The sequence below is a fragment of the Lutra lutra genome, unplaced genomic scaffold (genome assembly GCF_902655055.1).
Source record: "Lutra lutra unplaced genomic scaffold, mLutLut1.2, whole genome shotgun sequence".
In the NCBI taxonomy this organism is placed as follows: Eukaryota; Metazoa; Chordata; class Mammalia; order Carnivora; family Mustelidae; genus Lutra; species Lutra lutra.
In genome coordinates, this window is record NW_025923847.1 from 124,014 (window position 1) to 196,102 (window position 72,089).

General features: G+C 41.8%; 1 long non-coding RNA gene across 1 annotated transcript; it reads left to right on the plus strand.

Moving 5' to 3' along the window:
- The first annotated feature begins 10,590 nt into the window (after positions 1-10,590).
- LOC125092713 (uncharacterized) lies at positions 10,591-41,265 on the plus strand. Its single transcript, XR_007125052.1, has 3 exons — positions 10,591-10,629; positions 31,724-31,730; positions 41,150-41,265. It is a non-coding gene; the product is annotated as an uncharacterized LOC125092713 (long non-coding RNA).
- Positions 41,266-72,089: the final 30,824 nt, after the last annotated feature.

Below are 72,089 nucleotides of genomic sequence, written 5' to 3' on the forward strand. Positions count from 1 at the left end.
GGTGAGTGCTGTGAAGTGTGTAAACCTGGCGATTCGCAGACCTGTACCCCTGGGGATAAAAATATATGTTTATAAAGCTGTAAAAAAAAAAAAAAAAGAAAGAAAGAAAGGATGAATCCCCAAGTTTTGTAGCAACATGGACGGGACTGGAAGAGATGATGCTGAGTGAAATAAGTCAAGCAGAGAGAGTCAATTATCATATGGTTTCACTTATTTGTGGAGCATAACAAATAGCATGGAGGACAAGGGGAGATGGAGAGGAGAAGGGATTTGAGGGAAATTGGAAGGGGAGGTGAACCATGAGAGACTATGGACTCTGAAAAACGATCTGAGAATTTTGAAGGGGTGGGGGGTGGGAGGTTGGGGGCACCAGGTGGTGGGTATTGTAGAGGGCACGGATTGCATGGAGCACTGGGTGTGGTGCAAAAATAATGAATACTGTTATGCTGAAAAAATAAAAAAATTAAAAAATATGTTAAGGGGATGAATGAATAGATCTATTCTGACACCTCTGTGCCACATAGTTTTAAAAGGTTCTTAACTCGCTCAGTCAGCACAGGATCTGACTCTAGATCTCAGAATCTGGAGTTCCAATTTTGGTCATGGAGCTTATTATATAAAGGCAGGGGTGTTAAAAACATTCTGCCCAATTTCCAGCTACTATTTTTGGGTGTAGCTGTTTTGTTGAAGTCCTTGCCACATTGTGACTTCGTTGTTTTGGATCGGGTGGGATAGACATTCATTTGCACTGTTTTACTTGAGGTTGTCCAGTGTTTCCAAAGACCCTAATTGTGGATAGTCTTGCTTCCCTATTTTGCATTCTTGAGGCTTTTTTTGGAAATCAGTTGACTACATATGTGTGGGTTTTTTCCCTCGGTTTCCTACTCTGTTCCATTGATCTGTGTGTCTGTCTGTAGGTCGATACCATGCAATTTCCATTTCTACAACTTTGTAATACATTTTGAATTCAGAAAGCATGATCCCTCCAGGTTTTTTTTTTTTTTTTTTTTCTCCAGAGGGCTTTGGCTATTTAGGAACCTTTGGGGTATTATTCACTCTGTAGGATTATTGGTTTTATTTCTAAAAATGCCATTGGATCTTGATGGGGTTTGCCCTGAATATTTAGATTGTTTATGCAGTTTGGACCTTTGGATTACATATAATCTAGGTCTCCATTAGCATGGGATGTCCAGACTTAACTCTGTCTTCTTCAAATTCTTTCATTGATGACTTAAGTTTTCATTATGCAGGTCTTTCACCTCCGTGTGAAAATAATTCCTATGCATTTTATTCTTTTTGAGTGATTATCAATTACAAATAATTTTCTTAATTCCTGTCATTGATAGCATGTTATTCGTGTATAGAGATGAATTTCATTTTTGTATATAGAATCTGTGTCCTTAAGTTTAGGACTTAATCCATCTGTTAGTTCTCTACAAAGATTTTTGTAGAGTCATTAAAAGCTCAATATATGTCACCATCTCCTCCTAATAAATAAAAAATAAGCTGGGAATATAAGTTCATGTCATCTGACTGGGAAAAGAGGATACAGATATGTTGAGTGATAGTTTTCAAATTGTCTAAAGTGTTTTATGGTTAGTGTAAGCAAAGGAATCCATAAATATGTCTTGTTTTCTTTTACTGCTTTCTTTCAACCAAATATACAGAGCTTTGGTGTGGACCAGTTATTTCCCACACTATCCCACTGTACACCCTGTGCCTCTTGGGAAGCACCCACCATTCTACCTACTTTCTATCCTGGAACCCAGGGCCTGACTCAGCTACTCAGAAACTATTTATCAAATAGTGCATTTGGGAAAAAGCCCATTTCCACAGATTTCCTAGAAGACACACTGCAAAAAGTTAAATTTTATGGAACTGTTTTGATCTCTCTGTGAATCCTTAATGATGCACAACATTGACTGGTTTGTTTTACAGACAGTTCAGGGAACTCCTGTGGCCACTAGAGGAGGGTGCGTGCTCTTAACAAGGATACTGCTCCACCTCCACAGAAGATACAAGTTAACCTCCTTTTGGACTTCCTTCATAATCTCATTGAATTTCTTCAAGGATAGAATAAATATTATTCCACAGATTCTTGCGGATCTATTGACAAGTCCTTACAAGTTTCAACCTAAGGTACTACAGTGACTAAATCACATCTGTTCTTACACATAAAAAGACATAAAATTATAAATGACTGAATGAAGGTCTGTGGACCCTCCTCTCAGAGGAGATAGAAAGTGAACACCAAATGGGTCACAGAACTAAATTTAAGAGCTAAAGCTATAAACCTCAGTGAAAAAAGCTTGAGAAGAAATCCTCTTGACCTTAGCTTTGGCATCTGTTTCTTAAGGATGATACCAGAATCAACAAGTGAAGAACAGGTACATGGGTAAATTGGTCACTGACACAGATGCCTTTCCTCTGGACACCACACGTGCTCCCAGGCACCAGGCAGGAACTGTAAGAGTCATTTCTTTCTACATCCCACTTACCAGTACCCATTACATTCTCCAATTTAAGGATGGGGTCTGTAGCTTCAGAGCCCTGCCTGGGGCCATGCAGCTACAAAGAGGCCGAGCAGGGTCTAGAACTGCTGTCTCTCTGCCATTGGACTCTGTGTTCCATCCACACGGCTCGGCCCTGGAACTCAGAGGTGCACAAAGCTCCACATCCAACCCCGAGGCCTGGAGACCTCACTGAATTCAAGGGACAGTGGTCCCACCTCTGACTGCGGCTTGTCCTGGGTCTGTTGGCTGACAATGTTGTGCCTTGGCACTGAGGACTCTCCCAGTACCAGCCAGGCTTTGTCTGGGTAGGACGAGGTTGATCCCTGGTTACAAAGGCTCGTGTAACCTCAGAGTTGAGAAGTCTCTTCTGAAGCGTCTGGATGCAAACATCTTGTGAGGTTGGGCCCTAATGCTGCCAAGCCCTGGGTTCAAATCCTACCTGTAACTCAATGTGGAGCATGTAAAAGGTCAGTTTCTTAAAGCTTTGGTTCCCTTCTTTGTCAAACATAGACAGCATTTCTACCCTCCTCATAGAATTGTTAGGGGGATTGACTGACGTGATTGATGCTCTCAAAAGATACTCAGTAATCTTTAGTTTTACCTGCTAAAATTAGCCCACGGGGAACACATTGCTGTCATGGGATCTGGGCTTCTGACATACTGTGTCCCTTCAGCCTGTCAATCCAGTATCTCCTGACTCACTTGTCCTTCCAGAAAGCCTTCATCACCTCCATATGGGATTCCACAGGCCAGCCCTGGGACAGGATGTCTCCTGGAGCTTGTGTCCTGGACATGGACAATCCTCAGTGTGGAGACTGGCAGGCTGGAGCCCCCTGAACTGTCACCTGCTTTTGGAACAAATATGGGGGTGCCTTTTGATGGGGCTCTTTCTCCCCAAATCAGGGAAATTAGCTGCCCTCAATTCCATGATGCCTCTTCCACTTTTTCCCCACTGTGTAATCATTGGTACAAATAATCTTAGGCCTCTTTGGCTGCCTGGGTCCCACTGCCTTTCCGTGGTTGGTGTTGAAAGCACTTTATGGATGCCATTTTGGTTTTTGATGGACCTATTGGTAGGAGGAAGCCTGGCCACTCCATATAACTCAATACAAAGCCTGTGCCACTGACCAATATGGCAGCACCTGGCCCATGGCAGCTCTTTCCCTTGTGCTCAGAGCTCTCCTTTCTCACTGAGACCCACTCACTGCTGTTTTTTTTTTTTTTTCCTCTTCATGCATGGAGAGCCCCAAATGTCCTCCCTCTGAGGATATCTTCTGTGCCTGGTTATCTCCATGTCATGGCAGAGAAGATAGGAATTAATGATGATGGTCTCTAATAGAGTGTCAGATCAAGTGGACTCCCTCTTACCTGACTTGGGGTAGGAGAGGGGTCTCAGCAGGAAGCACAGTCCCCTCTTTCAGACAAGCTTAACTTGAGGGATTCCATGGTTGGGGTTAGCAAGGTGGGGGTCACAGCTAGAGCATTCTGAGGGATGTGGATGAGCTATGTCCAGTGTCAAAGCCCCTGGTTGAGGCTCTGTCCATCCTGCAGCTTCCATGAGCAGCCAATGTGCTTTGTAAAGGCCTGTCTTGCTCACACAAGTTCAAGGGGTTCTTGTTGTTGCCGCTAAAACTACATCTGGATGAACACCTGTCTGTAACCCACTGACATGCACTGTTTTTTGGAGGTTCCTCCCTGATAGGATGGGGTTCAGCCAGGAATGGCAGGGAGCAAGCTGAGAGGAGTGGCCTTGCCTACACCCCTCTGCTGGCATGGAGCAGGGTCTGGTTGCTCTAGTTAGCATCTATGCTAAGGTAAACGAGGTGGCTTGAAGCGTGTCGTGAGACAGGGTATGTTTGAGGTGTGTTCAGGACACAAGGCAGGGAAGCTTGTGGGAGAGGACATATGAGAGGGGATTGTGGGCAGGATCCTCCATTCTCTATGGTCACTCCCAATACCCCAATGGCATTACTGTTGGCTTGTCCTTCTCATGATTTCAGGTCTCATATATAGAATCTGGGATCCCTCTTCCCAAAGCAATGCTTCTCCTTAATACAGACAGCATAGAGGAGCTAGCAACCAGTCCCCCAAAAATGTGGTTAAAGTGTTTTCCAGTATTGGTGTTTATAGGAATCCTTTGTAGAGAAACAGAGATTCATGGCACAGACATGCTTATTACTTATATTATGAGAGTCAAATAATTGGAAATGGCACTGTGAATGCCCAAGGGGACAGCAGCAACAGTGCCTGTACACTGTGAGGGCATCAGGTAGAACAAGAGTACAGCCCTGGAACCTTCCCTGCTCCACTCTGTCACACACATGTGTGTGCTCATGCACACAAACACACATGCTACATTTACAGGGAAAGGCAGGGAAGACGGACACCGTGTGTTATGTGTGATTATTTCTTGGTAGAAGGAACCTGCCTTCTCTTTTCATATTTAAATCATTATTTACTACATAAACATAGTCTGGATAAAACCTAAAGTACTATTTACTTCATTACCTAAATTGTTACAAATAAATGATAATATTTAAGATATGATTTTAATATTTTATGATAGGCCCATTAGAATAGTTTAAACATAGTCTATCCAGAAAAATGAAAGAATTGAAAGTGGCTCATGAACCCAGACATTTCTCTTGTGGTTTTTGCATTTCAAGGCATCCTTATGAAAGGGAACCCTAACACAGATAATGAAAATAGTTCATTTTGGGGCTTCTCGTGATCTTTGTTTGTTCAGGAACATTCCCATGTAATAAAATGTTATTTGTATATTTTTTTTAATGTGAATCACTCTTATTTTCTGCAGACAGACAGAGAAGGCCATATTGTAGGATTCCAGGCACATGAAAATCCATGAAAAATTAAAGTACATACCAGAAACAGAGAGAAGAGCAGTGGCTGTAGGGACTGGGGTGAGGGAATGAGCAATGAGTGCTTAGTAGCACAGGTGTCTCTGTGATGGAAATGTCATAGAAGTAAATGGTTGTGCCAAACTCTGAATATACCTAATGAGACGTCGATATAACATTGAAAAGGATCTAAAAAGGAGTAAAATTTTATGTAAACTCAAATTCTACTTTATTTATTTATTTATTTATTTATTTATTTATTTAATTTTTTAAAGATTTTATTTATTTATTTATTTGACAGAGATCACAAGTAGTCAGAGAGGCAGGCAGAGAGAGAGGAAGGGAAGCAGGCTGCCTGCTGAGCAGAGAGCCCGATGCGGGGCTTAATCCCAGGACCCTGGAATCATGACCTGAGCTGAATGCAGAGGCTTTAACCCACTGAGCCACCCAGGAGCCCTTATTTTATTTATTTTGACAGAGAGAGATCACAAGTCGGCAGAGAGGCAGGCAGAGATTGAAAGGAAAACAGGCTCCCAACTGAGCAGAGAGCCTGATGTGGGGCCCGATCCCAGGACCCTGAGAACATGATCTGAGCTGAAGGCAAAGTCTTTAATGCACTGAGCCACCCAGGCACCACAAATTCTACTTTATTTAATGAACAAAATCTATTAAGTCACTATACTGGTGTATATAAAACACAAATATTACAAAGAAGGCAATGACGGAGAGGGGAAGGCATTGTTTGGGGCTACAGCTTGCACCAGTTGCTGCTCAGGGGATGAGGCCGGTTGCTCCACTGAGGCAGCTGGTGGTTCCGGCCCCTCAGGAACTCCAGGAGCAGAGGCAGGACCCTTCTGGACCTCCAGTTCAGGCAAAGGGGCTGCTGGATCTTCCATCTCAGGAGCGTTAATTAGAGCTCTGACTACCAGCTGCACTGGCCCCAGCAACAGAGATGAAGTCACTGCTCTTCTTGACTGGTGAGCAACAGCAGCAGGGATGGGGTGGGCCAGCTCAGGCTCCAAAGATGTGGCAGGTGGCAGAATGGGTGTTGGGGCAGTTTCCTGATGTGGATCAGGATCTTGCTCTGGGTATGCTGCTGTAGCTCCAAGAAGAGAAAGTATCATCAGTATATTTACTTCCCTTTTGCCTTATAAATGAAACCTTTCCCACCACTCAATATGGTCTGCATTCAAAACCCAATCCTTGGAATATCTCCCCAACTGAAGCCCATGGGGACAGGTATCTGAGACTACTCATTTCTCTCAGACTAATAATAATCTATGGAGGCTTACTCAATGTGGCCCACCCTATCTCCTCCTCAGTCCCACATCAGTCACCCCCAGTCCTCCTCTCCCCAGTGTCTGGCTGCATGAGCTCAAGGTGTTGCAGCTGTGAGAGCAGAAGCTGGGCATGATGCTCCAGGTCTGAGCATGGCATATTGAGCCCCATGTATGCCAGCAGCATATTCAGGCTGAGAAATCTAGGCACAGGAAAAAATCCCCAGAATATTGTTTCAGCCATGTGCTCAAGATGGAATAGATGGCCCTGGGGACAAGTAAGTAGGCAGAGAAGTCAGAGGACAGGGCACCCATCCAAACCAATATCCCAGAAATCCCCTGTAGGAACATGGGCCCCTGGATTTCCAGCTCCTTTCAGAGACTACTCCTAATCCTTCCCCACCTGTTATCTGTCAGCCCTGCCCAGGACAGGCCTGGTCACAGATGGCAGGCTGGCAAAAAGGCATTATGAGCGGGAGTCTTTGATCAATGGTGTGTGCATTTCTCTGCTTTTGAGGGCATCTGGACACACTCCTCAGTCTGTCTCCTTGTTCACATGCCACTTGAATTCACCTGCATGTTCCCAAGGAGGGGTGGAGTCTGACTTCACTGTATATACCACTACTCAGCACACACCATTTACCCGAACTGCACACACCACTGCTCTGTAAAGATCCAAACAAGGAGGGAACAAAAGTACTCTGTCTCTATCCAGGCCTTCCCAGCACCCTCCCAATACCTCAAACTTTGCATCCTGTGCCCATGTGCTGCTTTATTCTCTAGGTGCCATGAGTGGGTCTCCTTCCACTGACACTAATCTCCCACAGATTGTGGGTTGTGTGGTCCCTGACCTCTCACTGGGTCTCCTGAGTACCCTCTGAACACCTAGTGTCCAGGTTCTAACAGACATCTGTGTGACAGTTCCTAAATCCTCAGTTCAGAGTCCTAGAATTGGGGCAGAGATAGGGCTGGGAGGGGGCAGGGATGGAGAATGACCCTCTTAGGGGTTGAAGCTGTCCTCCATCCCACTATGCTTTTCCACAGAGCTCAGACACCAACGACATCTCCCCAGGACACCTTCTCATTTTCCGAAAAATCTCTCAGACATTTACCCTAAAGCAGGAAAAACAGATGTGTGGATGAAGGTCCAGCAACCCCTCTAATTCACCATACCTCATTACCCTGGTGGAGAGAGAAAGCCCTCCTTTATCAGCTGAAGCTCACTCACACATTCCACTTCTCCTGAGCTCTGCTGACCTTATCATAGCAGGAGAAAATGCAACCATATCTAGAGGAGGCCAGGGGGCATCACATGAAATGTCCTGTGGATGCTACCTCTCATCATCTGAGCCCTGGCTAGTCTGCAGCCCTGGGGCGCTCTCTGTTCTGTGTAGGGATAATATTCAGCTCCTATATGAATTCCTTCACTGAGTGGGGATTCCTGAATACTTGACGAATGAAAGGGCCCCAATGAGTCCATCACAGATATCTGAGTGGGCCTGGTCCCCTGCTCACACCCAGGTATCCCTGCTCTGGATTCACCCAGACACAGACCCGAGATGGAGTCTCAGATCTCCCTTTCAATGGCATGACAGCCCAGCTCAAGACCATAGTGATAGTGAGGGATGAGTCAGAGGCTTCGTTATGAGGAGCGGGAGAATGCTCAAATAGTGTGACCACAGGCCCTCTAGCAGACTATTCCACAGGATCAGGCACCCAGGTGTACTTTCCATACAAGTCCCCACTGAGTCCCCATAATAACTCTGCCCCAGGCAGGACAAATTGAGGCTTGGGGAAGTTTGGAGACATGCCAAAATCTCACAACCAGGCATTGGCCAAATCACACTTGGCAGTTAGGGGCAGGGTACTCTCCTTGCAAATAGGAGGTCCAGCACCTCTTGGGTGGTAGCAAAGGCTTGGTATGTACCCTGGAACATGTAGACAGAGTTTAGATCTCTTCTTAGAAAGGCAGGTGACCTGTACCCCTGGGGATAAAAATATATGTTTATAAAGCTGTAAAAAAAAAAAAAGAAAAGAAAAGAAAGGATGAATACCCAAGTTTTGTAGCAACATGGAAGGGACTGGAAGAGATTATGCTGAGTGAAATAAGTCAAGCAGAGAGAGTCAATTATCATATGGTTTCACTTATTTGTGGAGCATAACAAATAGCATGGAGGACAAGGGGAGATGGAGAGGAGAAGGGAGTTGAGGGAAATTGGAAGGGGAGGTGAACCATGAGAGACTATGGACTCTGAAAAACGATCTGGGAATTTTGGGGGGTGGGGGGTGGGAGGTTGGGGGCACCAGGTGGTGGGTATTGTAGAGGGCACGGATTGCATGGAGCACTGGGTGTGTTGCAAAAATAATGAATACTGTTATGCTGAAAAAAATAAAAAAAAAAATAAAAAAAAAAGAAAGGCAGGTGCCAGGTGTTCTATTTCTGTCTCCAGCGTGTTTGCCCAGTTGGTAAATAGCACAGAGGTCTCATTTCTATTTCTGATTGAGCTATTTTTACCCTGAGGTGAATCAGAGGAGACATGAGTCAGTGCTATAGACACCAGGAGAATTGGGTGTTGGAGGGCAGACTGACCCCTCCAGATCTCAGTGACTTATGGCAAAGAGGAGGGACAAGAGAGTCTACAGCCCTAAAAAGAATAAGGTGACTCAGGGTTTCATTGTTAATCATAAGGCTCTTGGTTTTGGTTCAGGTCATGTTCTCTATGTCCTGACACAGAGCTCCTCATAGCGCTGAGCACATATGCTAGTGTCTGCTTGAGGATTCTGTCTCTCGGTCTGCTTCTCCCACTCTCTCTTTGCCTCTCTCTCAAATCTGTCAATCAACCAATAAATTAATAGACCCTTAAGGAAAAAGAAAAAAAGTTTCTTGGCGTCCATATAAATAATTGAAGTAAATGATGTCTGAACTGATAGTATCTCAGGCCACTTTGTGAGCTGAGTACTGGTAGGATCACCCTGCATGAATGGCATGAATCCTGTGATTTCTTTCTTTTTTTTATTTATTTCATTTCAGCATAACAGAATTCATTGTTTATGCACAACACTCAGTGATCCATGCAATACATGCCCTCCATAATACCCACCACCTGGTTTACCCAAACTCCTATCCCCCGCCCCTAGATTGTTTTTCAGAGTCCATAGTCTCTCATGGTTCATCTCTCCTTCCAATTTCCCTCAACGTTCCTCTCTTCTCCATCTCCCTATGTCCTCCATGTTATTTGTGATGCTCCACAAATAAGTGAAACCCTATGATAATTGACTCTCTGTGCTTGACTTATTGCACTCAGCATAATCTCCTCCAGTCCCATCCATGTTGATACAAAAGTTGGGTATTCATCCTTTCTGATGGAGGCATAATACTCCATAGTGCACATGGACCACATCTTCCTTATCCATTCGTCAGTTGAAGGACATCTTGGTTCTTTCCACAGTTTGGTGACCATGGTCATTGCTGCTATAAACATTGGGGATACAGATGGCCCTTCATTTCACTACATTTGTATCTTTGGGGTAAATACCCAGTAGTGCAATTGCAGGGTCATGGGGAAGCTCTAGTTTTAATTTCTTGAGGAATCTCCACACTGTTATCCAAAGCAGTGCACCAACTTGCATTCCCACCAACAGTGTAAGAGGGTTCCCCTTTCTCCACATCCTCTCCAACACATATTGATTCCACTCTTGCTAATTTGGACCATTCTAACTGGTGTAAAGTGGTATCTCAATATAGTTTTAATTTGAATATCCCTGATGGCTAGTGATGATGAACATTTTTTCATGTGTCTGGTAGCAATTTGTATGTCTTCATTTGACAAGTGTCTCTTCATGTCTTCTGTCCATTTTTTGACATGATTATCTGTTTTGTGTGCGTTGAGTTTGAGAAGTTCTTTATAGATTCTGGATATCAGCCTTTTGTCTGTACTGTTTTTTGCAAATATCTTCTCCCATTCCGTGGGTTGCCTCTTTGTTTTGGTGACTGTTTACTTTGCTGTGCAGAAGCTTTTGATCTTGTTGAAGTCCCAAAAGTTCATTTTCACTTTGCCTTTGGAGACATATCTTGAAAGAAGCTGCTGTGACTGCTATCAAAGAGGTTACTGCAGATGATATCCTCTATGATTTTGATGGATTCCTGTCTCACATTGAGGTCTATTATCCATTTCTAGTTTAGCTTTGTGTACGGTGTAAGAGAATGATCGAGTTTCCTTCTTCTACATATAGCTGTCCAATGTTCCCAGCACCATTTATTGAATAGACTGTCTTTTTCCACTGTATATATTTTTCCCTGCTTTGTCTAAGATTATTTGACCGTAGAGTTGAGGGTACCTAACTGGGCTCTCTACTCTGTTCCACTGGTCTACGTGTCTGTCGTTATGCCAGTACCATGCTGTCTTGGTGATCACAGCTATGTAGGAAAGCTTGACATCAGTTAACGCTATGCCCCAGTTTTTTTTTTTTTTTTTCTTTTTCAAGATTTCCTTAGCAATACGGGGTCTCTTCTGATTCCATACAAATTTTAGTATTATTTGCTCCAGCTCTTTGAAAAATACCGGTGGAATTTTGATCGGAATGGCATTAAAACTATAGATTGCTCTAGGCAGTGTAGACATTTTAACAATCTTTATTCTTCTGATCCAAGAGCATGGAATGGTATTCCATATTCTTCTGTCTTCTTCAATTCCTTTTGTAAGTGTTCTGTAGTTCCTCGAGTACAGATCCTTTACCTCTTTGGTTAGGTTTTTTCCCAGGTATCTTATGGTTCTTGGTGCTATAGTAAATGGAATTGATTCTCTAATTTCCCTTTCTGCATTTTCATTGTTAGTGTATAAGAAAGCCACTGATTTCTGTACATTGACTTTGTATCCTGTCACATTACTGAATTGCTGTATGAGTTCTAGTAGTTTGGGGATGGAGTCTTTTGAGTTTTCCATATGAAGTGTCTTGCCATCTGTGAAGAGAGATTTTGCCTTCTTCATAGCCAATTTGAATACCTTTTATTTCTCTTTGTTGTGTGATTGCTTTTGCTAGGACTTCTAATACTATGTTGAACAAGAGTGGCGAGATTGGGCATCCTTGTCATGTTCCTGATCTCAATGGGAAGGCTGTGAGCTTTTTCCCATTGAGGATGATATTTGCTGTGGGTCTTTCGTAGATAGATTTTATGATGTTCAGGAATGTTCCCTCTATCCCTATACTTTGAAGCATTTTAAACAGGAATGGATGCTGTATTTTGTGGAATGCTTTTTCTGTATCAATTGAGAGGACCATGTGGTTCTTCTCTCTTCTCTTATTGATTTGTTATATCAATTGCTTGATTTGGAATGTTGAACCACCTTTGCAACCCAGGGAAGAATCCCACCTGGTCATGGTGGATAATCTTTTTAATGTGTTGTTGGATTCTATTTGCTAGGATCTAGTTGAGAATTTTAGCATCCATATTCATCAGTGATATTGGTCTGAAATTCTCCTTTTTGGTGGTGTTTTTGCCTGGTTTGGGGATGAGGGTAATGATGGCTTCATAAAAAGAGTCTGGAAGTCTTCCTCCTGATTCAATTTTTTGAAACAGCTTTGGGAGAATAGCTGTTATTTCTTCTTTGAAAGTTTGGTAGAATGCCCCAGGGAATTTGTCAGATCCTGGGCTCTTCTTTTTTTGGAGGTTTTTGATCACTGCTTCAATCTTGTTACTAGATATCTATCTATTCACGTTGTCAATTTCTTCCTGGTTCAATTTTGGAAGTTTATAGTTTTCCAGGAATGCATCCTTTTCATCTAGGTTGCTTATGTTATTGGCATATAACTGTTGATAATAACTTCTGATGATTGTTTCTACTTCCTTTGTGTTAGTTGTGATTTCTCCCTTTTCATTCATAATTTTATTAATTTGGGCCTTCTCTCTTTTCTTTTGGATTAGTGTGGCCAATGGTTTATCGATCTTATTGATTCTTTCAAAAAACCAGCTTCTAGTTTCATTGATACGTTCTACTGTATCACTAGTGTCTATCTCACTGATCTCTGCTCTAATCTTGATTTTTTCCCTTCTTGTGTGTGGAATTGGTTTAATTTGTTGTTGATTCACCAGTTCCTTAAGGTGTAGAGACTTCTGGTGTATTCTGGGTATTGCAATTTTTTTGAGGGAGGCTTGGATGGCTATGTGTTTCCCCCGTAGGACTGCCTTTGCTGTATCCTATCAGTTTTGGACAAAGTGTCTTTATTCTTACTGGTTTACATGATTTGTTTAAGTTCTTCTTTAATCTCTTTGTTGATCCAAACATTCTTAAGCAAGGTGGCCTTTAGCTTACAGGTGTTTGAGTTCCTTCTGAACTTCTCCTTGTGATTGAGCTCCAGTTTCAAAGCATTGTGATCTGAGAATATGCAGGGAATAATCTCAGTCTTTTGGTATCGGTTGAGTCCTGATTTGTGACCCCGTATGTGGTCTATTACGGGCATTGATATTTACAATTGTTAGATCTTCTTGGTGGATAGTTCCTTTAAGAATTATGTAGTGTCCTGCGGCTGAGGCCGAAGAGGTTGCTGCCTGTGTTCTCCTCGAGGATTTTGATGGATTCCTTTCTCACATTGAGATCCTTCATCCATTTTGAGTCTATTTTCGTGTGTGGTGTAAGGAAATGGTCCAATTTCATTTTTCTGCATGTGGCTGTCCAATTTTCCCAACACCATTTATTGAAGAGGCTGCCTTTTTTCCATTGGACATTCTTTCCTGCTTTGTCAAAGATGAGTTGACCATAGAGTTGAGGGTCCATTTCTGGGCTCTCTATTCTGTTCCATTGATCTATGTGTCTGTTTTTGTGCCAGTACCATGCTGTCTTGATGATGACAGCTTTGTAATAGAGCTTGAAGTCTGGAATTGTGATGCCACCAACTTTGGCTTTCTTTTTCAATATTCCTTTGGCTATTCGAGGTCTTTTCTGGTTCCATATAAATTTGAGGATTATTTGTTCCATTTCTTTGAAAAAATGGATGGTATTTTGATAGGAATTGCATTAAATGTGTAGATTGCTTTAGGTAGCATAGACATTTTCACAATATTTATTCTTCCAATCCAGGAGCATGGAACATTTTTCCATTTCTTTGTGTCTTCCTCAATTTCTTTCATGAGTACTTTATAGTTTTCTGAGTATAGATTCTTAGTCTCTTTGGTTAGGTTTATTCCTAGGTATCTTATAGTTTTGGGTGCAATTGTAAATGGGATGGACTCCTTAATTTCTCTTTCTTCTGTCTTGTTGTTGGTGTAGAGAAATGCAACTGATTTCTGTGCATTGATTTTATATCCTGACACTTTACTGAATTCCTGGACAAGTTCTAGCAGTTTTGGAGTGGAGTCTTTTGGGTTTTCCACATAGAGTATCATATCATCTGCGAAGAGTGATAGTTTGACTTCTTCTTTGCCGATTTGGATGCCTTTAATTTCCTTTTGTTGTCTGATTGCTGAGGCTAGGACTTCTAGTACTATGTTGAATAGCAGTGGTGATAAAGGACATCCCTGCCGTGTTCCTGACCTTAGCGGAAAAGCTTTCAGTTTTTCTCCATTGAGAATGATATTTGCAGTGGGTTTTTCATAGATGGCTTTGATAATATTGAGGTATGTGCCGTCTATCCCTACACTTTGAAGAGTTTTGATCAGGAAGGGATGCTGTACTTTGTCAAATGCTTTTTCAGCATCTATGGAGAATATCATATGTTTCTTGTTCTTTCTTTTATTAATGTGTTGTATCACATTGATTGATTTGGGGATGTTGAACCAGCCTTGCAGCCCTGGAATAAATCCCACTTGGTCGTGGTGAATAATCCTTTTAACGTACTGTTGAATCCTATTGGCTAGTATTTTGGCGAGAATTTTTGCATCTGTGTTCATCAAGGATATTGGTCTGTAGTTCTCTTTTTTGTTGGGATCCTTGTCTGGTTTTGGGATCAAGGTGATGCTGGCCTCATAAAATGAGTTTGGAAGTTTTCCTTCTATTGCTATTTTTGGGAACAGTTTCAGGAGAATAGGAATTAGTTCTTCTTTAAATGTTTGGTAGAATTCCCCCGGGAAGCCGTCTGGCCCTGGGCTTTTGTTTGTTTGGAGATTTTTGATGACTGTTTCAATCTCCTTACTGGTTATGGGTCTGTTCAGGCTTTCTATTTCTTCCTGGTTCAGTTGTGGTAGTTTATATGTCTCTAGGAATGCATCCATTTCTTCCAGATTGTCAAATTTGTTGGCGTAGAGTTGCTCATAGTATGTTCTTATAATTGTCTGTATTTCTTTGGTGTTCGTTGTGATCTCTCCTCTTTCATTCATGATTTTATTTATTTGGGTCCTCTCTCTTTTCTTTTTGATAAGTCTGGCCAGGGGTTTATCAATCTTATTAATTCTTTCAAAGAACCAGCTCCTAGTTTCGTTGATTTGTTCGATTGTTTTTTTGGTTTCTATTTCATTGATTTCTGCTCTGATCTTTATGATTTCTCTTCTCCTGCTGGGTTTAGGGTTTCTTTCTTGTTCTTTCTCCAGCTCCTTTAGGTGTAGGTTTAGGTTGTGTACCTGAGACCTTTCTTGTTTCTTGAGAAAGGCTTTTACCGCTATATATTTTCCTCTCAGGACTGCCTTTGTTGTGTCCCACAGATTCTGAACTGTTGTGTTTTCATTATCATTTGTTTCCATAAATATTTTCAATTCTTCTTTGATTTCCTGGTTGACCCATTCATTCTTTAGAAGGATGCTGTTTAGTCTCCATGTATTTGCGTTCTTTCCAAATTTCCTCTTGTTATTGAGTTCTAGCTTTAGAGCATTGTGGTCTGAAAATATGCAGGGAATGATCCCAATCTTTTGATACCGGTTGAGACTTGATTTAGGACCAAGAATGTGATCTATTCTGGAGAATGTTCCATGTGCACTAGAGAAGAATGTGTATTCTGTTGCTTTGGGATGAAATGTTCTGAATATATCTGTGATGTCCATCTGGTCCAGTGTGTCATTTAAGGCCTTGATTTCCTTGTTGATCTTTTGCTTGGATGATCTGTCCATTTCAGTGAGGGGAGTGTTAAAATCCCCTACTATAATTGTATTCTTGTCGATGCGTTTCTTTGATTTTGTTATTAATTGGTTTATATAGTTGGCTGCTCCCACGTTAGGGGCATAGATATTTAAAATTGTTAGATCTTCTTGTTGGACAGTTCCTTTGAGTATGATATAGTGTCCTTCCTCATCTCTTATGATAGTCTTTGGCTTAAAATCTAATTGATCTGATATAAGGATTGCCACTCCTGCTTTCTTCTGATGTCCATTAGCATGGTAAATTCTTTTCCACCCCCTCACTTTAAACCTGGAGGTGTCTTCGGGTGTAAGATGAGTTTTTTGTAGGCAACATATAGATGGTTTTTGTTTTTTTATCCATTCTGATACCCTGTGTCTTTTGATTGGGGCATTTAGCCCATTAACATTCAGGGTAAGTATTGAGAGATATGAATTTAGTGCCATTGTATTGCCTGTAAGGTGACTGTTATTGTATATTGTCTCTGTTCCTTTCTGATCTACTACTTTGAGGGTCTCTCTTTGCTTAGAGGACCCCTTTCAATATTTCCTGTAGAGCTGGTTTGGTATTTGCAAATTCTTTCAGTTTTTGTTTGTCCTGGAAGCTTTTAATCTCTCCGTCAATTTTCAATGATAGCCTAGCTGGATATAGTATTCTTGGCTGCATGTTTTTCTCATTTAGTACTCTGAATATATCATGCCAGCTCTTTCTGGCCTGCCAGGTCTCTGTGGATAAGTCTGCTGCCAATCTAATATTTTTACCATTGTACGTTACAGACTTCTTTTCCCGGGCTGCTTTCAGGATCTTTTCTTTGTCACTAAGACTTGTCAATTTTACTATTAGGTGACGGGGTGTGGACCTATTCTTATGATTTTGAGGGGGGTTCTCTGAACCTCCTGGATTTTGATGCTTGTTCCCTTTGCCATATTGGGGAAATTCTCTCCAATAATTCTCTCCAATATACCTTCTGCTCCCCTCTCTGTTTCCTCTTCTTCTGGAATCCCAATTATTCTAATGTTGTTTCGTCTTATGGTGTCACTTCTCTCTCGAATTCTCCCCTCGTGGTCCAGTAGCTGTCTGTCCCTCTTTTGCTCAGCTTCTTTATTCTCTGTCATTTGGTCTTCTATATCGCTAATTCTTTCTTCTGCCTCATTTATCCTAGCAGTGAGAGCCTCCATTTTTGATTGCACCTCATTAATAGCTTTTTTGATTTCAACTTGGTTAGATTTTAGTTCTTTTATTTCTCCAGAAAGGGCTTTTATAGCTCCCGAGAGGGTTGCTTTAATATCTTCCATGCCTTTTTCAAGCCCGGCTAGAACCTTGAGAATCATCATTCTGAACTCTATATCTGACATATTACCAATGTCTGTATTGATTAGGTCCCTAGCCTTTGGTATTGCCTCTTGTTCTTTTTTTTGTTGTGAATTTTTCAGCCTTGTCATTTTGTCCAGATAAGAGTTTATGAAGGAGCAAGTAAAATACTAAAAGGGTGGCAACAACCCCAGGAAAATATGCTTTAGCCAAATCAGAAGAGATCCTGAATTGTGAGGGGGGAGAAAGGGGATAAAAAGGGGTTCAGAAAGAAAGAAAGAAAAAAAAACTATTAAAAAAAAGAAAGCCGATAAAGAAACAATATAAAAAGAGGAAAAATATATATATATTAGATAAACTATTTAAAAAACGTTAAAAAAAGAAAACGGTAAAAGTTAAAAAAATTTAGCAGAAGAAGAGAAAAGGAAAAAAAAAATTGAAAAAGAAAAAAAAAATTAAATTAACTGCAAGGCTAAAAAATCATGGGGAGAAAGCCATGAGTTCCGTGCTTTGCTTTCTTCTCCTCTGGAATTCCGCCGTTCTCCTTGGTAGGTGAACTTGGTCCTGGCTGGGTTTCCCATAGATCTTCTGGGGGAGGGGCCCGTTGTAGTGATTCTCAAGCATCTTTGCCCCAGGCGGAGTTGCACCGCCCTTACCCGGGGTCGCGCTGAGTCATCCACTCAGGTTCGCTCTTGGGAGCTTTTGTTCCCTGAGCGCTTTCCGTAGAGTCCTGAGGATGGGAATAAAGATGGCGGCCTCCCGGTCTCCGGCCCGGAGGAGCCGAGAGCCCGGGGCCCCACTCCTCAGTGCGCCCTCAGAGAACAGCGCCAAATGACTCCCGTCACCCTGGCCTCCAGGCCGCGCTCCGAGCTGACCGAGCCTGCGACCGGTTCAAGGCAACCCTGAGCTGAGAGTCACTCCTCGGCTCTGTCTCTGCAGCCGGCTTCCCCGTTCTAATACCGGTAAGCTCTGCGACACTGAGACACCCCCAATCCTTCTGCGACCCTGCGGGACCTGAGGCCGCGCTTACCCCGCCTGGGCTTCACCCCAGTTAAGCCTCTGGAGTGATGTCCCTCAGCGGAACAGACTTTTAAAAGTCCTGATTTTGCTCCGTTGCTCCGCCGCTCGCCGGGAGCCGGCCCCTCCCCCCGCGGTCTATCTTCCCGTCGCTTTGGATTCACTTCTCCGCCAGTCCTACCTTGCAGAAAGTGGTTGATTTTCTGTTTCTGGAATTGCTGTTCTTCTTCTCTTCAATCTCCCGTTGGATTTGTAGGTGTTTGCAGTCTTTAGATAAGCTATGTAGCTGATCTCCCGCTACCTGAAGTAGTCTCAGCCTGCTACTTCTCCGCCATCTTGACTCCTCCTCTCTATCTCTTGATCTCAGAATCTTGAGTTCAAATTTTTGTCATGAAGATTGTTAAAAAAAAAAAAGTGGGGTTGTTAATAACATTCTGTCCAATTTTTGTCTAGGTATTTTATAGTTGTAGCTGTTTTTTTGAAGCCTTTGTCACGTGTTGGCTCTGTTGTTGTGGATGGGGTTGGATAGACATTCAGTTGCATTGCTTTACTTGAGGTTGCCCACTGTTTCCAGAACTACTTAACGTGGAGACTGTTACTTCCCTATTTTTTATTCGTGGAGCTTTGGTTGGAAGTGAATTGACACATATGTGTCAGTTTCTTCCTGGTCTTTGTACTATGTTTCATTCAAATGTGTGTCTGTCTGTATATCCATATTATACCATTTTGATTTCTACAACTTTGTAATACACTTTGAGTTCAGAAAGCATGACACCTCCAGTTTTGTTCTTTCTCCAGATGGCTTTGGCTATTCAAGGCCTTGCATGGTATTATTCACTTTGTATCATTGCTGTTCTTATTTCTGAAAAAGCCATTAAATGTTGATGGGGTTTGAACTGAATGTTTAGATTGCTTTTTGCAGTGTGTACTTTTGGATTACATATGTTCTTGGGATCCATTAGTATGGGATATCTAAAGACTTCCTTCTGTCTTCTCGAAATTCTTTCATTAATGATTAATGGTTTTCAATATACAGGCCTTTCCCGTATTGAGTAAAATGCTTTGTAAGTATTTTATTCTTTTTAAGTGATTATCAATTAAAAATTCTTTTCTTACTTTCTCTCAGTGATAAACTTGTTATTCATGTGTAGAGATAAAACTCATTAATGTGTATTGAATCTGTGTCCTTAAGCTTGACTTAATCCATCTGTTGGTTCCATGAGGATTTTTGTAGAATCATTTTGGATTCCATATATCTTATCATGTTCTCCTAATCTGTAAAAAATTAACTGGGAATATAGTTTGATGTTATCTAACTGGGAAAAGAAGGATACAGGTATTCTGAGAGATCATTTACAAATTGTCTAAAATGTTTTGTGGTTAATGTAAGCAAAGGAATCCATAAATGTGGCTTGTTTCTTTTACTGTTTTCTTTCAACCGGATATACAGAGCTGTGGCTTAGACAAGTTATTTCCCCACACTTTCCCACCCTACAAGCTGTGCCTCTTGGGAGGCATGCACCATTCTCTCTGCTTTCTATCCTTTGAATCAAGGCCTGAGTCAGCAGCTCAGAAAATACTTTTCAAAATAGTGCACTTGGGAAGAAGCCAATTTTTTCATAGATTTCCTAGAAGACATCCTCCAAAACATTGAATTTTACAGAATTGTTTTTGATCTCTCTGGGATCCTTGATGATGTCCAAGGTTGAATGTGGTTTGTTTTGCATACAGGTCAGGGAGCTCTGTGGTACTCCTGCAATATCTCCTGTGGCCACCACAGGGGTGTGTGTGCTCTTATGGAAGACATCGCTCCACCTCTGCAGAAGGTAGAAGTTAACCTCCTTTGAGGACTTCCCTCACAGTCTTGGACAGCTGCTTCAAGGATTATTTACTATAAATATTCTTTGGGATCTATTGACAGTTCCCTACAAGTGACAACCTAAGGTACTACAGTGACTAAACCGTGTTCCTTCTTCCACATGCAGATACATAAAATTATAAATGTCTGAATGAAGCTGGACCCTCCCCTCACATGAGACATGAAATGAACTCCAAATGGGTCACAGACCTAAATTTAAGAGCTAAAACTATAAAACACAGAGAAGAAAGCCTAAGAAGAAATATTCCTGACCTTAGATTAAGCATCTGTTTCTTAAATATTATGCCAGAATCAACAAGTGGAAGAGCTGGTACATGGGTAAATTTGTCACCAACACAACTGCCTTTCCTCTGGGCTCCCTACATGCTCCCAGGCACCAGGTAGGAACTGTACGAGTCATTTCTTTATACATCCTACTTAGCTGTACCCATTACTATCTCTAATTAAGGGATGTGGACTGTAGCTTCAGAGGCCTGCCTGGGGTCACCCAGCTTCAAAGAGACTGAGTAGGGGCTAGAACTGCTGTCTTTCTGCCACTAGACTCTACTGCATGCACACGGTTCCACCATGGAATTTAGAGTTCTGCAAGGCTCCACATAAAAACACCTAGGCCTGGAGACCTCACTGAACTCAGGAGGCAGTGGTACCACTCTGGATCTTGGCCTGGGTCTGTTGTCTGACAACGGCAGGTCTTGGCACTGAGGACTCTCCTAGTTCCATCCAGCCTTTGTCTGGGCAGGAGGAGGTTTCTCCCTGGGTACCAGACACAAAGGTTCGTGTAATCTCAGAGTTAAGAAGTCACTTCTGAAGTATCTGGAATGCAGTATTCCTGTCAGGAGGGACCAACAAGGGTAGGCAAGGCCTGGGTTCAAATCCTGACTCTGCCTCACTGTGGAGTATGGAGAGGGGCAGCTTCATAAACCTTGGTTTCTTCGTCAAACAGAGACAGCATTTCTACCTTCCACATGGAATTGTTATAGAGATTGACTGACATGATTCATGTTCTCAAAGGACATTCAGTCATCCCTAGCTCTACTTGCTTAGATTACCCATGGTGAGGCCACGGCTGCCATGGGCTCTGTGCCTTTACCTTACTCTGTCCCATTTGCCTGGCAAGCCTGACTCCCCCTGACTCAATTGTATTTCCAGAAAGCCTTCATCCCCTCCAGTATGGGTGACCTGTCCCTCAGTTGGGATCCCACAACACTGGTCATCATCCATCAGTCCCAGGGCAGCCCTGGGTTAGGATCTCACCCAGAGCTAGTGTCCTGGACATGGACAATACTCGGTGTGGAGACTGTCAGTGTGGAGCTTCCTAAATTGTTATCTGTTTTTGGAACAAATGTTGGGGTGCGTTGTGATGTGGCTCTTTCCCTCCAAAGCAGGCAAATGAGCTGCCCTCACTTCCGTCACGACTGTCTCCTATCTCACACTATCGTATAATTATTGGTACATAGCATCTTCCTTGCTTGCCAGGATACCAGAACCTTTTGATGGTCAGAATTGAAAGTATATTCTGGAGCTGAATTTGTTTTTTGATGGACCTTTGGTAGGATGAAGCCTGATCACTTTCTACAAACCTACACAGAGCCTGTGCCCCTGACCAATACGGCAGTGCCCCAGCCCATGGCAGCCCTTCCCCTAGTGCCCAGAGCTCTCTTTTCTCACTGAGTCCCATTCATTGGTGTTTCTCTCTCTTCCTGAAGGGAGAGCCCCAAATGTCCACTCACTGAATATGTACTTTCTGTGCTTGGTTAGCTTCATCTTGTGGCAGAGAAGACAGGGATTACTACCATGACTTCTCCAGCAGCTTCAGATTACATGGATGCCCCGTATCCAACATCATGGAAGAGAGCACTCTCCCCCTTCTTCTCACATGGTGTATTGAGCTGGAAGCACAGCCTCCTCTCTCACACAAGCTGAATTTGAGGGATACCAAGGTTGAGGTTGGCAGGGGTATGGGGTCATGGCCAGGTGATCCTGAGGGCTGTGGGCAAATTATATCCAGTGCCAAAACTCTTGGTAGAGCCTCTCTCCATCCTGTGGCTTCCATGAGCAACCAATGTGCTTTGTAAGGGCCTCTCTTGTTCACACAGGTTCAAGTGGCTTTTGCTGTTGCCACTAAAACTACATCTGGATGAACACAAGTCTGTAAGTCACTGACCTGCACTGTCCTTAGAGGTTCTTCCCTCAGAGGATGTGGTTCAGCCAGGAAATACAGGGAGCAAACTGATAGGAGTGGCCTGGTCTGCACTCCTCTGCTCACCTGGAGCAGGGCGTGGTTGCTCAGGTTAGAATCTGAGTTATAGAGCACAAGGGGCTGGAGTGGCTGGAGTGTATCACCGGACAGGGCCTGGGTGATGTGTGTTCCATGATATAGGACAGGGATGCTTGTGGGGGATGACACATGAGGGGGGTGTGGGAAAGCTCTTGGTCACTCCCACTACTGATGGACTCACTGCTGGCTTCTCCTCCTTATGGTTTTAGGTCTCATCTATAGACTCCCGATTCCTCCTTTCCCAAGGAAGGCTGCCACTGGATAAAGAGAGCATAGATCGAGGAGCCTGCAGCATGTCCTACAAAAACGTGGTTAACGTGTGTTCCAGAAATGGTGCTTATAGGAATTCGACATAAAGAACAGAGATTTATGACACAGACGTACTTATGACTTTAATGATGTGAGTCAAATAATTGGAAATGGCCCAGTTGTTCAACAGATGGTGCTTTGTGTGTTGTCACTGGGAATGCCCAAGGGGACAGCAGCGACTGTGCCTATCCACTGTAGGAACATCAGGTCGAACAAGACCCCAACCCTAAAATGCGCCCTGCCCTACTCCTTGTCTTTGCACACACACATGCTTGCAAGCAAGCACACACTAAATCAGAGTGAAAAGCATGGAAACTAGACACCATCCATTATGGGTGATTATTTCATGGAAGAAGGAACGTGTCTTAATTTATTCATATTTAAATCATTATTTTACTACATAAATATAGTCTGCCTAAACCGAAAGAACTATTTACTTTATTTCCTGACTCGTTAGTAAAAAATGGGACGATTTAAGATGTAATGTTAATATTTTTATAATATGCTCACTAAAATAGTTTAAACTTGGCCTATGCAGGAAAATGAAATCATTTAAAGATGTCTTATGGACCCAGACATTTCCCCGGTTTCTGCGTTTCAAGGTATCCTTATGAAAGGGAACACAATTCCAGATAATGAAAGTACATTTTGGGGCTTCCCATGATCATTGCTGTTTCAGAAACATTTGGTGTAATGAAATGCTTTTTGTTTTTATAAAAAAAATTGAAAAAAAAAAAGATTTTTGTATCTTCCCTATGTTCTCTAGCCAGACAAAGAAGGCCATAATGTAGGATACCAGGCACATGAAAATCCCAGATGAAGTAAAGTACCAAAGACAGAGAGAAAAGCAGTGGTTGCCAGAATTGGGGTGAGGGAATGAGCAGTGAGTGATACATAGCCCAGATTTCTCTATGATGGAAGCAGTCTTCAAGTAAATGGTTGTGCAGTACTCTTAAAGTGCTTAATGGCACTTCCATATACCATTGGAAAGGATCAGAGTAAAATTTTATGGAAACTCAAATTCTACTTTGCTTAATGAACAAAATCCATTAAGCCATTATACAAGTGTATACAAAACACAAAAATTAGAAAGAGAGCAATGATAGAGGAGGGGAAACCATCCCTGGGGTGCCAGCCAGCATGAGCTGCTGCTTGGGACCTGAGGGTGGTTGTTCACTGAGACAGATGCTGGCTCAAGCCCTTCTCGACCTCAATAGCAGGGGTTAGACCCTGCTGGACCTCCATGTCAGGCAGAAGAGCTGGTGGCTCTTCCATCTCAGAAGAGTGAATTAGAGCTCTGACTACCACCTGTGCTGGCCCAAACAGGGCAGGTGGTGTCACCACTCTTCTTAACGTGTGAGTATCAGCACCAGGGAGGGTTGAGGCCACCATTGTCTCCAAAGATACAGTGGATTCCAGAGTGTGAGCTGGGGCAATTTCCTAATGTGGTTTAGGATGTTGCTCTGGGCCTGGTGCTGTAGCTCCATGAAGGGAAAATATCATCAGCATGATTGAATTCCCATGCCCCTCTAAATAAAGGAAACTTTCCCCACCACCCAATGTTGCCTGAATCCAAGAAACAACCCCTGTGAAGTCTCCATGACTGAAAACCACCAGAACCGGGATCTGAGACTATTTACTGCTCTCCGCCCAACTGCACTCTATGGAGGTTTGCTCAGTGTGGCCCACCCTATCCCAACCTCAGGCCCCCATCAGTCACCACCAGTCCTTCTCACCCATAGCTTCCTGATCCGTGGGCTCAAAGTGTTGCAACTGTGTGAGCAGAAGCTGGGCACAGTGCTCCAGGTCTTCGCCTGGCATAATGAGCCCCATGTATGCCAGCAGCATATTCAGGCTGGGAAGTTCTGGGGGCTGTAAAAATATTCAGAATATTTTTCTAGCCATGTGTTCAAGATGGAGGAGATGGCCTCGGGGATAGACAGTTAGGAAGAGGAATCAGAGGACAGGGCACCCTCCCAATTGAATATCCCAGGGAACCCTGTGGGAAACTAGGTCATTGGGCATCCAGCTTCCATCATAGACCAGTCCTATTCTTAGTCTACATGTGATCCTGCAATCCTGCCTGAGACAGGCCTGGTTACAGACAACAGGCTGGCAAGAGACTCAATGAGTGGGGGATCTTGATGAATGGTGGGACCATTTCTGTCCTTCATGGCAGATTTGGACACACTCCCCAGTCTGTCTCTTGTGCACTTGCCACTTGAATTCAACTGCATATTCCCAGGGAGGGGTGGTATCTGGCCTCTTACTTACCCTGAGTGCACACACCACTGCTCTCTGAAGATCCAACCAAGGAGGGAGAAAAGGGATTCTGTCTCTAGCCAGGCCTTCCCAGGACCCTCAATTACTTCAAAAGTTACCTCCTGTGCCCATGTGCTTCCTTATTCACTAGGTGCCTTGAGTGGGTCTCCTTCCACTGACAGTAATCTCCCACAGGGTTTGGAATATCTGGTCCCTATCCTCTCACTGGTTCTCCTGAGCACCCTCTAAGCACCCAGTGACCAGGTTCCAACATACTGGTGAGTGTTCTGGTTTCCACAGAGTCTCTTCTAAGTCCCAGGATTGAGATAGAGACACGGGTGGCAGGGAAGGTTGATGGAGAATGACTCTCTTAGGGGCTAAGGCTGTCCTCCCTTCTGCTCTGCTCTCCCACGGTACCCACACCTACAGCTCCAATTGGTCCCTTCCCTTCTCCAGAAGAAACTCTCAGACCTTCACCGTTAAGGAGGAATCACAGATGCATGTGATGAGGATCCAAGAGTCCCTCCAACTCACAGTCCCCTTGCTGCTCTGGTGGAAAAGGAAGGCCCTCCTGCATCAGCCAAAGCTCACTCATGTTTCACTGTTCCTGGGATATGCTGACTTCATCACAACTGGAGGAAATGCACCCATATCTAGAGAAGACCAGAGGGCATCACATGAAATGTCCTGTGCTACCTCTTATTGTGTCCAGTATCACTGTCTGACACCTGACTACTGTGGAGACCTGGGCTGCTGTCTGCTCTGTGCAGGGATCACAGTCAAGTCCTAGAGAAGCCCCTGCACCTAGTGGGGCTTCCTGAATACTTGCTGAATGAAAGGGCCCAACCAGCCCATCACAGATATCTGAGTAGGCCTGGGAACACCTCTGAACCCCGGGGATCCCTGCTCTGCTTTCACCCAGACAGAGACCCCAAAAGGAGTCTCAGATCTCTCTTTCAAATGGCAAAACAGCCCAACTCAGGATCACAGTGAGAGTGAGGGATGAGACAGAGCTTTCATCATGGCAAGCAGAACAATAATAAATGAGTGCAACCAAACGCTCTCTAGCAGACCTTTGCACAGGCCCATGCACCCAGGTGCACTTTCCTTTCAAGATTTCGTGAGTCCCTAACATAACTCTGGCCCAGTCAAATGAGCAATCTGAGGCTCAGGAAGTTTGGGGAAATTTCCAAGACTCACAGCAAGTGGTGGCCAAATCCAACTGGGCCGTTAGGGACAGGGTGCTCACCTTGCAAACAGGAAGTCCAACACGTCCTGGGTGGTGGCAATGGTTCAATATGTGCCCAGGAACATGCAGGCATAGCTGAGTTCTCTTTCTGGGAAATCAGGCACCAGATGTTGTATTTGCTTTTTTAGCAGGTTGGCCCGGTTTGTCCATGGCACATAGATCTCACTCCTCCTCATCAGTGATCCATATTTAGCCTGATGTGAAACAGAGGAGACATGAGTCAGTTCTGTAGCCACCAGGGTGGTTAGGGATTAGAGCACAGTTCGAAAACCCAAGATGCCAGTGACTTATGTCAAAGGGTGGGACAAGAGGTCCCACAGTCATAAAAACAAATCAGGTGACTGGGTGGTTCCCTGGCTTTATTCTGTGAGTCATGGTTTTGGCTCAGGTCATGATCACAATTTCTTGAGATGGAGCTCCTAGTAGGGCTGTGTACTTAGGGCAGAGCTGGCTTGAGGATACTGTCTCCTGCTCTGCTTCTCCACACTCTCCCCTTGACTCTCTCAAATAAGTCAATCAACCAATCAATTAACAAATATTTAAGGAAAAAAAAATTTTCTTGGTAGACATACAAGGAATTGAAGTCAGTGAAGTCTGACCTTGGTAGTATCTCTGGTCAGATTGTGAACTGAATATTGATAGCAACCCCCTGAATCAACAGCATTCATCCTGTGGCTTCTGATAACAGATTCCATTCTTGAGATGAGAACACAGAGACATTTTCTTAGGTGAGACAGCTCAGGATATTATGGCATGTAGGATGTTTAGTGGAGCACTATGATTTAGCCACAAAAGAGAATCACATCAAAGTCCTGCATCATTGAAGGGCTCAGGGGCTGTGACAAATGACTGGACTTCTGGAATGTGGTGCAGCAGAATGAAGCCCCTGATCCTGACCCTGGAGGTGCCCCAGGGATATGTTTCCTCAAAATCAAAAGGCAGAGCAAGAAATAAATACCATTGGCAACATGTCCCTTTGGTTAAAAGTCTTCCAACTCACCATGATCATGTGCAAGACTTGCAGAACTTGGGGAGTACTGTCAGGCCACTGGGGACGCCTGGAAGCACAAGGATTCTAGATGAATGGCATGAGACACAGTTTAAAGTCTCTTTTCTGATATTATTGCAAATATGTGGACAATGACTCTACATCTGGCCAAGGTAGGGGCAGGGCAATGAGGGCAATTTTGAAAAGGAGACGGTGATGCAGATTCTTGTGGGTTCAGGACTGTAGGAGGGAGCCCACGACAGTACTAGGCTGGCTTCTGGGACAGGGGTCCCTTTCTGATCCACTGGGACCCTGGGGTATGGATCTCCGCAGCACTTGCCCTCACCCTGAGCCAAGGATGGACTCTCTTGGAGCACCTTATGCACTTCAAGGAGGTAGAGCAGAGGATCTAAACATTCAGTCCCTGCCGAATCTCCTGTGTGCAGCTCTGTAAAGATGGTGCCCAGCATTCAAGAAGGAGGCCTCAGAGCCCTATCTGGCTGCATTTGCTGGTCCTCAGACCCAGGGCACTCCATTCTAGACACACCACACCCCAGTATGCACACACCTCCACCAAGGAGAGAAATGTGACACAGCTTCAGCGCCCTGGATGAGCTCTGAGAGAGGTAAGACGCACCTCAGGAATCCTTTCCACACTGCCCACCATGACGTTGGTGTGAACATAAAGGGATCACCAAGGTATGCACTATCTTTCAGTGGCAGGAACCCCTGCATATCCCTCTTTTTCAGAAATTCCAGAGGAGAGGACGAGGCTGCCCTGGGATGGCTCAAAGATGTGACTTGACCGGGCATAAGCTGTTCTCTATTACCTTATCGAACCTCCTGCCAAATGCCCTGAGGCTTTGCCCATGAGGTTTGAGCCAATATCTGCAGCATGTGAAAAAGCTGTTCCCCTGGGTTTTCTGGGAGCCAGAGTCCTGGGAAGTAGGCAAACAGCAGGAGATAATCTTTCAATATTGGATGTCTCTAGCCAAGTAACTGTGGTGCTAGACTACACTAGAATGTGGAAGCCTGTTTGTGGGGGGTCCAAATTCTGTTGGGGTCTGCAGTCAAGGAAGTAACTTCACTTCCTGAGATCACCTACCCAAGTTCACTCCTGGATTGACACCTACCAAACAGTGCTCAGGGTTGCCATCTGCTCATCCCCATTGTGAATGTAAGGAGACATCTGTACACAGTGATACCAACACACCCCTCTCCACAGGCCCCTAAGGATAGTCTGGGAGCAGCCAGGGCCCTAGCTTGGAACCACCCGTGTTTTCAGGAAAAGCTCTCCAATTTTACCTGTTTTTGTCCCTCGATAAAACATTATCCCTGTCAGGGGTGGTCTGTATCTTGTCTGTACAATACAGGTGATTCTAGCAAGGACTTCCTCCAGATGTCCATAGGCATATGTGCGATAATATCTGTGATAATGGAGGAATGGTGTCACATGCAAGAAATAGCTCTAGCCATATTTTCTTCCTCTTCTTATCTTCTCTAGTTCTGCTATTGGTCAGATCTCACTTTACAGTTCCTTCTGGGATGTGTGTGTGTACATGCACAATCTCTCATGTGTGTACAGATGTGTTCATCAGTGCTCAAATTCTGGTGTTGCAGAAGATGACAGCTTCACCTATAGAGGGTTGGGTAAAAGCTTCCCAAGATCATATGCTTTCTAATTTTAAAATCAAGAAGGGATTGGAGTCTTGGCCTATGAAGTTCAGAATTCATCCTTATGCCTCGAGACTGTATACCCTGTACTGAGAGCCAGAAACTTCTTTCCAATGGGTGTGATGTGGATAGGGTTCCACTCAGTGTTTTGCCATGAGATGGGCTGCCCCTCAGACAAGAACTTGCTGGAATGCCTCCTATCTAGGATATCAAAGCTCACACTCACCCTTATACCATTTCCATGTATGTAGCTCACTTCTTTCAACACAACTTTTCCCAGAGCCCTTCAGGGAATGGCTACATGCATCCAGGGTCCCTACTTTGAGGACACTCAAAGAGCTGGGTTCATGCCTGGCTCAGCCTTCTAACCATTCTGGGCAATGTCTTAACCATGTTGATGTCTTCACCTTCTCCTCTCAGTGGTTCCCGGAAACCCCATATCTTGTTTATATATCTTATATAAATCTTATTTATATATCTCTTATATATCTTTATATTTAGATATATATTTATATATCTTTATATATATATATATATATATATATATATATATATATATATATATCTTATATAAATCTTATTTATATATCTCTTAAATATATATATCTTATATAAACTTGTTTATATATCTTATATAACCCTGTCACCTGGAGTGTGGTCTGGACATAGTGATTCCTACCATTCCACAGAACATAGCAACATGACCCACAAGCCCCTTTTGAGATTTAGTTATAAAAGCTCACTGCCGGGGGTGCCTGGGTGGCTCAGCGAGTTAAAGCCTCTGCCTTCGGCTCAGGTCATGATCCCAGGGTCCTGGGATCGAGTCCCACATGGGGCTCTATGCTCACCAGGGAGCCTGCTTCCTCCTCTCTCTCTCTGCCTGCCTCTCTGCCTACTTGTGATCTCTGTCTGTCAAATAAATAAATAAAATCCTTTAAAAAAAAAAAGCTCACTGCCGAGTCCCATGCTGACTCTGACCCATATTCTCTCTCAGATCTTCACTCAGGAGTACAAGTCCCTATATTGGACCATGACCCAGACATGTGCACATTACACCCCAATGAGGGCCAACAACAGACAGAAGAACTCAGGCCTTTGAGACAGACTGAATCCTGCCAACATCCCTAAGTAAACTCAGGTTCTCAATGAATCAGGTCGTGCCTTAGTGTTTTCAACAGCCCCAAAGTACTGAGAAGCTCTGGCATGGACCCCTAGTTGAGCATTCATAGATTCCTGATCCTCTGAAACTGTGCAAAATTGTTTGTTGGTTAAACCACTGAGTGTGGGGTAATGTGGTCACACAGAACTAGGAGCGGGGTACTGATACTGTTCACCTGCCCCAGGCCTTGGCCCTCCTCCCCTTCCTCCCTGCTCCTCTTTTCTGCTTCTGCCAATCCCGTAGCCTGATTTCTAACATCTAACAGAATATCATATTCTGTTTCCAATCCTCCGCACCATGGTGCCCTCTGCCAGGCTAAACCTACTCTGATTTGCGAAGGGCTGTCTGCTTCTTTTCCTGCCATAGGAATTCTCAATTTCATCTCAGCATGGCGTTGTTGGACCCCTCACCTGGTGGAGCTCTGGACCCAGTTATAGTCCCTTGATCCTTTCTTATGGGGCAAATGCTCTTTTCATTCACCTTTTTGGTTCATGTCTGTTCATCATCCCCTCTAGACCCTGAGCTTTTAGAGAGAGAAACTTGTTGCTTGATAAACACTGGCACCATCTGAGTGTTCAGGGCCCAGAGGCTGGATGAACAGCCTAGAGGATCCACCCCGCCTCGAACAACTCTATTGCCGAAGCCTATTTTATTCTCGTCATGAGTAAGATTGTTTTTTTCCCAGCCCTAAGGAAACTCTATGTTCCATATTGGTCTCAAACTCATGACCCTGAGATCAAGTACCACATGCCCTACTGGATGAGGAAGCCAGATGCTTCTCTGGTCATATTTTATAGGTTCTAGGCTGTTAACAATTGAAGTTTACTTGTTGATTTCAACATATTGTAGGTATATTATGTTATGATGAATTACCAAATAATTCCCAAAACTTTGGTAGCATATCAACATAATTTTCCCCACATGAGAGTGCTGAGTGAATCTTCAGTTTGGAGACAAAGTTCTTTCATGTTGTCTTTCAGGAACCAAGAGTCCCTCCACCATTGGCCCTCTCACTCCATGGGTTGTCTTGCACCTCTGACACCATCAGCACTAGAGGAAAGATGACAATTACATATATGAGGTTGTTTCCATTCAGGTTTTGAAGGCCTAAATATACACCTTTATGTTCAATCTTTTATTTATTTTTAAGGATTTTATTTATTAGAGAGAAAAGAATACAAGAAGTGGGGAGTTGCAGAGGGAGGATAACCAGAGAGTTGTTGAGGTGAGGAGGACAAGGGGTGCTTTACAATGACTGGAACAACTTGGGCCAAACAGAGCAAGTCTCCAACAACTGTGATAGGCTGGGCGTAATGAGTAAACTCAGATACCTGTGCCCATGACCAGCCATCAGGAAAGACCTCGCAGGGATTCCTTCATGAGCTCAGACAACACTGAGTAATGGGGAAAGTTTCCTTTATTTAGAAGTACACAAAAAGTCAATCATGGTGTGGATACTTTCTCTTCATGAAGCTACAGTACCAGCCCCAGAACAAGATCCTGATCCACTTCAAGTGCTACCTGCATCTCCTACTGAGTTGCATGCTGCAGCTTCAGAGTTTGAGTGTCGGGTGGGAACAAGTTTTGTGGGTAATACAGCTGTGGATATAGCAGAGGGGAGGAACCTTGGCTAAGGAGGCTACTGAAAAGTTTTATCAGCAAAGAAGCACACAACTGAAACTTTTAAGTTTACTACTGTGGGGGATGTCCCTGGATTAAAGGTGTTCATGTGGTGAAGAAGGGTAGAATCCCAGGTGTGGCAGCATCAGGATCCTGGGGGTCTCGAGAAAAACAGTTGGGGCCTGAATGCTTCAGAATCCTCAGATATCAGTTGGGGAATGCTGGCTGAAAATCGTGAGGCTAGGTGCTGGCTTTTTGCACTATGTAGTCCTAAATTTCAAATCACAGCAGAGTTGTGTGACCACATTCCTGGGAGGAGACGACCAAAAAAACAAACAAACAAACAAAAAAAAAAAAATCAGAAGCATTGCAAGACCTCTAACTTCCTGGAGGTACAGCATGACTCTGCCACAGAAACCCATAGAAATTAGAGTTGGAATTCAGTCACATGCCTCAGATAAAAATTCTTTGTCACTGGCTGGGTGAATACAGAATTCTGACAGAAACCAAGGAGATAAGACTGATGGAATGCTTTCCTGTGAGAGCTCACTGAAGAGTTGGGGTGCACATTTTCAGCTTCTGGGTAGACAGCAGAGTGAAGCCATATTCATCCCACCCATTGGTGCAGTAAGCCTTCAAGGAGTAATACAGGGCCACATACTGGAATCCAGGGTGGATTACCTGGAGGTCTGCCTCTGCTTAGGACAGGTGCACTTGCTCAAGTTGAAGTACACCTGAGAATCAGTGCCACAGACCCCTCTCCCAGAAGACCATCACACACAACTCACTTCTGTCAAGTTTAATGATCAAAGAGGGCTGCAAACCTTCAACTTTTAGGGAAAACACTAGGTAGCATTCTTTGTATTTTTATTTTTTAGACTTTTATTTATTTTTTCAGTTTTTTTTCTCATTTTCATCTGTTTTTAACAATTTTTATTCCTTTTAAAATTTATTTTCTTTAGTTTTATTCATCTCACTGTATTTCATTTTTTCTTTCTTCTTTTCTTTTCTGGACACAATAATGTGATGCAGAAATTCACCTGAAATTAGAGAACTGGTGGTAGTACTCACTACAAGGGATTGTATCACTATGGACATAATTCAAGTATCTGAACTAGAACTTAAAGCAATGATTCAAAAGATACTAGACAGGCTAATAAAAGCATAAAAGACAATAGAGAATCCCTTACTGTAGAAATAAAAGAACAGAAATCTAGACAGACCCAAGTTTAAAATGCTATTACAGAGATTCAGTCCCACATGAACACTATGGGAAGGACTGAATGAGGCAGAAGAGGAAATCAGTGATATAGAAGGTAAAATAATGGAAAATAAGGAAACTGAAAAAGAGAGAAAGAAAACTATTGGAACACCAAGGGAGATTTTGAGAACTCAGCACTTCCATGAAGTGAAATAATATTCAGATAATAGAAGTACCAGAAAATGACAAGATGGACAGAAGGGGAAAAGGTTTATTTCAACAAATTGGAGCTGAGGAATTTCCAACCTAGCAGAAGGAAACATGTACTCAAGTCCAGGAGGTACAAAGAACTCCTCTCAGAATCAATAACAATATGTCAACATCTTGACATATAAGAGTCAAGCTTTCAAAATGCAGTGATAAAGAGAAAATCCTGAAAGCAGCTCAGGACAAGAGAAACTTAACCAGTAAGGGTAGATACATAAGGGTGGTAGCACACCTGTCCACAGACATCGGGAAGGCAAGAAAAGAATGCATGATATATTCAATGTGCAAAATGGGTAAATTGTGCAGCCAAGAATACTTATTCCAGGGAGCATGTCACTCAGAGTAGAAGGAGAGATTAAGAGTTTTCCAAGGCAAACAAACTTAAGGATTGTGAACACTAAACCAACCCTGAAAGAAACATTTTTGGGGATCCTCTGAGTGTAGAGAGAGTCCAAAGGTAACAAAAATCTAGAAAGGAACAGAGAAAATCTACAGAAACAGCAACTTTACAGGTAATTCAATGGCACTGAATTCATACCTTTCAATATCACTCTGAGAGCGAATGTACTCAATGCCCCGATCAAAAGATACAGTGTATCAACATGGATTAAAAGAAAAACAAGAGGGGCGCCTGGGTGGCTCAGTGGGTTAAACCCTCTGCCTTCGGCTCAGGTCATGATCCCAGGGTCCTGGGATTGAGCCCCACATCAGTCTCTCTGCTCAGCATGGAGCCTGACTCCCCCTCTCTCTGTGCCTGCCTCTCTGCTTACTTGTGATTTCTGTCTGCCAAATAAATAAATTAAAAAAAAAAATCTTAAAAAAAGAAAAACAAGAACCATCAATATCCTGCATACAAGAGACTCATTGCAGAGGGAAGGACATGTCGAGATTGAAATTGAAGGCATGGAGGTTCATTTATTATGCTAATGGGCATGGAAGGAATGCTTGGGGAGCCATCCTTCTACATTAGACACACTAGATTTTAAACTGAAGGCTATTATAAGTGATGAAGAAGGACACTATAACATAATAAAAAGGATGTACCCAATGAAAGGATCTAATGGTTTTAAAAATGTATGTCCCTAAATTGGAGGCGCCAAATATATAAACCAATGAATTACAAAATTAAAGAAACTCATTAATAAGAATACAGTAATACAAGAGGACTTTAAGAATCCACTCACAGCAATGGACAGATCATCTACACAGAAGATCAACAAGGAAACATGGGCTTTGAATGACACACTGGACCAGATGGGCTTCACAGAGATATGCAGAGCATTGCCTCTGAAAACATCAGAAAAAAACATACTTTTGGAGGTTACATGGAACATTCTCCAGAAGAGATCACATACTAGCTGAGAAATTAGGTCTCACAAGTACCAAAATATTGACATCATAACATGAATATCTTTAGACCACGGTACTATGAATCTTGAAGTTAATTACAAGAAAAAATCTGGAAAGACCACAACTATGTGGAGGATAAAGAGCATTCTACTGTAGAATGAATGGTGAATCAGGAAATTAAACAAGAGTTTTAAAATACATGGAAGCAAATGAAAATGAATATAGGACATCTACAAGTCTTTAGGATGCAGCAAAGGTGGTCCCAAGTGGGAAGTAAGGGCAATAAAATCCTTTCTTAATTAACAAATTATATTCTCGAATACACAACCTAACCTTAAACGTAAAGTATCTGAAGAAAGAACAGCAAATAAACCCTACATCCAGCAGGTGAAGAGAAATAATAAAGATTAGAGTGTAAATCAATGATACAGAATTTTTTTTTTTTTTAAAGTAGAACAGATCAATGAAACTAAGAACTGGATTTTTGAAAGAATGAATAGTTGGATGAAACCCTAGACAGACTTCTCAAAAATACAAGAAAAAGACCCAAATAAAATCCTGAATGAAAAAGGAGAGCTATCTACCAACATGGAACAAACAAGAAAATACTATGTGCAATTAAATGCCAAGAAATTAGGCAATCTGTAGGAAATCGATGCCTTCTTAGAAATCTATAAACTACCAAAACTGAAACAGGAAGAAACAGAAAACCAAAACAAACCCACAATCAGCATAGAAATTGAATAAAAAACATCTTAGCAAACCAGTCTTGGCTCTAATGGCTTCTGAGGGGAATTCTAGAAAATATTTAAAGAAGAATTAATACCTATCCTTCTGAAACTGTTCCAAAAAATAGAAACGGAAGGAAAAGTTCCAAAGTCATTCTAGGAGGGCAGCATTGCCTTGATCCCTAAACCAGACACTGACCCCACCTTAAAGGAGAATTTCAGACCAATATCCCTGATGAACATGGATGGAAACCTGTCCCCAGGAAAATAGATAACAGGATCCAACAGTACATTCAAAGAATTATTCACCACAGCCAAGGGGGATTTGTTCTTGGGATGCAGGGGATGCAGAGGGGTGGTTCCACATCTGTAAATCAACCAATGTGATACAATATAAGAATCATATGGCCCTGCAACAGATACAGAGAAAGGATTTGACAAAATACAGTGCACTTTCTTATAAAAACAACCTGCCATGTAAGGAAGGAAGAAAATGCTTCAATATCATGAAAGACCATGCAAATACCATCCTCATTAGAATAAATGTGAGATTCTTTCTCCTATGGTCAGTAACACAACAGGGATGTCCACTCTTACCACTATTGTGAAATATGGTACTGGAAATCCTACCCTAAGCAATCAGAGAACAAAAATAAATAAATGCACCCAAAGTTGCAACAAATAAGTCAATTTTCATCCTCTTTGCATTTGACAAGCTATTCTATGTAAAAAATTTAAAAGATTCCACCCAAAAGTTGCTAAAAACCTATACAGCAATTCAGAATGTCCCAGGATATAAAACCAACTTGCAGAAGTCAGTTGAATATCTGTATACTAAGAATGAGCCAGAAAAAAGAGAAATCAAGGAATTGGTTCCATTTACAATTTCATGAAAAAAAAAATAATAAGATACCCAGGACTGACCCTGACCAAAGAGGGAAAAGACCTTTATTCTGAAAATTACTGAACTCTTATGAGAGAAGTTGAGGGAGACACCAAAGAATGGAAAAATATTCCATGCTCATGGATTAGAAGAACAAATGTTAATTAAAATAGCTGTGCTATGCAAAGAAATGTACACATTCAATGCAACCTCTATCAAAATACCCTCAATATCTTTCAAAGAGCTGGAACAAACAACCCTAAAATTTGTGTAAAACCAAAAAACAATCCAAGAGGTCAATAGAATGTTGACAAGGAGAATGAAAATGGGAGGCATCAGAATTCCAGACATCAAGCTATATTTCAAAGCTGTAATTACCAGGACAGTATGGTAGTTGCACAAAATCAGACACCTATATCCATGGAGCATATTGGAAGACCCAGGAATGGACCCTATGGTATCCCAGTCGTTGACAAAGGGGAATGAATATCCAATGGGAAAAAAAAAAAGACAGTCACTTCAACAAATGGTGTTGTGAAAATTGGACAGCCACAGGCAGAAGCATGAACCTGGACCACTTTCTTACACCATACATGAAAACAAACTCAAAACGGATGAAAGATAACTGTGAAGAAGGAATCCATCAAAATCCTAAAGCAACACACAAGCAACAACGTCTTTGACCTTGGCTAATACAACTTCTTTCCGGAGGCAAGGGAAACAAAACCCAACATGAACCACTGGGACTTCATCAGGAAAAAAACCTTTTGCACAGCAAAAGAAACAATCAACAAAACTGAAAGGCAGAATACAGAATGGAAGAAGTCATTTGTAACTGCCCTAAATAAAGGTCTAGTGTCCAAAATCTAAGAAGAACTCATCAAACTCAATACCCAAACCCCCAAAGAGTCCAGTCAAGAAATTGCCAGAAGAAATGAGCAGACAAATCTGAAAAGAACACATAAATGGCTTACAGACACAGGAAAAAAATCCTCGACATCCCTCTTCATCAGAGTAATACCGAACAAATCCATCATGAGATACCACCTCACACCAATAAGATTGCTCAAATGAACAGCTCAGGAAAGAACCTATGTTAGCAAGGATGCAGAGAAAGGAGAACCCTCTTACACTGCTGGTGGGAATGTAAACTGGTGCAGTCACTCTGGGAATAGTACAGAGGTTCCTCAGAAAGATAAAAATAGAACTACCCTATGACCCAGCAGTTCACTGCTAGGTATTTATCCAACAGGTATAAATATGGTGATTAGAAGAGGCACATACCCCCAGTGTTACTCCAGCAATGTCCACAAAAGCCAAGCTATGAAAAGAGCCTTGATGTCCATTCACTGATGAATGAATCAAGAAGACTTGGTATACATACTCAATGGAATATTACTCAGCCAACAACAACAACAACAACAACAGAAACCAAATACAAACAACCAATCAAAAAAAATGGAAATATTTTCCCTTGCAACAGTGTGGATGGAATTGGAGGGTATCATGCTCAGTGAAATAAGCCACTTAGAGAAAGACAAATACCATAATATTTCACTCCTATGTGGATTTAATATACAAAACTGATGAATATAGGGGAAGGGAAAGAAAAATAAAACAGGCTAAAAACAGAGAGAAAGACAAACCATGAGAGACTCTTAACTAAATTGAGTATATTCTGAGGGTTGCTGGAGGGGAAGTGGGTTGGGGGATGGGGTAATTGGCTGATTGGCATTAAGGAGGGAACTTGATGTCATGAACACTGGGTGCTATATAGAACTAATGAATCACTAAATTCTACCCCCAATTAACAATACAGTGTATGTTAGCTAACTTGAGTGCAAATAAAACTAATCTATAAATATTTTTAAAAGGGTGAAAAAATGTAAAAAAAAAAAAAAACTCTTTGCACTAGCTCTTTAAACATATATAACTAGACAATTCTAGGGGAGACAAGATGGTGGAGAAGTAGGAGGCACTGCCATTTCAACCTGTCCCCTAAAGTGAGATGATAACCTACCAAAGAACCCTGATCACCCATGAAATCAGGCTGAGATTAGAATTATACACATCTGGATCTCTACAGTGGCAGAAGACACCAGTGGGCAGGTAAAGCAGAGTGGGAACATCGGACTGATATCAGAAGATAAACAAAAGGGGGACAGAGCCACCAGAAGTGACCCATTGGAAAGTAATACCCCAATATGAGAGTGCCCTGCAAATGAGGACCAGCATTAATTGGAGTCTGGCTCAAAGCACTTAAAAAGAGCAAAGATCATAGGGTGAAATTGGGGGAATCAGGTGGATAGGGACAGGGGCTTAAGCCCACCAACTGAAGATGCCTCCGTTGTCACTGAGCCAGAGAGAGTACAGCGAAGAAGCCAGGTCTTAGTCCCTGAGCCACTGAGAGTGTCTGGGTGGCAGTACCCATGAGGGTGAGGGAGCCTCACCAACCAGCAGGCAGAACCACAGCCTTTTGCAATCTCCACACTCCTGCTGCATGACCAGAATATAAGTCACCCTCTACACCCTCCCCTGAGAGAGGTGCATGCATGTGCCAGCTGGTGCTCTCTCAGAGCCTGGAGAGTATGAGCTCTCCCAGCGTGGGCCAGTGGGAAAATCTCAGTGTGCTATCTCTGCTTAGGACCTCTCTGGCAGCCTGGAACTGCCCAGACAGCTGTGGCTAGTATTTCCTGTGGTTTTGGGTGCAAGCGGCATTCCTCTAACCCCAGGGACCATGACTGGGAATGTGCTCTGCCAGCAGCAGAGAGGGAATTTATGTGCTCTGGAGCACCCAGAGGGGAAAAGACTGAGGCTTCTCTCTGAGAGGGAGGTCTGGGTGCAGTCTGCATTCCTCTAAACCTCAAAAAACATCAAGAGCCACCAAGGGGAGAGAAAACAAATAAACAAACAAACAAAAAACATCCAGAGAACATAACCCTGAAAAACTGGTTTCCTCAGAGCCCACCCCCTTGATGGGGGCAGGAGGAATTAACTCTAGGAACATCATTGACTGAAAACCCACACGGCAGATACCTCCCCAGAAAGCCACCCCCCAAAAAAACCCAAACAGACAAAAGGACAACCACCGGTATTTCATAGATACAACTTTTATTTTTAATTCTTTCCCACTATTCTGGTTCTTTCCATTTTTTTTAATATATAACTTTTTAACCTATTTACCATCACAATGAGATGTTCAGTAAATCAAATTCCATAATAACCTTTTAACCTGAACTTATTGACACATATATGTGTGTTCTTCTTTTGCTTTTCTATTTCTTTAATTTTTATTTTATTTTATGCATTATTTTTAAAATATTCATATAGAGATAAGCTTCAATTATTCCCTTTTCCCCAATAAATGCTACCCCTATAAGTAAACGAGTTTTAATCCTCCTTTATCTTGGGAAAGTTGAGTCCTTTAACACAGATATCAAGATACATCCAGGAAGAATCAAAATAACCTTCCTCGCCCACAGTGAGAATTTATAACCACTTTCCAATTATTTTCTTCTGTTAGTGTTTCCATGTATTTGTTTTGGTCCTGGTAGTATATAAATCTTATACTTGGGGTTCTTTCTGACGAGGTTCTTTTTTTAAATTTATTTATTTTTCTCTTGTCATCTACTTTTGTCGGTCTTTTTTGTTTGTCTGTTTATGTTTGTATAGTTCATAAATCTTGCCTTGGGGCCCATTTGGGCTGGGCTGTCTCCTTTATTTTATGTTTCTTCTTTTCTTCCGGTCTCTCTCTTTTTTGTTCCTCTTTTTTCTTTCTTTTTGGTGGAGACTCTTGATTGCTCAGAAGCGTCCCGGGGTGCACCTTGCCTGCACCATGGTCGATACATTCAGCTACATATCTGTTCAGCCATCTCTCACCATAATGACTAGGAAGAGGAATGCCCAACAGAAAAAAAAAAAATCCAGACACTGGGCCTTCTTCATCAGAGCTATTGGATATGGACACAGACAATATGACAAAGAGGGAATTCAGGCTAACAATTATCCAGGCAATAGCTAGGATGGAAAAAGCCTTTGATGAAAAAATGGAATTTATTAGGGCATAAGTGAAAGGCACCAGGGGTGATGTTCACATGTTCTCAAAGAGTTCCAATCTAATCTATATTCTTTAAAAGCTGGGGTAACTGGGGCAGAAGATAGAATTAGTAATCTGGAGGACAAACAGATAGAGAAAACGGATCAGTAGGAAGCCTGGAACAAACAGCTTAGAAGGCACAAAAACAGAATTAGGGAAATAAATGATGCCATGAAAAGTTCCAGTGTCAGAATCAAAGGAATCTCTGAGGGGGAGGAGAAAGAAAGAAGACTAGAAGATATATTTGAACAAATTCTCCATGAAAAATTTCCCAATCTCCCGAATGGAACCAGCATTCATGTACTAGAGGCAGAAAGGTTTACCCCCAAGACCTCAAGACACCTGATATTGAAAATGATGAATCATAAGTGTAGACAGGAGCTCTTGAAAGCAGCTAGGGAAAAGAAATTCCTTATGCACAGAAGAAAGCCCATCAGAATAACCTCAGACCTGTCCACAGAAACCTGGCAAGCCAGAATGGTCTGGCAAGACATATTCAGGGCACTAAATGAGAAGAACATGCAGTCAAGAATATTTTATCTAGCAAGAATGACATTCAAAATGGATGGAGAGATAAAGAGCTTCCAAGACCGGGAAGGTTTAAAAGACTATGCAACCAGCAAGCTGACACTGCAGGAAATATTAAGTGTGGTTCTATAAAAGAGGAAAAACTAAGAATATCATTGAACAAAAATATATGGAGACAATCTATAGAAACAAAGACTTCACAGGTAACACAATGTCAATAAAAACATATCTCTCAATAATCACTCTCAATGTGAATGGACTAAATGTGCCCATAAAATGGCACAGGGTTGCAGTTTGGAAAGAATGGCAGGACCCATCCATATACTGTCTACAAGAGACCCATTTTGAACCTAAGGATACATCCAGACTTAAAGTGAAGGGATAGAGAAAAATCTTTCATGCCAATGGGCCTCAAAAGAAGGCTGTGGTAGCGATTCTCATATCAGATAAATTAGATTTTAACTAAATACTGTAGTCAGAGATACAGAAAGACACTACATTATTTTTAAAGGGACTATCCACCAAGAAGATCTAACAATTTTAAATATTTATGCCCCCAATATGCAAGCAGCCAATTACATAAGAAAACTGTTAATCAAGATAATGACTCATACTGATATGAATACATTAATAGTAGGAGATCTTAACATGCCACTCTCAGTAATAGATCATAAAAGCAGAAAATCAGTAGAGAAACAAGAGCATTGCATGACACATTGGAACAGAGGGACCTCATAGATATATACAGAACATTCCACCCTAAAACAACAGAATACTCATTCTTCTTATGTGCACATGTAAGCTTCTCAAGAATAGACCACATACTGGGTCACAAATCAGGACTCAACGGATACCAAAAGACTGAGATTATTCCCTGCATATTCTTAGATCACAATGCTTTGAAACTGGAGCTCAATCACAAGGAGAAGATCAGAAGGAACTCAAACACCTGGAAGCTAAAGACCACCTTGCTTAAGAATGCTTGGATCAACCAGGAGATCAAAGAAGAACTGAAACAATTCATGGAAACAAATGAGAATGAAGACACTTCGGTCCCAAACCTATGGGATACAGCAAAGGTGGTCCTAAGGGGGAAATACATAGCCATCCAAGCCTCCCTCAAAAAATTTTTAAAAATCCAGAGCACAGCAACTGTCTCTACACCTCAAAGAACTGGAGAATCAACCATAAATCAAACCAACTCCACACATAAGAAGGGAAATCATCAAGATTAGAGCTGAGATCAATGAGGTAGAAACCAGAGATACAGTAGAACGTATCAATGAAACTAGAAGCTGGTTTTTTGAAGGAATCAATAAGATCGATAAGCCATTGGCCACACTAATCCAAAAGCAAAGAGAGAAAGCCCAAATTTATAAAATTATGAATGAAAAGGGAGAGATCACAACTAACACCAAGGAAGTAGAAACAATAATCAGAAATTATCAACGGTTATATTCCAATAAGCTAAGCAACCTAGATGAAATGGATGCATTCCTGGAAAACTGTAAACTCCCAAAATTGAACCAGGAAGAAATTGACAACATAAATAGACCGATATCTAGTAACGCGATTGAAGCAGTGATCAAAAACTTCCCAAAAAAACAAGAGCCCAGGACCTGACAGATTCCCTGGGGAATTCTACCAAACTTTCAAAGAAGAAATAACACCTATTCTCCTGAAGCTGTTTCAAAAAATTGAAGCAGAAGGAAAACTTCCAGACACTTTCTATGAAGCCAGCATTACCCTGATCCCCAAACCAGGCATAGACCCTACCAAAAAGGAGAATTTCAGACCAATATCACTGATGAATATGGATGCTAAGATTCTCAACAAGATCCTAGCAAACAGGATCCAACAGCACATTAAAAAGATTATCCACCATGACTAGGTGGGATCCATTCCTGGGCTACAAGGATCCTTTGACATTTGCAAATCAATCAATGTGATAGAACAAATTAATAAGAAAAGAGAGAAGAACCACATGGTCCCCTCAATTGATGCAGAAAAAGCATTTGACAAAATCCAGCATCCGTTCCTTATTAAAACGCTTCAAAGTATAGGGATAGAGGGAACATTCCTGAATTTCATCAAATCTATCTATGAAAGACCCACAGCAAATATCATCCTTAATGGGAAAAAGCTTGCAGCCTTCCTGTTGAGATCAGGAAAACGACAAGAATGCCCACTCTCACCACTCTTGTTCAACATAGTATTAGAAGTCATAGCAACAGCAATCAGACAACAAAGAGAAATAAAAGGTATCCAAATTGGCAATGAAGAAGTCAAACTCTCTCTCTTCGCAGATGACATGATTCTTTATATGGAAAACCCAAAAGACTCCACCCCCCAAACTTCTAGAACTCATACAGCAATTCACTTACGTGGCAGGATACAAAGTCAATGTACAGAAATCAGTTGCTTTCTTATACGCTAACAATGAAAATACAGAAAGGGAAATTAGAGAGTCGATTCCATTTACTATAGAACCAAGAACCATAAGATACCTGGGGATAAACCTAATCAAAGAGGTAAAGGATCTGTACTCAAGGAACTACAGAACACTCATGAAAGAAATTGAAGAAGACACAAAAAGATGGAAGACCATTCCATGCTCTTGGCTCGGAAGAATAAACATCGTTAAAATGTCTATACTGCCTAGAGCAATCTATACTTTTAATGCCATTCCAATCAAAATTCCACCGGTATTCTTCAAAGAGCTGGAGCAAATAATCCCAAAATTTGTATGGAACCAGAAGAGACCCCTAATCGCTAAGGAAATGTTGAAAAACAAAAATAAAACTGGCGGCATCACGTTACCTGATTTCAAGCTTTACTACAAAGCTGTGATCACCAAGACAGCATGGTACTGGCATAAAAGCAGACACATAGACCAGTGGAACAGAGTAGAGAGCCCAGATATGGACTCTCAACTCTATGGTCAGTTAATCTTCGACAAAACAGGGAAAAATATACAGTGGACAAAAGACAGTCTCTTCAATAAATGGTGCTAGGAAAACTGGGTAGCTATATGTAGAAGAATGAAACTCGACCATTTTCTTACACCGTTCACAAAGATAAACTCAAAATGGATAAAAGACCTCAACGTGAGACAGGAATCCATCAGAATCCTAGAGGAGAACATAGGCAGTAATCTATTTGATATCAGCCACATCAGACACATTCAAGATATGTCTCCAAAGGCATAGGAAACAAAAGCCGAAATAAACTTTTGGGACTTCATCAAAATCAAAAGCTTCTGCACAGCAAAGGAAACAGTCAAGAAAATAAAGAGGCAACCCACAGAATGGGAGAAGATATTTGCAAATGACAGTACAGACAAAAGATTGATATCCAGGATCTATAAAGAACTCTTCAAACTCAACACACACAAAACAGATAACCATATCAAAAAATGGGCAGAAGATATGAACAGACACTTCTCCAATTAAGACATACAAATGGCTATCAGGCACATGAAAAAAATGTTCATCATCACTAGCCATCAGGGACATTCAAATTAAAACCACATTGATATATCACCTTATACCAGTTAGAATGGCCAAATTTAGCAAGACAGGAAACAACATGTGTTGGAGGGGACATCGAGAAAGGGGATCCCTCTTACACTGTTGGTGGGAATGCAAGTTGGTGCAGCCTCTTTGGAGAACAGTGTGGAGATTCCTCAAGAAATGAAAAATAGAACTTCCCTATGACCCTGTAGTTGCACTACTGGGTATTTACCCCAAAGACACAGATGGAGTGAAAAGAAGGGCCATCTGTACCCCGATGTTTATAGCAGCAATGGCCACGGTTGTCAAACTGTGGAAAGAACCAAGATGCCCTTCAACGGACGAATGGATAAGGAAGATGTGGTCCATTTACACTATGGTGTATTATGCCTCCATTAGAAAGGATGAATACCCAACTTTGGTAGCAACATGGATGGGACTGGAAGAGATTATGCTGGGTGGAATAAGTCAAGCAGAGAGAGTCAATTATCATATGGTTTCACTTATTTGTGGAGCATAACAAATAACATGGAGGACATAGGGAGATGGAGAAGAGAGGAACGTTGAGGGAAATTGGAAGGAGAGATGAACCATGAACATGGGGAGTTAGGAGAAGGCATTTGGGGAAAATTGGAAGGGGAGGTGAACAATGAGAGACTATGGACTCTGAAAAACAATCTGAAGGGTTTGAAGAAGTTGGGGGGGGGTGGGAGGTTGGGGGAACCAGGTGGTGGGTTTTAGAGAGGGCATGGACTGCATGGAGCACTGGGTGTGGTACAAAAACAATGAATACTGTTATGCTGAAAATAAAAGAATATATATCTTCATATTTTTATTTCTTTTTTAACTTTAATATTTAATATTCAAAGAAATATTTTGGGACTTTGGCAGGAATTCTCCGCAACCACACTGCACCCCCAAATTTTTGCTATATGGTTGATCCCCCACCATATCTTGGGTCTTGTAGATGATTATTGTTTTCTCTAACATGAGACAATAATAATAAATTTTCCTGCATTGTGTTTGTTTTTTATTGTCCTTATCACAATGATAAGTCCTTATTAACTTAGTTATGTACATGTTAAATGTCTCTTGCTCTCTCACTTATCATTAACTCCAAAGGGGCAGTCAGCTTTTTTGTTTACTTCACCAATATATAATCAATTGCCTAACACATGACACATTAGGTAAGAACTCAATGAACACATTTAAGTGAATAAATAATGTAAATGAGGAAAGTAAATTGTAACATATTTGAAAGCATAACTGAGGGGCGCCTGGGTGGCTCAGTGGGTTGAGCCGCTGCCTTTGGCTCAGGTCATGATCTCAGAGTCCTGGGATCGAGACCCGCATCGGGCTCTCTGCTCGGCGGGGAGCCTGCTTCCTCCTGTCTCTCTGCCTGCCTCTCTGCCTGCTTGTGATCTCTCTGTCAAATAAATAAATAAAATCTTAAAAAAAAAAAGAAAGCATAACTGAAATCTATAAGTACAAAATGAAAATTTATTTGCTGGACAAATGGTTGCAAATTTGTCATGACAAAATTGGCCATTAGTGTCCGGATTTCTTTTTTTTTTTTTTTTTTAATACTCCTTCATTACTATTTTTCACTGAGATTTGCTATTCCCCAAACTGAAATATAGCCATATCATCTGAGAAGGAATAATAATTGTTTTTGACATAGTGTAAGCACTGGAACCAGCACAACCAGTTGATGCCTCCAGGGCACATGATGTCAGGAGATGTTCATGCCTAGCTTTGTGCAAGCCTCTAGCATGAAGCTTCATGACTCTGCAAGTCAGTGACTCCTTAAATTTTACACCCTAGGGGCCTAAGTGTGTTTCATTCTGATATCTCTGATAATTTATCTACTATTTATTATTTCTATAAACTTATCTTTGAAAGAGAAAAGAGGGCCTTTCCAGGCTATTTCAGCTTCCCAACCACACGTTCCTGAATGCCTTTCCTTTCATACAAAGACTATTATCTATGTTCGGACTTTATACTTCTCCTTTAATATGATGTTGGCTATTCTTGATCTTCAGCCCTTTCAGGTAAATTTAGAAACAGTTTGGTGATATCCATAAATTAGCTTCATGAGATTTTGACTGGGATTGTGTTAAGGCTACAGACCAATTTGTGAAGAACTGCATCTTGACTATATTGAATCTTTTTATGCATGAATAAGGAGTCTCTCCAATTCTCTTGTTCATCGATACTTTCCATCAGCGATTTGAGTTGTTCTTATAAAGATAAAAGGATATTCTCAAAATGGTTATGTTTCCCTTTCTCCTGTTAGTGGTATGAGGAAAATTTTCCCCACAATTAGCTATGAGGTCCAGGTAGAGCCCCTGGCGGTAAAACTCACAAGTATATAGAGGCTCCCTATGGCTGGATCCCCTTGGAGCTTGTTTTAGTTTTGCAGGCCTTTTCCCCCATTAGAGTTCTTATCAGAGTCATATCTACACAAAACCGTCAAGCAATTCACAAATTACAGCTCAGGATTCCAATCCCGAAGACTGGTTTCTGTGGAAGTTTCTGCTCTTGAAAGTTGCAATTCTCTGTGTCTGCCTGTCTGCAAGGAGGAAAGCACCTGCATCCTTTCCATATATACAATGTTACCTTGTTTTACTTATTTTCCAAGTTAAACACATCCCATAGTTCTTTAGGAATATTGTAAATATGTTCTAACAAAAACCTAGGTGGTAAAAATACTCATCACGTGCCTTTAAATAAATATTGCTCTTAGTCTATGTAATAGATTGGTCCCAAGTTTGGTTTTTCCCCCCTACATGAATGTTTAGTTCCATAAGTTTCCATCTTCTTATGTCAAGGCTTCACCACTTTTGTGTCCATTCAGAGTTGAAGTAAAACATTTTAACATTGGTTATTATGAAATTAGCAATTAATTGTCATATTAATGGAAATCAATAAGACAATACTGCTTGTAGGTTTGAGAACACATTGGTAGATCAAATTAATAAACAGTATGTTATGGAAATACAAAGTATAACAAAACTCAAGGAAGCAAAACATCCATCTATGACTTCCAGCTTCCTCAAATGTATACACGCCCTCTGCAAATAACAACCCCCCCTTATTTGTTCTTTCCAAGTGTAAAAAAGATATCACCATTTATTAACTTCACATTTAACATGTACTGCATATTTTCAGATCCTGGGGTTTCAACAGCAAGTTAACAAATCAGATCCCAGCCCTTTCATTTTTGAAGCTTTGAAATTGTAATCCCCACCCAAGAGGATGGCAACTCCTCTGGTTATCATTCATCTGCCTCCTCTTCATTCAGTTCTTAGTAAAATATATCTCTTTAGGCCCTCTGTGATCATCCTGCTGAATGGTCTACTATGCTTTCCCCACCATCTATCACAAAACGGGCTGGTTTGCTTATTTAGTTTTTGAAATTAATATATTCATATTTTGTTTATTTTTTCTTGCTTTTCTACCACAGTATAATGAAAATCCCCTACAGTAGACTTTTGCAGCACCTCCAGCAAAGTGACCAATAACTTCTATATAGATTTGTCAATAACTGCTATATGAATTAATTAACACATTCATCAGTGAGAAGAAATTGGAGAGGAAGACAAACAATGAGAGATCCTGGAGTCCAGAAAACAAACCGAGGGTTACAGAAGGGAGTGGCATGGAAATATGGGGTAATCGAGTAATGGGCTTTAAGGAGGGCATGTGTTGGGATGAGCACTGGGTATTACACAAAACTAATGAGTTGGTGAACACTACATCAAAAACGAATGATGTACTCTATGGACAACCCATTGGTCTCCTCCAGCTCTTATTCTTTTGAGGTTGTTTCTGCTCTCCCATAGGTTCTTTATTCATTTTCTTAAAGAATGTGATTACTTTTTTGTGTGGGTCAGAGATTGTCTAGCAGGAGGTATTATGGGATTACTGAAAAAGTATGGAGTAAGGTATGGCCCTTTTTCACTCCACTGGTACTTTGTCCCATTTTCTTCTCCCATCCATAGCATAGGGGATGCAATCAACTTTTCCCAAAGATCTTCCTTATGTGGTAAAGTATTGCATACCAAATTTATAAATGGGAAATCATTGTTTAAAGTCCACTCACGGGGCGCCTGGGTGGCTCAGTGGGTTAAAGCCTCTGCCTTCAACTCAGGCCATGATCCTACGGTCCTGGGATCGAGCCCCGCATCGGGCTCTCTGCTCAGCAGGGAGCCTGCTTCCCCCTCTCTCTCTGTCTGCCTCTCTGCTTACTTGTGATCTCTTTCTCTCCGTAAGATAAATAAATAAATAAAGTCTTTTAATAAAAAATAAATAAATAAATAAAGTCCACTCACAATGTCTGGTCTATCTCTAGAATTATTAATTATTTCAAATTAATTCAAACTACTATTACCATAATACATTTACAATATTTTTATAAAAATTCAGGGACTGATTTTGCATTTTATTGTGTTATTTGCAAGTTTATATACGTTAGTGAAATGTCATCCAAAAAAGAATAAAAATGCTCTAATTGCAACTTTACATTGCCACCTTCAGTCCTTGAATTTTTATACTTCCTCCAATGTATTCTGTCACTGTTTACTTTCTTCACGCTTCCATGGTCATGGCTAATGCATGTCACATAGCTGTTGGGAATGGAGAGTCCTGAAAACTGCCCACGTCATTGAATTAAGAGTATCTTTGCAAAGACATTTAAACGTCAGAGAATTTTTCTCAGATAGGGTCAAGTTAAGGTCTTCCACAGTGTTTTTGCAGAATTAACTGCTCTTGGAATTCCAATGTCACCTAAATTAATTAATTAATTAATTAATTAATTAATTTTTACTTTTTTTCACTTCAAATTAAATTTATTTTCTGTGTACTAGAATTCATTATTTATGTACCATACCCAGTGTTCCATTCAACAAGTATCCTCCATAATACCCACCACCAGGCTCACCCAACCTCACACCCCCTGCCCCTTCAAAACCCTCAGATTGTTTTTCAGATACCATAGTCTCCATAGTTCGTCTCTCTCTCCAATTTCCTGCAATTCCCTTCTCTTTTTCATTTCCCCACGACCTCTATGTTGTTTCTCATGCTCCACAAATAAGTGAAACCATACAATAATTAACTATCACTGATTGACTTATTTCACTCAGCAAAATCTCTTCCAGCCAGGTCCATGTTGATACAAAACTTGGATACTCATCCTTTCTGATGGAGGCATAATATTCCATAGTGTATATAGACCACATCTTCTTTATCCATTTGTCCATTGAAGGGCATCTTGGTTCTTTCAACAGTTTGGTGACTGTGGCCATCGCTGCTATGAACATTGGGGTACAGATGGCCCTTCTTTTACCTACATTTATATCTTTGTGGTAAATACCCAGTAGGTAAATAACCATGCAGGGTCATAGGGAAGTTGTATTTTTAATTTCTTAAGGAATCTCCACACTGTTTTCCAAAACAGCTGCACCATCTTGCATTCCCACCAACAGTGTAAGAGGGTTCCCCTTTCTTCACATCCCCTCCAACACACGTTGGTTACTGTCTTGTTAATTTTGGCCATACTAACTGGTGTAAATTGGTATCTCAATGTGATTTTGATTTGAATTTCCCTGATGGCTAATGATGATAAACATTTTTTTCATGTGTCTGTTAGCCACTTGTATGTCTTCATTGGAGAAGTGTCTGTTCATGTCTTCTGCACATATTTTGACATGATTATCTCTTTTATGTATGTTGAGTTTGAGTTCTTTATAGATCCTGGATAACAGCCTTTGTCTGTACTGTCATCCTCAAATATCTTCTCCCAGTCCATGGGTGCCTCTTTGTTTTGATGACTGTTTCCTTGGCTGTGCAGAAGCGTTTGGTGAAGTCTCAAAAATTCATTTTCGCTTTTGTTTCCTTTGCCCTTGGAGACACATTTTGAAAGAAGTTTCTGTAGCCGATCTAGAAGAGGTTACTGTCTATGTTGTCCTCTAGGATTCTGATGGATTCCTGCCTCACGTTGAGGTCTTTTATCCATTTTGAGTTTATCTTTGTGTATGGTGTAAGAGAATGGTTGAGTTTCATTCCTCTACACATAACTTTCCAATTTTCCCAGCACCATTTTATTTAAGAGACTGTCTTTTTTCCACTGTATATTTTTTTCCTGTTTTGTCGAAGATTATTTGGCCATAAAGTTGAGGGTCCATATCTGGGCTCTCTCCTCTGTTCCACTGGTCTATGTGTCTTTTGCTATGCCAGTACCATGCTGTCTTGGTCATTATAGCTTTGTAGTAAAGCCTGAAATCGGGCAACATTATGCCCCCAGTTTTGTTTTACTTTTTCAACATTTCCTTAGCAATTCAGGGTCTCTTCTGATTCTATATAAATTTTAGGATTGTTTTCTACAGCTCCTTGAAAAATGCTGGTGGGATTTTGATCAGAATGCCATTGAAAATATAGATTGCTCTAGGCAGTATAGACATTTTAACAATGTTTATTCTTCCGATCCATGAGCATCAAATGGTCTTCCATCTTTTTGTGTCTTCTTCAATTTCCTTCATGAGTATTCTGTAGTTCCTTGTGTACAGATCCTTTACCTCTTTGGTTAGGTTTATTCCCAGGTATCTTACAGTTCTTGGTGCTATAGTAAATGGAATCCATCCTCTAATTTCCCTTTCTGTATTTTCATTCTTAGTGTATAAGAAAGCAACTGATTTCTGTACATTGACTTTGTATCCTGCCACATTACTGAATTGCTGTATGAGTTCTAGTAGTTTGGGGGTGGAGTCTTTTGAGTTTTCCATATGAAGTATCATACCATCTGTGAAGAGACAAAGGTTGACTTTTCATTGCCAATTTGAATACCTTTTATTTCTCTTTATTTTCTGATTGCTGTTGCTAGGACATCTAATACTATTTGAATGAGAGTGTCACCTAACTTTAAATATGGCAAGGCATACAAGCTATTTCCTGTGCATATTTTATTCAGTTTTTTGTTTAAAAACTTCTTTATAAATACATTTATATTTTGAGGTGTTAGTTTTGGGGTGCTAGTATTGGTTCTATTGATGAATTATTTACATAATGGTTTTCTTATCTTTAAAATGAGTAGGTTGCACAAGAGCACTAGGATGTTCCAAATTTCTGCAGAGCTCTGGCTGCTAAAATGTGACTACTCCATTGCTTTTCCCTTGCTCAAGTAGCTGTGCTGGCTCACAAGTATCTGTGGCTATGAAATCAGATTCATCTGTTAAGATATCTAGGCTCTCCACCTTCTAGGATTTCTCTCCCTCATATTAACTCTCATGTCCATGATACACAAACACATTGCACCTCACAGAGGTTGTCTAGGATTTAAGCTCACCACTTCAGGAGCCACAAGTGCGTGCATAGAAGTGATACTCACAATGCTACCAGTCGATGAACCATTTCTTACAGGCTGCGACAATATAAATGCAGAAAAAAAAAATGTATTCAGAAACTTTTATAGCGATTTGACATTGACATGACACCCAAGTTCATGATTAATGCACTTGTGTTTTGGAACAGTTTTAGTGTTTCTGAACTGACACAGTGAGTGATATAGCAGGATCTGTGTACTCGTCAGTCAGTAAGACCACATTATTCTATAAGATTACTTTATTTGACAACTGTAAACCACATTTGTATGATCATGTGAGCATATATAAAGACTTATTTATATTTGTAAGTTATTTGTAATGTCATTTTCATTATTAATAAAGATTTTATTTATTTATTTGACAGACAGAGATCACAAGTAGGCCGAGAGGCAGGCAGTGAGAGAAGAAGGGAAGCAGGCTCCATGCTGAGCAGAGAGGAAGATACAGGGCTCCATCCCAGGACGCTGGGACCATGACCTGAGCTGAAAACAGAGGCTTTAACCCACTGAGCCACCCATGTGTCCCTGTCATTTTCATTTTTAATAAAGCCTTGTCTATAATTTACAGCTCACTGTTATTAGTTAAGCCAGGAAATACAAATCTCTATTATTTATGTTTAACCCTAACTTAATTATGATGATTCAAGTAAGTTTCACTGGACACTTCTGTCAGAAAAAGATAAATCTTTTTAAAATAAAGGAAAGGTATTGAATTAAAAAGTTGATGGAAGTAAACATTTCATATTTTCTATACGAACATTCATGTTTTGGGAGCTGATTGCAGTGGCATTATGAGATAATAAGAAGACTATGTATATGTATCCACTGAGTTCTTAGCATGACATGATTTCAGAGGCATTAACTTGGAAACTTGTGAGCAAAAAGCTCATGCAAGTACCACACTTAAGTGACACCAGAAAGAAGCCAATGATAGGGAAGACCAAGTCATTAAAGTTAGCAAAATGTTTTTAACTGCAGTTTAACAAATCCAGAGATATTCCTAGTGCAGCAATCCTTCAGGATCTGTATGATTTGCACATGAACGGTTTTTAGCTTCAGTGCCAAAAAAAAAACCCCACACCTGGACATGAAACATATAAAATAATCAGTTTGGAGTTCAAGTTCTGTGTAAGAGTATGCTCTAGTGGTAGAGCTGCAAAGGTAAGTCAGCATTCTGGAGTCACCATCTGGATTTAGGTGGTGGTGAGAGAATGCTGTTATTCTCCACATTCCTTACTTCACTGAAATATTTTTTTTTATTTTTTTAAGTAAGATGCACTAAATATTATATTTAGTGATACAGTAGAAACCGTGAAGACATAAGGCAAAAGCAAATCAAAAACTGTTGTTTCGTGCTGAAGTATAATGTCTATTAAGAAGAAAATTTTTGTTGAAATATTAGAGTTGCAGAATAATATCTCATCATTTAAGCAATATAAAAATCCAGTTTGTTCTCAACATTTTAAAGTTGTAAAGTAAGCATCCAGTTTAGTTATTTGGTATTTCTAATTATCTTAATACTTCCATGAAAGAAAGGAATGGTGTACACACAAACACACACACACACACACACACACACACACACACACACACACACACACGTGTGTGTGTATATATGTATACACACATATATATATAAAAATGAAAATTATTCAAAATAGGTGAAAATAAGAAAAAAAGCTGAAAAATAAATACAAGTCTAATAAATAAAAATACAAAGAATGCTACTTTGTGTTTTCCCTAAAAGTTGAAGCATTGCAGCCCTCTATGATCAGTAAACTTGACAGGAGTAAGTTGTTTGTGATGGTCTTCTGAGGGAAGGGCCTATTGCAATGATTCTCAAAGGTACTTCAGCTAGTGCAAATGCACCTCTTCTAAGCAGAGTCAGGTCTTCATGTAATCAACCCTAGATTCCAGGAAGTGATTCTGTTTTATGACCTAAAGACTTGCAGTATGAATAGGTTGGGTCAATATGGCTGCACCCTACTCTCTACTAAGGAGCTGAAAATTTGCACTCCAACTCTTCAGTGAGCACTCAGAGAAAAGTGATCCATCAGTCTAATCTCATCGGCTTCTATCAGAGCTCTGTGTTCACACTGTCAGTGACAAAGCATTTTTTTCTCAGATGTGCAACTGAGTTCTGAATCCATATTCTGTACATTTCTGTGGCACAGAGTCACGCTGTACCTCCCGGGTGTTGGAGGTCTTCCCATGCTTCTGTTTTGCTGGACTCCCCCCATGAATACTGTCACCCAGCTGTGCTAGGATTCGAAGCTTAGGGTTACATGGAGCAGAAAGCCAGCACCTACCCTCGTGGTGTTCAGCCAGATTTCCCCAACTGATATCTGAGGACTGAAGCATTCAGGTCCGCAATGTTCTTCTTATGACCCCTGGGATCTTGAGATCATATTGACATGCCTGGGATTCTGCCCCACTTTACCACTTGAACACTTTTAAGTCAGGGATGTTCCCCATGCACTTATAGCGTCAGACATGCATGAAAACCCAGGGTGTAGGAAGGCCCATGGTGGAGGGACTCTGGAGTCCTTAAAGTCCACATGAATTATCTTAGTCTCCAACCTGAAGATCCCCCTGAAGAAAACTATGGTAGCATGCTACCATAATTTGGGGAGTTATTTGGTAATTCAGCATAATGTAATATACCTACAACATGTATAAATAAAGAAACTTCAATAGTTATGACACTAGAACCAAGGAAAAAATGAAAAGAGAAGCATATGGCTTCCTTAGTCAGTAGGGCATATGGTACTTGACCTCGGTGTCATGAGTTTGAGCCCCACATGGAGCACAGAGTTGATGTAGGAAACAAAAGAAAACAACAGGGCTTACACATGACCAAAGTCAATTGGGCTTGGACAATAGAGCTGGTTGGTGGTGGACTGGATCCTCTCACCTGTTCATGCAGCCACTGCACCCTGACCACTCAGGTGGTTCCAATACTTATCAGACAACCACTTCCTCCCCCTAGGTGCTCAGGGTCTAGTGGGGCAGATGGACAAATGTGAACTGAAAAGGTGAATGAAAAGAGCATTTTCTCCGTTAGAAAATATCAAGGGACTACAACTGGTCCTTAACTCCACCAGGTGATAAGTCTGACAAGGCCCTGCTGTGATGACATTTAGATTTCCTGTGGCAAGAAAAGGAGACAGTCCTGCACAAATCCGAGTATCTTTAGCCTGGCATAGGGAAGCATGGTGTAGAGGATTGGAAGCAGAAAATTATGTTCCCAAAATGGGGGTCAGAAAGGTGGCTAGAGTGATCAGAGGAAGTTGAAGTGGGGAGCAGAGAGGAAAGGGAGGAGGGCCACAGCCTGGGGCAGGTATACAGTATCAGTACACTGCTCCTAGTGTTGTGTGACCACATTACCACACCCTCAGTGGCTTAACCAACAAACAATATCTCACAGTCTCAGAGGAGTCTTTAAGTAGAGCAATCCAGCAGAGCTCAGCTAGGAGCCCCTGCCAGAGCCCCTCAGTACTTTGGGGCTGTTGACAACACCAAGGCAGGACCTGCTTCACTTAGAACTTGAGCACACTAAGGGGTTTTGGCAGGATTCAGTGCATCTCAAAAAGTCTGACTTTCTCTGTCTATTGTTGGCCCTCATGGCTAGGTCACATGCACACGTCTGGTCCATATTTCAATATAGGGGCTTGTACTCCAGTGTGAGGATCTAAGAGAGAACAGAGGTCACAGGCAGCACTGGGATGTGCAATGAGCTTTTATAACTAAATCTCAGATGGGGCTTTTAGGTCATCACTAAGGAATGACCTAAGGAATCACTAAGTCCATAACACACTCCAGGGCACAAGGTTACACAATAATGTGTAAATATGATATGGGATTTCAGGGAACCATTGAGAGGAGAAGGTGAAGACCCCTGCAGGGTTAGTGTCTTGCCCAGAATCACAGACTGATAGGAAGGCTGAACCAGGCATGAACTTAGCTCTCTGTGAGTGTCCTCAAAGTTGGGACCCTGGATGCACCTAGCCATTCACTGGAGGGCTGGAAAAAGTTATGTTGAAGACAGGGGCTACAGTCAGGGTGATGGTTTCAGGGTGAGGGGGGGCATTGATATCATAGACAGGAGGCATTCCAGTATGATTTTGTACGAGGAGGAGTCCAGGTCATGGCAACCCACTGAATGGACCCCTAACCATATGACACTCATAGGAAAGGAGGTAATAGCTCTCAGCACAGGATATGCAGTCCATAGTAGTAAGGGTGGATTCTGACCATTCAAGGGCCAGGTCTCCAATCCCTTCTTTAGGGTTCCCTTTGAAAATTAGAAAGCCAATGGTCTTGGGAAACTATGGCCCACCCCTCTGTTGATGATACTGTCACCTTCTGGGACTCCAGAATGTGAGCACTGATAAACAGATGTGTACCCACAGGAGCCACTCTGCATGAAACACACACACACACACACACACACACACACACACACACACACACACACACACAATTATGGACTATAGGGTGGTATTTGCCCAGTAGCAGACTCAGAGAAAATGAGTAGAGGAGGAAAATGTGCTTGGAGGTATTTCCTACAAGTGAGCCCACCCATTCAACATCATAGATATTACTCCACATATGCCTGTGTGCATCTGCAGGAAGTCCATGCTAGAATCATCTGTATTGTACAGACAAGATGCAGACCACCCCTGAGAGGGATAATGACTTATCCAGGGTCACAAACAGGTAAGAGGGGAGAGTTGTGTCTGGAGCCAGGTGGGGCCCTGGCTGCAATCAGCACTTCTTTGGGGACCTGTGGATAGAGGTGTATTGGTGTCCCTGTGTACAGATATGGACTTGCATGCAGAAAGGAGATGAGCAGATGGCAGCCCTAAGCACTGGTTTTGTAGGTGATAATCCAGCGTGGACTTGGGCAAGTGAACTCAGCCAGTGAAGTAACTTCCTTGACCGCAGATCCCAACAGAATTTGGAACCCCAGAACCAGACACCCACATTCTATTTTAGTCCAGTACCAGATTTACTTGGCTGGAGACATCTGATAAGGAATGATGTTCTCTTGCTGCTTTCCTCCTTCCAGGGGCTCTGGCTTGCAGAAACCCCAGGGGAATGGCATTTTCAAATGCTGAAGACATTGGCCCAATCCTCGCCCCCAATGCTTCAGGGATTTTGGCAAGAGTTTCTGTAAGTTAATACAAAGGAACCTAGGCCAGGCCAAGCCTCCCCTCTGAGCTATCCCAGGGCATCCCTGTCCCCTCCTCTTGATTTTCTGGCAAAAAGAGATATTTGGAGGTTCCTGCCACTGGGCTGGAGGAGGAAACAGGACTGTGGAAACCGTGGTGATCCCTTTATGTTCACACCAATGTCATGGTGGGCAGGGTGAAAAGAGGATTGTGAGGTGAATCTTACCTCTGTCAGTGGATTGGAAGAAGAATGTGATGTTCCCATTTCTCTCCTTGGAGGAAGAGTGTACATACGGGGGAGTGGTGTGTCTGGAAGAGAGTTCCCTGCATCCGATGACTGGCAAAGGCAGCCAGACAAGGCTCTGCATCCTCCCACCTGGCTGCTGGGCACTGTCTTTACAGAGTTCCACACAGGATATGGGGAAAGAGCTGAATGGCGAGATCCTCTGTTCTACCAGCTTAAAGGACAAGAAGGTGCCCCACACTAATGTTCCCCAATCTGGAGAATGGAACAAGTGTTCATGTCCTAGAGGCAGAAAGGATACCCCCAAAATCAAACAGTCTAGAAAGTCCTCCAGACACTTAATTCTGAAATTCATCAATCATAATTATAGACAGGAGGTCTTAAGGGAAGCTAGGTTGTAGAGATTCCCTACTTACAGAGGAAGGACCATCAGAATAATGTCAGACTTGTCCACAGAAACCTGGCAAGCCAGAAAGGCTTGGAAAGGCATATTCAGGGCACTCGATGAGAAGAACATGCAGCCAAGAATACTTTACCCAGCAAGACTGACATTCAGAATGGATGCAGAGATAAAGAGCTTTCAAGACAGGTAAGGTTTAAAAGATTATATGACAATCAAACTGGAACTATAGGAAATATTAAAGGTTTTTTTTTTTTTTTAAGATGAAATAACGAAGAGTGACAGAGAACAGAAATTTACAAATACAATCCATAGAAACAAGGACTTCACAGGCAACAGGATGTCAATAAAAATGAATCTTTTAATAATTACTCTCAATGTGAACGGCCTAAAGGATCCCATAAAACTGCACAGGGTACAGACTGGATAAAACAATAGGGCCTGTCCATAGGGTCCACCATGACCATTGGGTCCCTCTCTACAAGGGACATCTTTGGAACCTAAAGATACATCCAGATTGCAAGTGAAGGGGAGGAGAGCTATCTTCCATGCCAAGGGGCCTCAAAAGAAAGCTGGTGTTGTGATTCTTATGTCAGATAAATTAGAGCTTAAGACAAAGGCTGTAATTGGAGGTACAGAAGGATACTATATCATTCTTAAAAGATCTATCCTCCAAGAAGACCTAATAAGTGTAAATATCTATGCCCCCAACATGGGAGCTACCAACTACATAATAAGGCAACTCTTCCCAAATGAAGAGTCATATTGATATTTATATGTTAATTGTAGAGGATCTTAACACACCACTGTCAACAATAGAGAGATCATCTAGCAGAAAACCAATAGGCAAACAGGAGCTTTAAGTGACACATTTGACCAAATTGACCTTGTAGATATATACAGAACAATCCACCCTCAAACAACAGAACACACTTCTTGAGCACACCTGGGAATTTCTCCAGAATAGACCACATACAAGGGCACAAGACAGGGCTCAACTGTTACCTGAAGATTGAGATTATACCCTGCATATTCTCAGATGACAATGTGTTGAAACTGGAGCTCACCCACAACAAAATGTTTGGAAGGAATTCAAACACTTGGAAACTAAGGACTGTTCTCAATAATGTCTGGATTAACCAGGAAATCAAAGAAGAACTTAAACAATTCATGAAAACCAATGAGAATTAAGTCACATCAGTCTAAAACCTATGGGAAATGGCAAAGGCAGTCCTTAGTCCAAAAAGGGAAATACGTAGCCGTCCAATCCTCCCTCAAAAATAATTGAAAAATCCAGAATACATCAACTCCCTTTACCCTTTAAAGAACTGGAAAATCAACAAATTAAGCCAAACCCACGCAAAGGCAGGGAAAGAATCAAGATTAAAGCAGAGATCAATGAGTTAGAAACTTTAGATACAGTAGAACACACCAATGAAACTAGAAGCTTGTTCTTTGAAAGAATCAAGAAGATTGATAAACCACTGGCCAAACTATTAAAAAGAAGAGACAGTGGTCCCAAATTAATAAAGTTATGAATGAAAGGGGAGAGATCATGCCTAACACCAATGAAATAGGAACAATCATTAGAAATTATGATCAACAACTATATGCCAATAAGTTAAGCAACCTAGAGGAAACGGAAAATTACTCAGCCTTAGAAAAGGATAGGATTTGTGTCCTTTGGATCATGGATGATCCCAGAGGGCATACACTAAAGTGAAACAAGTAAGACAGGAAGGACAAACACTATAGGATTTCACTCCTGTCTAGATTCTGAAAAGCAAAACAAATGAATAAACAAGCAAACACAAAGCAGAATCAGAATGTCAATATCGATAAGAAAGAGATGGTTCTCAGAAGGGAGGTGAGGGGGACATGGAAGAAATAGGTGAAGGGGTGAAGGAGACACAGTCTTCCCATTGTGGGTTGAGTAAGTCAGGGGGATGAAAGGCACAGCATAGGGAATATGATTAATTTTATTGGAATAGTGTCTCTGGTGACTGATGGTAGCTACACTTCTTGTCATTATAATATAAGGTAAAAACTTGTCCAATCATTATAATGCTCATATGACATTAACAAATTATTGTGTATCAACTATAGTACAAAAAAGAATAATGAGTCATAAAGTATACAAATATAACAGGAATGGGTTTGTCTGAGAGTGACAGAAACCCAAAGGCAATCCAGCAGGAATTATCCTCACTAGACGAGTCAAGGGGCGAAAGGTAACTGGTCTCCTGGGGAGACCCCACTCTTCACTTCTGTGGTAATTTACTTCTATTTCACTTCTTTGCAGATTTCTCTTTCAGCTTCTGTGGCCAGCTTTTTCCTGTGTGCCTCTTTGGTTGGTGTTCAGTCCCAGGACACATGCTCTTCTTCTCTTCATGGTCCACACGGGGACGCCCATCTACTCCCATTTTCCGAGGGTACCTCTCTGCTCTTCTTCATCTCTCCCCTGAGCTCTAGAACCTGTGGAAGGGCACAAGGATGAGTGGGCTCCATCTGGCAGCTCGCTCTTTCAACAAATAATTTATGGGACCTTCCTATGTGCTGGTGAGGAAGAGCTATGGAATTCTCATGAAAACATTTTTTTTTAAGTTTCAGGAATACAATTTAGCGATGCATCAGTTCCATATAATACCTAAAGCTCATTCCATCAAATGCCCTCTGTAATGCCCATCACCCAGCTTCCACATTTAACAGCTACCTCTTCTCCAGAAACCCTCATTTTTTACCCTAGTGTTGAGTCTCTTATGGTTTGCCTCCCTCCCTATATACATCTTGTTTTATTTTTTTTCCTTTCCTTTCCTTTCCTTTCCTTTCCTTTCCTTTCCTTTCCTTTCCTTTCCCCTATGTTCATTGGTCTCGTTTCTCATATTATGCTTATGATAGAAATCATATGTCATTTGAATTTCTGTGATTGACTAATACCCTTAGCATTATACCCTCTGGTTCCATCCTCATCCTTACAAATGACAAGATGACAGATTTTTGTGGCTGAGTAATATTCCACTGTATCTATGAACCACATCTTCTTTATCTTGACTTTAAAATGTCCTGCTTTTGTACCCTGCTGTTTATAATACTTTGTGGCATCTTTCTGAAGAAGACTCCCTCCTCTCCACCATATCCTCAGCTATACCATACCAGAGTCAAGTCTCCATTCTCCTGCCTTCCAAATGGTGGTCACTTTTCTACTTGTAGCCTTGCAGCATTTACATGCTCAAACCTTTGATTGATTTCTTGAGTGTTCTGAATGATTTAATAAGTATGTAGTGATATTTGAGGGAGGAGAAACATTTTATTCTTCCCCCCAGAATTCTCTGATTGGATGCTGGACACTGTGAACCTGATGACAGGATGGATTTTGTTGTTCCCCTTCTATGAGAGCTGAATGCCACTATGATATTGACAAGCCGATCCTTACTGGTGACACAGATTCATCATTGCCATGCTTAGGTTTACTGTGGGAATATATCCTAAACATAATGTCTACCATATTCTCGACTTATAGTTAATCTTTGATGGATGAGCAGAGACTAATACTTTCTCTATTGCCCTGTTGTCTGACTTACATACAACTGTGACCTTTCATGAGATCTAATGGCCCATGTCTTCATTAATATCCATGTCAGTGTTTTAATTAATGGTGCATCTGTGTAGCACATTTGCCTTGCAGTATTTATGACCATCACTGTAAATACAATGCAAATATTATTTTTTCCTCTTGAAGCACATTTTACCCTCTTCCTATAAAACATGGTTTCCAGGTGATGATATCAGTCAGGGGTGTCACTGAGAAATCCATCAGTAATTGGCCAGCTGACCTGTCTTGTGGTTGGTCACCAGAATGATGCGAATCTGAGAAATCCCTGGTGATTGGCCAGGGCATAGTGGTGACATACCATGGTGGTGACATCACATGAAGAAGGTATTCTGGTGTCCCAGTGAGGTTATAAAAACTTGGCAACAGGCCAGGCTCCAGTGAAGATAGAGATGACAGTTCAGTCACAGCTCTTCCTTCTCTTCCTCAACTTCTCTGCCCTGTTCCCTGCCCCTGCCCATGGCAAGCACCCTGCCCATTCCTCCTGCCATGGCCCTCTCTCCAATCATCTACATACCACTATCATGTTAGCACCTACAATTTTCCCACTCTGTGGTCTGGAGAGTTCTCATACCCATACACAGCAAAACCTAGAACCATTCCACACTATGAGGCTGGCCCAGGTCCTCAGGGAGACACTGGGAGGCTTCTGATTCCATTTGACACTGGGCAGATGAGTCACACAGACACTGAGTGGAAATTGAGCCTCCATACTTCAAGCTGGACAGCCCTGTGCAGCACAAGGTAAGGAATTCCAGAGAACATGCTTGCCAAGTGCCAGCAAACCATGGGTCCGCATCCCAGCTTGCATCGGTAAAATGATTCAACTCAACAGAAGCATTACCATGGGCGTTTGTACACAGTAGAAAAATACTCAGCTTTCCACTAGGTCAAGCAGGCACCTGAACACCAGACTCACCATATGCCCATGGACCAGGACACCCATAATTCAGATACCTGCTAGGCCAAGCAGGCATCTTGAAGAGCCATCTCACCATGTTCCCATGGACATGGAGACTAACAAATCTGCTCTCTATTACACCAAGCAGGCACCTGGACAGCAGGTCCACCATGGGCTCTTGGACCTGGAGACTGACAAGTGAGTTGTCTGGTAAACTAAGCAGGCACCATGACAGTGAGCTCACCATGGTCCCTTGGATACTGAGCCCAAGAAAGGAGCTCTGGGCTAGGCCAAGCAGATAACTGGACCATGTGCCCTTAGACCTGGAATCCAACAACTCAGCTCTTTGCTTGGCCAAGCGGTCACCATGAAAGTGGTTTTACCGTGTGCCCTTGGACCTGGAAAACAACAATGGTGGTGTCTCATGGGTTAAGCAGGCATGTTGACAGTGGGCTAATCATTTGCCCTTGGACCTGGAGACCAACAATGCAGCTCTGTAATAAGCCAAGCAGGGGACATCACAACTGGCTCAACATGGGCCCATGGACTTGGAAACCACAAAATCACCTGGACAGCTGGTTCCCCATGTGTCCTTCGACCTAGAGACCAATAAGTGAGCTCTGGGCTAAGCCAAGCAGACGTATAGACATGTGGCTAACCATGTGCCCTAGGACCTTGAGACCAACAACTTAGCTCTTTGCCTGGCCAAGGGGGGACATTGACAAAAGGATCACCAAGGGCCCTTGGACCTGGAGGCCAATAATTGAGCTGTCTGGTGGAATAAGCAGGCACCTTGATAGTGAGCTAAACCTGTGACCTTGGACATTGAGCCCAAGAAAGGAGATCTGGGAAGGACAAGCAGAAACCTAGACAGGAGGCTCAACATGTACATCTGGACCTGGAGACCCACAACTCAGCTCTTTGCTTGGCCAAGTGGACAACTTGGCAACAGGCTTCCCATGTGTCCTTGGACCTGGAGAACAACAACTGAGTTGTTTAATGGGATACACTGGCATGCTGATAGCCAGTTTACTGGGTGCCCTTGGATCTGAAGACCAACAATGCACCTCTGTGACAAGCCAAGGAGACAGCTTCACAGCTGGCTCACCACGGGCCCATGGACATGGAAGTCACAATATCAGGTCTGTATAGCCCAAGTAGAAAGACAGACAGGAGGCTCAACATGTGCCCTTGGGCCTCAAGACAAAAAACTATTTTTGTAACTTGGCCAAGGACACACGCTGAGAGCAGGCTCAAAATGTGCCCTTGGACCTGGAGACCAGAAACTGAGCTGTCTGCTAGGTTAAACAGTCTCCTTGTCAGTGGGATAAGGATGCGCCCTTGGACCTGTAGACCAATACTGCTCTGTGACAAGCCAAGCAGGAAACTTCACAATTGGCTCAACATGTGTCCATGGACCTTGAAACCAAAGAATGGGGTCTCTACTAGGCCAAGCAGGCACCTGGACAGCTAGCTCACCATGTGCCCTTGGACCTCAACACCAAAAACACAGCTCTCTATTAGGTCAAGCAGGCACTTGACAGCAGGCTTACCATGAGACCTTGGACCTGAGGACCAGTAAAGGGACCCTCAGTTAGACCAAGCACATACCTTGAGAGTGGGATCACCATGTACCCTTGGACCTGAAACAACACAGCACGTTGCTAGGCCAAGAGGGCACCTGGATAGGAAGCCCACCATGTGTTCTTTAATGGCAATAAGAAACACACAGTTCTGCCCCAGACCAAGCAGACAAATAGACAGTGGACTCACCATGTGCCTTTCAGCTAAGATACCAAAAAATTAGCTGTCTGATAGGCCAAGCAGACAGCTGGGCAGCAGGATGACCATGTGCCCTTGGACCTGGAGACAAACTCAGCTGTCTGATATGCCATGTAGGCACCTGGTAAGAGGTGAACCATGGGCTCTTGGACCTCAAAACCAACAACACAGCTCTGTACTCAAGCAGCTAGGAATGGTGATAGCAGGCTATCCATGATCACTTGGTCCATTAGACAAAAAATGAGCTGTGTGCTAGGCCAAGCAGGCATGATGAATGTGGGTTCACAATATGACCTTGGATCTGGAGACCAATAACTGAGCTGTCTGACAGGCCTGGCAGGCACCTGGGCAGCAATTTCACTGTGTGCCTTGAACTTAGAGTCTAACAATGCAGCTCTGCACTAAGCCAAGAAGGCAAATGGACAGCAAGTCCAGCATGTTTCCATGGACACAGATCCTTCCTTCTCCCCAGAGTACAGTGCACTCAGACTCTTGGCTTTCCAGCTGGCATCAGATTATGCGACCTCCAAACCTGCTCAGCATTGCACTGATTTGTCTGACGCAGTCATGCAGACTTGGGAGCCTCCAAACTATGAGACCTCCATCCCAGGACAGCACAGGACTAAGAAGCCACTGGGACACCAACTTGCCCCAAAAATATATGGTAGTATGCTTTTCACCTCTGCAGAAAAGTAAGCATTTGAGTCTCTTCTTAATGTTCAATATCCTTCAGCTTGAGGTCCTTTTGGCCTGCTATCTGTGCAATATTTATTTGGGGGGCATTCTCCTCCTGGGAATAAACTACAGCATGCCTTAGGAGATGAAACAGGCCAGTGGTTTGAAGACTTTTATTCAAACTTCTGGCACGAAATGAAGAGGGGCAATGGGAGGAAATTGTGGAGGAGACTCATGCCATGAACACTAACTATGGAGTCATTGGCTGAGATCCTCCAGATGAAGGAGAAGTGTTACATCCCCAAGGAGAGGTGGAGGCCTTAAAGCAAGAAGCCAAGAAGTGCACTGAGATGCAGGTTTAGCTCCCTGAGGTGGATAGATTCTTCATTCAAATGAAGGTCTTCCTGGATATTTCTGCCTTACACGCAGTGCAAAGTGTTTATGTTTGTGCACCCACCCACTATGGCATAGAAGGGTAGTTGGGAAATAGGTGTACTTCTCCCCGATTGATGGTATAGTATGAATTTGAAAAATAGCCAAATAAACTTTTAAAATAAAAAAAATTAAAAACACAAATGTTATTATTTCTAAATAATTGATTTACAAAAAACAACCCCTGGGTGATTGTAAAGGTAAGCCTCTCTTAGAGCCACGACTATCCCTTACGATCCATCACATTCTCCTGAGGTTGGGGTCAGTGTAGTGCTGACTACACATAACTGGGGTTATGTTGGTTAAGAATGCAGAGTTGACATTGAGCATAACCTACCTGTCCTCAACAACTTGTTCAGACATACTAATCTTTAGAACCAAAGTGGAGGACCAAAGTTCAGCACCTTCTGATTGGAAGGGATAAACAACCCATGTTTCTGTTCACAGGTATTTCTGCATAAAACATTGGCAGAGACCAATTTTTCACATTTTTGCTAAATTTGAGGTTGGCCCCTGATACGATGGCTTCAGACTGCGGCCAGGAAAACAGCTGTTGATCCAGGACAGAGTTGTCTGTGATGCAATCCTTGGAAGAACAAATGTGACAAGACCATTCAAGAAGGGTAGAGCGACTCCAGAGGCAGGGTATGATTCCCTGTATCTGGGTGAGTAGATTTGGGGTCAGAGAAGGCAGAATGGTATGAGTGGCCAGGCTGCGGGATCCATTCTGACCAAAGAAGCACTGCAGGAATTGGGAAGAAATGTGGGATTCACATTGGGTGCTTTAGGTGCGTGGATGTATGCACAGGGTAAGTCTCAGTGGGAGAGAGGTGGGAACAGGTGCGCCTTGGAGACTCTAGGGTTTGTATGGGTATGAAGAATGGGGCCACTTCCAGAAGTCAACACTGATCTTCTGATAAATTGGTCACTGTTGTCAGAATGGAGTTAGGAGGTGAGATTCCTGGATGGCCCCTTCTGGGCTATGGTCCATCTTAGCTGCAGGAATGTGGAGTGGGAGTGTAGGTGTGGTGCAAATGCCAGTGATCTGGTGTCTACATTTGACTCCAACTGAGATTCTAGGGGAAGTGCCTAGAGCTGTGGCTCCTGGGCAGAGCTCAGTAATGAGTGTGCTCATAGCACGTGGGCATACACAGATGGGAACCATGAGGAAGTTTCCTCTGGGGGTCGAAATGAATGTCAAGGGATCGTGGAAAATGGGAGGCATGCAAACATAAGATGGATGATGTCTGAGCTGATTTGAGGGTGCTGCTTCTAGGAGCCAATATGGAGGCTGGTAGAGTCCAGGTCACTTAAGTGTAAAGGGTACATGGGTTGCTTATGTGTTCCTAGCACTCAGAAACTCCTGTGATTAGCTGCTCAAACCATGCTCACTGTACCAACGGTTCCACAAACATCAGGCCCCTACATTGACTGGAATCCCAGAGTTGCTCACCCCTTCAGTCCCCATTCCTTCATACCGAAAGTGAGGGCAACTTCTGTAGGTGGTGATTCTGTGAGCAGGAGGCAAGAGAAGGCAAGTTTGGGGAGAGGATACAAGGGCAGGTACAGATGCAGTCTTGAGGCAGATGGGAAAAAGGAATGGTAGACAAATATCCTTGTCCTGGACTTTTCTCCCCAAAGCAAAATATCAGATTTGGGAAGGTAGTGTGTGAGATGACTCTTCCAGATCCAGCCTTCACTGCCCCTTTGAGTATAAGGCATCACAGGACAGCATCTGCCAAGTCACAGACCAACATCAGACCCATCCTGCCTCCTCCACTGTTGCTTGACACCCACACCTTAGGGTTCTGGGGTCTTTAGGGACATTTGGAACTCCCATGACGTGGGTGGGATTCCTTTACTTAGGGGTGTGATGACAAGTAGAGCACTACTACAGATAGGAAGGGAGGTAGAGACATAGATTTATAGATTCACAGAAGCCCCGGGTATTTCAGAACGGTCCTCAAAAAGTGAAACTGAGAGCTACCCTATGACACAGCAATTGCACTACTAGGTATTTACCCTAAAGATACAGATGTATTGAAAGGAAGGGTTGGGGCGCCTTGATGCCTCAGTGGGTTAAGGCCTCTACCTTCGGCTCAGGTCATGATCTCAGGGTCCTGGGATGGAGCCCCCTGCATCGGGCTCTCTGCTCAGCAGGGAGCCTACTTTATCCTCCCCTCTCTGTCTGCCTCTCTGCCTACTTGTGATCTCTGTCAAATAAATAAATAAAATCTTAAAAAAAAAAAGAAAAGCAGGGTAATATGTAACCCAGTGTTCCTAGCAGTAGTGGCCACAATAGCCAAACTGTGGAAAGGTCAAAGTGCCCTTCAACAGACGAAGGGATAAAGAAGATGTGGTCCAGGGGCACCTGGGTGGCTCAGTGGGTTAAAGCCTCTGCATTCGGCTCAGGTCATGATCCCAGGGTCCTGGGATCGAGCCCCGCATCGGGCTTTCTGCTCAGCAGGGAGCCTGCTTCCCCCTCTCTCTCTGCCTGCCTCTCCGCCTACTTGTGATTGCTCTGTCAAATAAATAAAATCTTAAAAAAAAAAGAAGATATGGTCCATATATACAATGGAATTATACAATGGAATATTACTGAGCCATCAGAAAGGAGGAATACCCAACTTTTGTATCAACATGGAAGGGACTGGAAGAAATTATGTTGATTATAAGGTGTCAAGCAGAGAAAGTCAATTATCATATGGTTTCACGTAGTTGTGGAAAATATGGAATAACATGGAGCACATTAGGAGAAGAAAGGGAAAGGGGAAGGTGGGGGAAATGGAGGGAGAGATGAACCACAAGAAATGTAAACTCAAAGAAACAGATGGTTTTAGAGGAAAGGGGGTTGGGGAGATTGATGAGGCTGGTGGTGGTTATTAAGGAGGGCATGTACTGAATAGATGTATATATAGTGTATGTAACATTGTTATACTTAAACCATGAGTCCAAGAACTCTATGTCAAAAACTAAAGATGTATTGTATGGTGACTAACATTACATAATCAAAAATTTTAAAAAAAGGATCAGATACTGAGTCACAAATCAGGTCTCAACCAATACCAATATTCTGAGATTTTCCCCTGCATTTTTCAGACAATAATGCTTTGAAACTGGAACACAATCAGAAGAGGAATTTTGGCAGGAATTCACACATTTGGAGATCAAGAGCATCCTGCCAGGGAATGATTGCATCAACCAGGAAAATAAAGAAGAACTTAAACAATTCATTGCAAGTAATGAAAATGAAAACACATTGGCTCAGAACCTATGGAATGCTGAATAGTTGGTCTTTATAAGGGATTACATAGACATCCAAAAAATTAGAAATATCTGAAATGCACAAGCTAACCTTACACCTGGAAAAGAACAGCAAATCGAGCTGAAACCAAGCAGGAGAAGAAAAAGAGTAAAGATTAGAGCAGAAATCAATGAAATAGAAAATAATATAGCAGCAGAGCCCACCAACAAAACTAGAAGATGGTTCTCAGAACGAAATCATCAGATCGATAAACCTCTGACCAGAGGTAGCCAAAAGAAAAGATAAAGGACCTAAGTTAATAAAATCAGGAAGGAAAGGGGAGAGATTATGACCAATGCAAAAGAAACAAGGAATTGTTAGGACACATTATCAGCAACTATATTCCAACAAAGTAGGTTGTCTGGAAGAAATAGATGTATTCCTGGAAACTTGTAATCTACGAAATCTGAAACAGGAAGAAATAAACAATCTTAACAGACCAATAACCAGCAAGGACATTGAATCAGGAATCAAAAATCTCCCCAAAGCACAAGAGTCTAGGGCCAGATTCCTTCCCAGTGGAATTCTACCAAACATTTTTTTTAAAGATTTTACTTATTTTTTTGACAGAGATCACAAGTAGGCAGATAGGCAGGAAGAGAGAGAGGGGGAAGCAGGCTCCCCGCTGAGAAGAGAGCCCCATGTGAGGCACGATCTCAGGACTCTGAGATCATGACCTGAGTTGAAGGCAGAGGCTTAACCCACTGAACCACCCAGGCGCCCCACTGTACCAAACATTTTAAGAATAAATCATGTCTATTCTGCTGAAGTTGTTTCCAAAAAATAGAACTTGAAGGAAAGCTGCTAAATCATTTTCTGAGGCTGAGCATTACTTTGACCCACAAGCAAAGACCCCATGAAAAGGGAGAATTACAGATGAATAACCTTGGTAAGAACTAATACCAAATTATTCAACAATACAAGCCAGTAGGATTCCATGGCACATTAAAAGGGTTATTCACCACCACCAGGTGAGGTTTTTTCCTGGGATGCAAGGGAGGTTCAACATTCACAAATCAATTGATGTGATTGGTCATATAATCAAAAGAAAGACAAGGACCATATCATCCTCTCATTTGATGCAGAAAAAGCATTTGGTATACAACATCCTCTCATGATTAAAATTCCTCAAGATACAGGGATAGAGGGAACATATCTCATATTATAAAAGCCATCTATGAAGATCCCACAGCAAATACCATTCTAAATGGGAAAAAACTGGCAGCTCTTCCCTTAAGGTCAGGAACATGACAGGGATGCCCACTCTCACCACCTTTGTTAGAAATCCTAGCCTCAGCATTTGGACAACAATAGCAAATAAAAGGGATTCAAGTTGTCACAGTAGTCAAATAGTCTCTCTTTGCATATGACAATATACATTATGTGGAAAACCCAAAAGACTTCACTCCTAAATGACTTGAACTCACACAATTCAGAAACGTGTAGGATTCCAAATGAAAACACAGAAATCTCTTGTTTTTCTATACACAAACAAAGTGAATGGAGAAAGAGTAACGAAGGTGTTAATGCCATTAACCATTACACCCAAACCCATAAGATGCCTAGGAATAAACCCAGGCAAAGAGGTAAATGATTTCTACTGCATAAACTACAGAACACTGACTGACGAAGGATATTGAGGAAGACACAAAGAGATGGAAAAACATTCCATGCTCCTGGGTTGGAAGATCAACATTGTAAAAATGCATATGCTGTCCAGAGCACTCTACACATTCAATGCAATCCTTATCAAAATACCCTCAAAACTTTTCAGTCCTAAAACAAACAATCATATAATTTCCATGTAGCCAGAAATGATCATGAATAGCCATGGCATTGTTGAAACCAAAGCTGGGTACATTACAATGCCTGACTGCAAGCTAGTTTACAAAGCTGGGATCATCAAGAGAGCATGGTAGTGACACAGAAACAGACCCATCACTCAATTGAACAAAAGAGAGACCCCAGAAATGGATCCTCATGTCTATGGTCAACTAATCTTTGAAAAATCAGGAAATAGTACTCAGTGGAAAGAAGACAGTGCCTTCAATAAATGGTTCTGGGAAAATTGGACAGTCACATATGGAAGGATGACACTGGACCTTCTCTTACACTATATGCAACCAGAAATTCAAAATGGATGAAATACCTCAATGTAAGACAGGAATCCTTCAAAATCCTAGAGGAGAACCCAAACAGCAACATCTTCAACCTCAGCCACAGCAACTTCCTGCAACACACATCTCTAAAGACAAGGGAAACAAAAACAAAAATCAACTACTGTTTCTCAAGATAATAAGCTTCTGCACAGCAAAGGGACCAAACAACAGAACTTCTGATTGGGATAAGATATTTGCAAATGATATATCCAATAAGGGATTAATATAAAAAATATAGAAAGAACTTATACATGAGAGACATAATATTCAAAAACCTGAGTAAATATATCCGTTTACCTTCTGAATTAAACTTTAACTCAACTATTCAAACAACTACACAAAGTATCAGAACTCATTCCTAAACTTTGTCCTAGAAACATGCTGAGCAATTAATATTTTCACCTCATTCATGTCTGTGGACCTTCTCAAGTGAATACACACATAAAACACTAGGTATTCTCCTTCATCTACAAAGATGTCCTGAAATCACAATTGCTGTTAAGTTTTTATGGAGTTATGTAAAATGTCAAGGGCAGGGATGAAAGAAAAGTATACACACTGGTTTGAAAAATATTCAAAAAGTCTATTCAGAAAAATGACTTCATTCATAGGATGGTGGAAGGACCAATATCAGCTCTCCAAACCAGTATGTTTGTTACGATGCAAGATAATAAACAGTATATGTCTTATGACATTTTTATTTTTATTTATCATTTAAGGTTGAGATATTTCTCCAAATGCTTAAGATGATTTTAATTAGAATTTATAAAAACCTATTTTAATAAAGTATTAGCATTAAAAGTTGATACATTCAAGCATCTAAATAACGGAAATCCAAAGGAAAATCTTATTTGCCAAAGTCGATTTAAAGATAAATCTGTTATCTATTTTATACTTTCACATAGATATATAGTTAAATGTTAAAAATAAATAAGTTACTTATATACTTGTCTGTTAAAAAAAATAAACCTCTCTTTTAACTACAAATAAAACATGATAGAATTCTTGAAAGAATTGGTGTTGTACCTTCTAATCTCTTATGAACTTGTACTAAATGTGGTGGAAGTGATATTTTAATCAATCATGATATCCTCAAGCATCAGTGTACTTCATTACTTAATTTATGGTAAATCTAACTAAGGTCTACACTGAATGATACTATATTCATGTGAATGTGATCAGTTTAAAGTAATAATTCTTTCTGGCAAATATATATAGTAAATAAGCAAAAGAAAATGAACTTGCAAATATGAGACTGTGAACTAAGACATTTTCAGAAAAATAATTGAATTTGAAACAGACATGTTATCACTGACTAATACAGCTAACATGAGGTAAATAAAAAGTTTATACATCAAATTAACTCCTAAGACTATGATCTTTTTTTAAAAGGTGAATATTTGTTTTTCTTCTTTTTTTAAATATTTTATTTATTTATTTAACAGAGAGAGAGAGAGAGAGACATCACAAGTAGGCAGAGAGGCAGGCAGAGAGAGAGGGGGAAGCAGGCTCCTAAGCAGAGAGCCTGATGTGGGGCTTGATCCCAGGACACTGAGATCATGACCTGAGCCGAAGGCAGAGGCTCAAACCACTAAGCCACCCAGGCGCCCCGGGTATTTGTTTTTTGTGTCTTTTTTTTCCCCTTTCATTCTTAATCAAGACCTGGAAGGTTGTAAATCTGCCTCACAAAATACATCCTAAGAAAGTTTCTTTAAAAAGAAAAGAAAAAAAAAAAAAAAAGATGAGCCTCCACCAGTTATTTATAGTAGTGCATTACTCCTTTTTTAAATTTTTATTAATTTTTATATTTTTCAGTGTTCCAGAATTCATTATTTATGCACCAACCCAGTGCTCCATGCAATACTTGCCCTCCATAATACCCACCACCAGCCTCACCCAACCTCCCACTCCCTTCCCCTCCAAAACCCTCAGATTGTTTTTCAGAGTCCATAGACTCTCATGGTTAATCTCACCCTCCAATTTACCCCAACTCCTTTCTCCTTTCCATTTCCCCATGTCCTCCGTGTTAT